This window comes from Sciurus carolinensis, chromosome 1 (genome assembly GCF_902686445.1).
Source record: "Sciurus carolinensis chromosome 1, mSciCar1.2, whole genome shotgun sequence".
NCBI lineage: Eukaryota > Metazoa > Chordata > Mammalia > Rodentia > Sciuridae > Sciurus > Sciurus carolinensis.
Genome location: NC_062213.1, coordinates 133,217,986 through 133,290,074, shown reverse-complemented (window position 1 = coordinate 133,290,074; position 72,089 = coordinate 133,217,986). Strand labels below are relative to the sequence as shown.

At 38.6% G+C, this 72,089-nt stretch overlaps 2 protein-coding genes across 5 annotated transcripts in view; one reads left to right on the top strand and one right to left on the bottom strand.

Moving 5' to 3' along the window:
- LOC124991483 (guanylate-binding protein 5-like) overlaps positions 1-13,239 on the top strand; it is a 13,661-nt gene extending 422 nt beyond the window's left edge. The window contains exons 2-11 of one of the 2 annotated variants that reach the window (XM_047562174.1): positions 2,799-3,007; positions 3,498-3,625; positions 4,839-4,948; positions 5,210-5,403; positions 5,763-6,002; positions 7,087-7,367; positions 8,102-8,314; positions 9,530-9,632; positions 9,913-10,094; positions 11,468-13,239. In XM_047562174.1, coding sequence (XP_047418130.1) covers positions 2,818-3,007; positions 3,498-3,625; positions 4,839-4,948; positions 5,210-5,403; positions 5,763-6,002; positions 7,087-7,367; positions 8,102-8,314; positions 9,530-9,632; positions 9,913-10,094; positions 11,468-11,647 — 1,821 coding nt within the window. In that variant the 5' untranslated portion in view covers positions 2,799-2,817 and the 3' untranslated portion in view covers positions 11,648-13,239. Of the gene's footprint in view, positions 1-2,798; positions 3,008-3,497; positions 3,626-4,838; positions 4,949-5,209; positions 5,404-5,762; positions 6,003-7,086; positions 7,368-8,101; positions 8,315-9,529; positions 9,633-9,912; positions 10,095-11,463 lie in introns of both variants that reach the window. The other variant, XM_047562177.1, reaches the window with a different exon arrangement.
- Positions 13,240-21,682: 8,443 nt separating this feature from the next.
- On the bottom strand, positions 21,683-36,369 carry LOC124994723 (guanylate-binding protein 5-like). 3 transcript variants are annotated; one of them, XM_047566974.1, is made up of 11 exons: positions 36,141-36,369; positions 32,770-32,978; positions 32,151-32,278; positions 30,785-30,894; positions 30,332-30,525; positions 29,734-29,973; positions 28,370-28,650; positions 27,423-27,635; positions 26,104-26,206; positions 25,642-25,823; positions 21,683-24,268 (listed from the first exon to the last, which is right to left on the bottom strand). In XM_047566974.1, the coding sequence occupies exons 2-11, from the start codon at positions 32,957-32,959 to the stop codon at positions 24,089-24,091; spliced, it is 1,821 nt and encodes a 606-aa protein (XP_047422930.1). In that variant the 5' UTR covers positions 32,960-32,978; positions 36,141-36,369; the 3' UTR covers positions 21,683-24,088. The 3 variants fall into 3 exon arrangements, with proteins under 3 accessions (XP_047422930.1, XP_047422922.1, XP_047422941.1); XM_047566966.1 differs by lacking the exon at positions 36,141-36,369 and adding an exon at positions 34,498-35,525; XM_047566985.1 differs by lacking the exon at positions 36,141-36,369 and adding an exon at positions 34,498-35,525 and having other exon boundaries at positions 21,684-24,272.
- Positions 36,370-72,089: the final 35,720 nt, after the last annotated feature.

Here is a 72,089-nt window from a genome sequence, read left to right as displayed (position 1 = left end):
CTGTGTTTGTTTCCTGCTGAATTAGACACAATACCGGTGGGGACTGAAAGTCTGAAATGTCTTAATATGTTTTTCTTCCTTTGTCCTCCTATGTCCTGTTGGAGTTTATAACTGCAACGTAAGTTACCTTTGTGTTTAATAACAGCTGGTTAAGCTGGTTTAAACTGCAGTCTGAAAGTTTTAAGAAATTTTTGTTGTTTTCATGAGAAAGAGCAATAAATGAAAATACAACCAACATAAATATTTGCTGGCATTGGGAAGGACAAAAAAAAAAAAAAAAAATCCAAGCAGGTTGGCATATGCCTATAATCCCAGCAGTTTGGAAGGTTGATGTAGGAGGATCATAGGTTCAAAACCAGCCTCAACAAATTAACCAGGCTATAAGTAACCTAGTAAGACCCTGTCTCAAAAAAAAAAAAAAAAAAATTAAAACCTGGGAATGTGGTTCAGGGGTTAAGCACCCTTGAATTCAATCAATCTTTGGTACCCCCCGCCAAAAAAAAAGACAGTGAGAAAAGAAGGTAAAAAAAACCCAGAGTGAACAATGAATGAAGGAGCTTCCTGAAAACAGCAATATTTTGTTATCCGTAGTCTTGTACTTCGAGTGTAGTTGTACTTTGAGTGTGGATTTCTTAATTCAGACATAATTTTGACTTGGTTTCATCATCCTGACTCCCTGCCCTTGGTAGCCTCCCTAGTCTTATTTTTTTCATAGAATGCATTTTGACACATCGTATACAAATGGAGTATAATTTCTCATTCTTCTGGTTGTTTTTATGTTGGTTTCTATTTCTTCTTTATTGTCTTTGCTGTTACAAATCACTTAATTCAGGAGTTCCCAAACTGGACTCAATATGGGTCTGATAACTTTGGTCATTCTTTGGAACTCCTCCCTCCTCTTATTTCCATGCCACACGCTCATGCATCTCATATTTGTTTGATTTCCATGTATCTCCTTGATCAATGCCTTTTCTCTAAAAAGTGAATCGAAAGCAAACAACACAAACAACAATTAGAAACACAAAACCTGAGATAGACTGTCTTGGTTCAAAGAGAATTGTTTCTTCTGAAAAAATACATTGCCAGCATTTCTGAGAAATCTCTAATATTTCTTGGCATTTTTCTTCTTTGTACTTTTTTCTTCTTCTCCTGCAAACCTTTCTTTTTTTAAGGTAGTAGCTGTACTGATGTAAATACAGAATCATTTACTTCCACTTTTTAGGAAATAAGCTTAAAAAGTTGAATGAAATGCCAATGTGATAGCTAATTACAGGGCTGAGAGATCAGAAATAAAATCTTCTGCAAAGCCAAACTTTGGGTTTATTTCCTGTGTTTTGATCCACTCTTACATTTGTTTTTTCATTTATAAAAGCTGTGGACCTCTACCAGAGTGGGAGAGAATGCATCCCAGAGGACACAACAGGCTGAGTTATAAGTGGCAGAGCAGCAGTTATGTGTGTGGTTCAAACACAGTAAATATTCCAAGATGTGCAAGAGATTTGGCTCTTGTAAAAGCTCTGAAGATGCTATCCAGATAGCACCTGGGAACAACATATAAAACACTATTATTAATATTGATTCACAGACTTAATGCTATTCATGGTGAAGTTCAAACCCTCAAAGCTGTTCCCTCCTGCTTTAGTAACTTCGCCTTAAAGCATGAATGTTTGTATAAATTTGGTTTATAAATATCTGTTTTGTAGCTAATTGTTGTAGATCATCATCGGAATTTTCCCACATCTTTCTAAACTAAATACAATTCTAGCCCCTGTTACATGTAAGTCAGGCAACCAGAGTTCTACTAATATAATCTGCCAATGTTTCATTAGAAGTGGATTGGAATGAAAAGACATCTGACATCTGAGCTTCTAAACTTATTGTGAAATTGCCTCTTTCTGGGTCAAGCTTGCACTGGGCGTTTCCTGCCTCTGAAACATGGTGCCGTGCAATTTGTGAATGAACTTCCTATTGTTTGTTCCCAAGCAGCAATTTCTGTTTTAATTTGTCTTTAATCAGGATGATTGACAGGTCATCAGCTATGAGAAAGAGAGAATGGGTCTTCATGATCATTAAATCTAGCAGTGACAACAAAGAAACTCACAGTTTCTAGAGTCTGCTAGTAAAAAGAATTCAAATGTTTTAATTTAAAGATTTACATGAAAAATGAATTCAAGCAGATAGTGGATTTTTAATAGAAAATAAATGGTTAACATTAATTAAAGGAAAAATTTTTTCACTCATGTAGACAGTCATAAAATGATCACACTTCAAAGTTTTGTTTCAGTAAAGGACATTACTAACTAAGTTAAAAAACACTTAAAAATATAGCTCATAGTGAACAGTTGAATTTATTAGAAAATGCATCATAATGGTATAGAATTATTTAATGCAATGCAACTTGGACATGGACCTAAATAAGAGAAAAACAAAAATTTATATTTAGCAAATAATGGAAATGAATAATCAAACTAGGAATTTAAGGAGACAAAAACTAAGAAACATGAGTAAATCAAAATCCAGTGGAATGAGTTAGATGCAAAGAATCAGTAGGTAAGATTCAGGAAATGAATTTTTCTATATGTCCACCAAATATTTGAGAATAAGCAGGGTAACTGATAGTAGGCCTAGGACCTACTTACTGTGGTGCTTTCTACTACTTCTTTTTATATTTTGTTTCTCAATGTCTTCAGAAACTTAGGCCATGATGGGGAACAGTTATGTTTTCAGGTTCAATAAGCAAATGGATTTCTCTGCTTCAAGAGTAGAAACTGCTGCCCATCCCACCTCTTCCCTTGCAGACATAGTAACATCCCAGACATGGCCTCAGACATGGTCATGCCAGGCCCTATATGCCTCATTGAGAGCAAGGAGGGGCAGCTAATGGTCAAGCAGGAAGCCCTGGAGATCCTGTCAGCCATCACACAGCCTGTGGTGGTTGTGGCCATCGTGGGCCTTTACCGCACAGGCAAATCCTACCTGATGAACAAGCTGGCTGGGAAGAAAAAGGGTGAGTGCCACCAGCAAAGCTCTGCTGAGTCCTCTGTCCTCCACACTGTGGGCAACCAGCCTGGGGATGGAGGGGAGAGAGTTAGAGTCAGGGAGGGACAGTGAAAACCAAAGTTTGGGCCACAACTGGACCTTTTAACTTGGGGAGCTATAGGATAGCTTTCTGTCCTTGACATGAACCCTTTTTAAAAATGTTTTCCTTAATGTCTTTCTGGGAGAAAACAATATTTTCCCCACATCAATGCAATAATGTCCATATGTGCAATTATAAACTTTAAAATATTTGTAGCATATAATTATGAGAAGTATAAAAATTTCCCACTTGTGGATTTTGACCTTATTTCCCCATTTCTGTATTGTAATGGAGATCCATACTTGTATTTTCTGCTGTTTCCTTATCTTGCTTTCCTTAACCCCTAACATAATTATCAAGAAAATACCCAATTTCTAGATCCCCTTCTCTAAGATGACCTCTGCACTCTCCTCTGCAGGCTTCTCTGTAGGCTCCACAGTGCAGTCTCACACCAAGGGAATCTGGATGTGGTGTGTGCCTCATCCTGAGAAGCCAGGACACACCCTAGTTCTGCTGGACACTGAAGGCCTGGGTGATGTAGAGAAGGTAAGGAGAGTATTCTTTTATGATTAAACTCTTTATCACTCAACCTTCTTTGTACAAGTAGTTTTTCATTTTGTTTTATATTTTCTTTTTGTTTTTATAAAATTGTACCTCTACTTGATAGGACTATATCACCCATCATTATTTTTTTATATTCTCAATAATGTTTGGACGCCTGAAGTGAGAAAAAAATATATATACGTATAAAATTCAGAATCAGTATTAGGAGAACTACACTGATGTTTGCTTAGTCATTCCTAGATGCATAAAAATGAAGCAAATAAATCACAGTACACTCCTGGTCCTGCACTGATTATGGTTAGTAGTCGGCTCTGGGTGAGATGAACTTCGGTTCAAACCAGGGCTCTGGCACTTGTAGCTCTCTGATGCTGACAAGAAGAGTGAGTCTCCCTAAATTTTTTATATTATCTTTGGTCCTATCCAACTAATCATTGGAAAAGTAGACACATGGATCTTTTCTACCACATGGGTCTTCTCTAGTTATATTCTAAAAAGTATTTAGCAACCAGTTCACAGAATAAAATGCATTGGATTTGTACAACTGGGCCATTCCCTAAATATTCCTATCATAAGTAATTAAAGCTACTCAAGTAAAGTCACTAAACTCAGACTTGGAAAGAGATGTACACAGTTGTCTCTTCTTAGCTGTTTTTTGTACCTAACCAAACACTCTCTTGAATGTCCACGGTTTTTTATGTTTTCATTTTGATTTTGATATTGACTTTTGATTTATCAAGATGCTATGATGGTAAACCCAAATACAACCTTAATTTCCTCCTCTACAAAAATGGAGATATTAATTATGAGCTCATCTCACAGCACTAGAATTAGACATCTAAGATCAGTAATGTGAACTCTGTTGTGGATAATAATTATTTAATAAAATAGATATATGAACTGTACATGTAGGCCAATTTTGTTTTGGTACCCAGAAAACCTTGATTTTAACTACTCTGGTTTCCCCATTAACTTTGACTACTTGTTTTGCAATTATCTAATGGTAGCTATAAGAAGGACTCAGGAGTTAGAAATGTAGCATCAGTATAAATTTATCAATGAGAAAACCAGGAAAGTTCATGTGTCTGACAATCAGTAGTTCTTTCCCTGCTTAGCATTTGTGTATCAGGATTTTATTTTAATGATTGTTCATGTGGGAATGCCATAAGACATGAGTTAAATTTGTTCTGTCTTCTAGGTTGATGCTAAGAATGATACCCAGATCTTTGTTCTGGCAATCCTTCTGAGCAGCACCCTTGTATACAATACCATGAACAAAATTGACCAGGGTGCTATCGACCTACTGCAGTATCCTTTTGTGGTCCAGGGTGGCACGAAAGACATGGAGAACACCACTCACCAACTGTAGGTCTGCAAGACATTATGTATCTGCAAAAAGAAAATGGGTAAACACTTAAAAGTACAGTAAAGAGACCTCATATTCACTGATGATGAAATGTTGATTTGGTTAAGTGCCAAAGGGAAAGAAAATAAAGGCGTGGGGAACATGGAATCAAATATGGGCTTAGATGGTATGTTACTTCTGCCAGTATTCCTTAATCATCTCAGCAATGTGACAGAACTGACAGATCTACTCAGATCAAGAAAGTCACCTGACCTTGATGTTGAAGATGCCAGTGACATTGTGAGCTTCTTTCCAGACTTGGTGTGGACTCTTAGAGACTTCTACCTAAGTCTGGAAACAGATGGACAACTCATGACAGCAGATGAATACCTGGAGAATTCTCTGAAGACAAAGCAAGGTAAATGGGCTTTGCTTTTGGAACAAGGAATAAAAGTAACCCAAGAAATGATCTCTTTAGGGTAGAAGGTTAAATATATGGTTTTCCCTATTTATCCATCTAGATGTTTTACAGAATAAGTAATGAATATTATTAATTTTTAATGAACTAATAGGTTCAATATCAAATTCTAGTATTCCCTTGTTCGTGGGAAAAATATTCTTTCCTTTTTTTGATTAAATACTTTTAATCTGGTTGCCTAGGGTTTATGAAGATATATTAAGTTGAGTAACACCAGGAGAAAGGATTTGTATTCAAGGAGAATAGATTCATGTGAATGTAAATTTTAAAGAAAATAAACCCTGTTTTTCCTTCTCCAGGTAGTGATCAAAGAACTCAAACTTTCAATTTGCCCCGTCTGTGTATTCAGAAGTTCTTTCCAACAAAGAAGTGCTTTGTATTTGACTCACCCACTCACAAGAAGCTTTCCCAGCTAGAGACACTGCAGGATGATGAGCTGAGTCTTGAATTTGTACAGCAAGTGGCAGAATTCTCTTCCCACATCTATACGAAGTCCAAAATCAAGACTCTTCCAGGAGGCATCAAGGTCACTGGACCTCGTGAGTACCTCTTCAAGAATTTTCCCTCTATTCAGCATAACGTGTATCATGTAAGAGAGTCCTTGTGCCAACATTGAGAGATGCATAAGCAATTATCACTGTGCAAATCATATGCATCATGTTTGTAAAGTTATAGTGAATATGAAAGACATTTCTAGTATTTGTTTTAGAAATGCCTCTAAAGTTACATGATATAGGAACATAATAAAGATAAGATAAAGTTAAAGATGTTGTATCATTCTTTCTTCCACTGTTGACATAGATTAGCTCGTATGTGTTGGCAGTATTTGTTCAACAAATATATTGGATTCTTAAGGTATGTCACAATAATCTTTGAAGGCACAAATGAACAATTTATACCTGTTCCCTATAGAAATTAAACTTGGTTGATACAAATGTCGATCTGAGGCCCAAATGAACCTCTAAACCTCTAGAATCTCTAAAAATATCTAAGCACACTTCTTGCTATAGCTTTCCCTAACAACTCTTATGTTTCAGAACTTCTTATAAATAATCACTATATTATGGAGTAAAGTTGAGTGCAAAGGACATCATGACTTCAAAGCTGGCCTCAGCAATTCAGTGATTCCCTAAGCATCTGGGTGAGACCTTGTCTCAAAATAAAATGTAAGGAGTGCTGGGATTGTGGTTCAGTGGTTAAGCACCCCCTTGGTTCAATCCCTGGTAGAAAAAAAAGAGAAGAAAAGAAAAAATGTATATATAAAATCTCTGAATATATGTATATATATATATATATATGTGTGTGTGTGTATGTGTATTTCATGCATGCGTATGCATGACTTTTATATGACCATGTGCTTATTTCTCCATGTAGGATTAAATAATAACATACATCTAGACATTTTTCCTATTTTTATTCTTTCACCCTTGTTTCTTTTTCCTAAGAAGAAAATACCTGCCTTCCTCATCTCACCAGTTCCCAAAGGAATTTGTCTGGGACACTTGGATACAGTTCAGAATGCTGAAAATTTGGGGGTGATACATTGTTAAATGAATGTTCTTAGAATTAATTGACAGATTTTCTCTGCAAATAGCACAAGTGTCTCTTATTCCCTCTGTGAAGGTCTAGAGAGCCTGGTGCTGACCTATGTCAGTGCTATCAACAGTGGGGCTCTGCCCTGCATGGAGAACGCAGTCCTGGCCCTGACCCAGAGGGAAAACTCAGCTGCAGTACAAAAGGCCCTCGCCCACTATGATGAGCTGATGGTCCAGAAGGTGCAGCTGCCCACAGAGACCCTCCAGGAGCTGCTGGAACTACACAGGGCCAGCAAGAGAGAGGCCATAGAAATCTTCACAAAGAATTCTTTCAAAGATGAAGACCAAAGTTTCCAGAAGGAACTACAGGTAATTATTCATTTTTCTGGTTCATGGACAATAAGGTTAATAGAGGGAAAAATATTGCTATGAATGATACAATAGGATTTGTTTAAGAAAAGCAATTTTTTCTAGATTGGAAAACAATGGTGATCATTAATGTGGCATGATATACTTTTATTCTGAAAATAAAAAAAGTGTAAATACTCTGGGCCCGTTAGAGTCTGAATTTTTCACATATGCACACAGATCATCACATTTACCATTGAACAGCTATGGGATTAATTCGATTGATTTCATTGCTTTAAAACATTTGCAAAGCATTATTTTATTTTTTCATTAATTAAATAGAGAGAACTGTCCCGTGGATCTACTAAATTATGATTAGAATTTATAAAGTAAATCGATATCATTCTAACTAATTATTCACGTCTACTTTCTGCTTGAAGGTAGAAAAACACTGAAACAAGAAATGTTGGAAAGCAGTAGACTGCATTTAAAATGAGAGCTTAGGTGTAGGGGTCTGTGGTCACAAGATCACATTTAAGCAGAAATTATAAGAGAGAGTGGTTTCAGGATATTTCATACCCAATAGTAAATATTTTTCATAGTCTCTTGTCCTTGCAACTTTCTCAGGTTTGCTGGAAAGGGTTTAGATTTGCTTATATTCCTTGATGTTGCTAGGAAAAATAGAATCTTTAAAATATAAACTCCAGAAGTACTAAGGTGTTGCTAACATCTGTGTGGCTACCTGTCCCTTGAAGACCCTACTAGATGTGAAGCAGAAGGACATTTGTAAGCAGAATGAAGAAGCCTCTTCAGATCGTTGCTCAGTTTTGCTTCAGGATATTTTTGGTCCTCTGGAAGAAGAAGTGAAGCAGGGGCTTTATTCTAAGCCAGGAGGCCATAATCTCTACCTTCAGAAGACAGAGGAGCTGAAGAAAAAGTACCACCAGCAACCCAGGAAAGGAACACAGGTATCCCTGATCCTATCTATTAATTATGGGAATTACTGGGGCCCCTCTAAAAAACCATTGAGGATAAAAGAAAGGACATACCTATAGGAACAGAGCTGAGAATGATGTCTCTGCCTCAAACTTACTCTGTCAATGAATGAGCTTGCATGAGAATTTTGTGCCTGGTGTTTAGTTTTAAGTGTGGATACATTCAGAGTCCAAACAGTGTCTGCAGTTCTGCTTCCTTTTGCTTTTCCAGCACCTACTTCCTTATTGTGCTCCATTTTCCTAACTATGCACTTCATTTTCAAATAGGCTTGTCTCACATGACAACAAAGAGCTACCTCTGGGTCTAAGATCAACTATCCTTAATGCCCTAAGCCTCTGAGGACAGAGCATGCATGCCTTTCCCAGTACCCATATCTGTCACCCACAGACTGTGTGGGGATGGAATAAGTAACCCTTGGAGGTGTGGGCCGGCTATAAAAAAAAAGGTCTGAAGAATATCAAGAAATAAAGCAAAAGATGTCGGAAAATATTTGAAGCAGGGATGTGATGGATGGAAGAGACCTGATGATTCTGGTCCTAACAAAGGGAAAAATCCACCAATACTTTATTTATAATAAAACACACCAGAGGGATTTGGTTCTTCAAAGGTAAACAAGAAGTGAGAGGTTGTAGGGAATTGGCCTGTTGGAGACTCACACTTGGGCAGTAATTCCTCCTCCTCCAGGCAGCTGGTGCTTCAAGGTTAGCTAGGTATACTGGTATCTCTTTCACCCCAGGGTAGCAGACCTCTGATCTCAAAGCTGTCAAACCCATAAATACCATAGCAGCCATGAGATCTGCCCATTAACAGCAGCTACCTGCAAATGGGCATGTCTTTCTACACCTTCACATGGAAAGATTCCTAGTTGCAGTAGTCAAGCTGTCCAAGGTATGAAGTTCAAAGCAATAGTTCAATTGCCACTCCTGATACATATCAGCCTTTAGAACACTCAAATGGCAGTATTTTTTCTCCTGTGAACAAGTTCTTTTCATCCAGTGGCCTTGGGTGCTCTGATGGACCCCATGGGTCTCTGGCTCCCACGTGTGGAGAGGCTTGGTGCACCTCTCCATCTGATGCAGGCAGAGAACTTTCTAAGAGGAAAAGATGCTTGATAGAACAAGTAATATGATTTTATCACTTTGGCTATCACCACTACAAGTTTTAACTGCCTGTTTTTGGGTTCCTAGGCTGAGGAAGCTCTGCAAAAATATTTAAAGTCCAAAGAGTCTGTGAGTAATGCTATTCTTCAGACAGACCAGGCTCTCACAGCCAAGGAAAAGGAGACAAAAGGTGAGAAGAAAACAGAAGCAATGCAAGAGAGACAAGAAATGTCCAAATTTGAAATTCATGTGTTCTTGCCTAGCTGGGATCATTCAACTAGAGCAAGTCAGGCATAAAGTTTCCTTATGGCTTCAGGCAGCATCTGAGTATGGCACGATCAGCTGCAATATGGTTATGTGGAATGAAAAATGATGCCAGGAAATTTTCTTTGTGTAACAAATGAGAATGGGAGGCCCAAGAAAGGGATAGAGTTGTCCTTGAGGGTTTTACCTTTCTTCTTCCTCTTCAGAGGCACGTGTAAAAGCAGAGGCTGCCAAGGCTGAAGCAGAAAGGCTGGAGGCGGCTCGTAGGCAGAACCAGCAAATGATGGAGCAAAGAGAGAAACGTCATCAGCAGCAAATAAGACAAATGGAGATAGAAAGAGCAAACTACCTGGCACAACAACAGAGGGAGCAGGAACGTCGGCTGCAGGTATTCATCTATTGCTGCATCTTTGGATTGTGTTTCTGTCCCTTCCCTATAAAGATGAGAGCATGAAACAGGGGCCATGGGACAGGTGCAGACTACTATGGTGGCTCAGGTCAGGGGCTGTGGAACCAGACGCTGGGCATGCATCCAAGTTCCACCTGTACCAAAGGCATGGTTTAAGCAAGTTGTCTATTTCCTCTGTGCCCCCTTTTCTTCATGTTTGGAATGGAAATGTTGGTTATACATATTTTATAAGGGTATTGTGATAATGAAATACATAGTATTTGAATTTATAATGGTGTTTGGCATAGAGGAATAATATGAATTTTTATGTATAAACTAGGCATTTCTGTCTCACAGTGATTAGCCTTTTCTATTATTTTGTTAATTGCTCTGTACAATCCTTTGCCCTGATCATACCTTGTTACATCGATTTCCTCTTGCAGTGTCTTTGCTCCTCTGTCATCTCTGGTTCTCCTGGCCTTGAACTCAACAGTGCTTGCTTAGTCAAGTCCTTTAATTTGTCATCATTCAATTAGCAGGAGTTCTTATTTCTTGAGCACTCTACAAAGCCCTCTGCATGCATTCTCTCATCTAATCTATTTACTGTGAAGCAGAACTGATGTGTCCCCCATTTTATATGAGGTAATCAAGGCCCCAAGAAGATAACTAAATGCCAGAATCTCACAGCCTTGTGAGTCATTGTAGGTGTCTTTCAGTGAGTGGGATCCACAGTGTCACTGCTCCTGAGAACCTGGTGGGGACTTCCTATGTGAGCACCTCATGAGACAGACAATGTCCCAACCTTTGCCCTGGCTTACCAGGGAACCTGTGGGTACCTGTTTTTCAGTAACTACTCTAGGGCACTTTGGGGATTGCAGCTCTTTCCTGAAGGACATTATGGGAAAACTCTGATGTTTGATCTGCTCAGTCTTTACTTGTACTTCTCCATCCAAAGTGTGGTGCTCTGGAACATGTCCCTCATCTAAGACTCAGACACCTCTCCTGAGTGTATGTCGCCTAGACATTGTGCTTTTGGGGCAATTTCTTCTCTTACAATAACAGTTAATATATTCCTAAAAATGGAAGTGAGATTGGGAAAGAGAATTGAGGTCAAGATATGATTAAGATTACTCAAGGCAACTGTGTAGTGTAAGTGGGAAGGGAGCATTGGAATGGAATTCTATAAAGACCACAACACTTCAGGGACTAAACCAATGTTTCTGGAGCTAGAGGAAGAGGAATGTGAATAATTGTGGAAGTAAGCATGAGTGGAAGAAGGAGATTCAGAGACTGTTAATTGTTTCTGAGGATTAAGGGAGGTAAGAACAAGTCAATGTTCCAAGTATTATAATATCTATTTTTCACTTAGGAAGAGGCCGAAAGGCTCAGGTTGGCCCATCAAGCTGAATTGTCAAGGTGTCAAGATCAGATCCAGCATTTACAGAGGACAATGTCTGAGCCACAAGATGCTCAATGTATCATACTCTAAAGTGCTGAACAACAGAGACTCCCGTTATTTTTTTCATGGAAGACACAAAGGAATAAGAAACTAGAGAATTTGGGACAATCAACATTTAAATAATCCAAAAACTTCTACCTAATCTTCCAGTTTGTCTCTAGTTATTGCAAGTTACCTCAGTGTCTAGGTATTGCAAGTTGCCACATGGGCTCAGTTCGATGGAACATTACCCAGGTCCTGAGCTCAGTTTAGCATCACTCCTACTGCTTGTCATGTGCTGGATGCTATCTGAGGGAGGCGCCAATTGTAAAGTGGGAACAATCTACATTTCTCAACTGGGTGGAGACTGCTATTCTAAGGACCATTATGCAAATCATCAACACTGTGTCAACCTTCTGCAAAAAGAAATCCCAAGCTGAAAGAAAACAGTGTTATGAAATGAAGATCTGTAGAGGATGAAAGGAAATACTACTGTGGAAACTGTGTCATAGGCTTAAGGACTGAAGAAGAGGCCTTTTCCTTTTTACTCACCCACACTAAGTCATAACTTAGAGCATGTTATAACAGGTTGCAATTTATATTTGACTTTAATTTTTTTGTTACATATTTATAGTACTTTAGAATTTTTAAATAAGAGGCATAAATAATAATGTGTAATGAGTCAAAATTCCAATGGTGCTCATTTAATTTTATACTTGCTACAATGCTAAAGTTAAATCATCATAGTATATGACAGCCTGCTGATATTTTTAAAAAGTATTGATTATATGAATACATGTTAGTGCAAAGTTTTAACTATAAAATATTTTTAAGCTTTGTTTCTATGTCTCTCAATAGTTAAAATTCTATGGGAAATGCTTCTGAATTTCCCTCAGAAGATTAGGAATTACTTTAAAACTAGAATTAAAACTCACTTTGGTATACATTTTCATTTGTTCTCTGTTTGTTGTGTTTAACTCTAGTAAAAATCTGTTTTAAAAAAATTATAGGAACACTCCACAAGGCTCTGTTTTTTTTTTTTTTTTTTTTTTTTTTGTTTTGTTTTATTTTGTTTTTTCCCTCACTTATAATTGTTTGCTTCTGTAAGGGATTTTCCATTGGGTGATATTATGGGATCTTCAGTTTTTTTTAAGTTCTTCAAAATATGATTTACTCATACAGAGAAGAAAAACACATTAATGCTAATATCTGTACTTTTTCTTATGCTTTGGAGTGTTTTATATCGCAGAACTTCTTATATTACAGCAGCAATATTAAACATGTACAACTTCTCTGTTCCTTAGCATTATAAGTAGTTAGTAACAGCAGCTAATATTTTTTCAGGATTCATCATGTGCCAACTATAGTCACTGTAGTAACTCATGCATTGCTCACAAAATCCTTTGAATATGCAGTATTGCTTTATTACACTTATAATTACTTAAAACTATTTTTATGTTCATTAGTGTTATTAATATTAAAGTTATTACTTTTAAGGCATTGAAGATAATCAAGTCATCTAAAAGCAGTGCCATGCTTTGGAACCTACATTAATAATCATCTTGATACTGTCTCTCTTGTCTTTTTAGTAAGACAGAAATATTAAGTAATATGTTAAAATTTAGAGGAAATTACTGAAAGAATGAAAACCAAAAGCACAGTGTCAAAATAATATGAAAGTAGTCAATATTAAAAAGCAGAGAAATTGTCAAAATAAAAGTTAAAAGTGTGGAAATGACTCTTGAATATACAGATGACTGATGGAGCATAATAGAAAGTCCTCCCCTCAAAAAAAATCTCTATAGAAAGAATGGAGGTAAAGATAGACTTTTAAATAGGAAGAGACAACTGCCTGGTCACTTAGAAAAGATAAGTCAGAACCAGTCCTTATAATTTACACTAACAACACCACCAACAACAAAATGTTTAAAGTGTAAAGATATAAAACACATTTAAAAATTCAAGGTTGTATTTCTTATGATCCTATAGGAGATGGCCTTTCTGTGACTCAAACCTATTTCCAAATGTCTCTTGATCTCATACTCGTTCAGTTAAAACACAATCTCTTGATCCTTTTCAAAGCAAAATTTTGATAAATTGTGTCCCCTTCTCTGTTTATAAAAATTATAAAATAAGACACATTCAGAGGATTGCATCAAATATGAAGCATACAAATAATATAAATAAAAAAACCATGCCCTAGAAACATAAATTCAGCATTGCTAAAACCAAAGGAGTGTATTACAACCTATGACAAACCTGTTAGAGACAACTAGTATCACAACATTTGAATTCCTCCTGGATTTTATCATATACAAGTTATGTCTGAAATAATGTAATTTAGTTTGACCTGCTTTCTGTATAAATCAGATTTTATTGCATGTCATCTTTTGTACTTTGTTTCATTTCTTAAAGATATTAATAAGATTCTTCTAGTTCATTGTGTAGCTGAAAAATGAATATATTGTATAAAGTAAAATCAAGTTGTTTTTCATACTGTTGATAAATATGTAAATTATCATGTTTATCTTTTATGAAATATTGTTAAGGATATTTTTAAATACATTTATATACGAACATATATATATATATGTATCCTATATATATATATATATATTCATGTACATGCAAAATTCCCTTGTGTAACACCCCTAGGAGTGGACTTCCCAGGTCATAGAGGAGATGAATCTTGTCCTTCTACATCAGGTTTGCCATGACTTCAAAGCTTCTGTAGCAATTTACATACTTCCCAACACAGTATGATGGTCTCCACACCAAAGTTTTCACATTTGGTTGTATGGGGGCTATGTGGTATATCTTAATGAGCTATTAATCTGCATTTTTCTCATACAAATGAGGTGGAACACCTCTTCCTGTGTTGGTTTACTAGTTCTTTTTCGTGTTTTGCAGTGTCTTTGATGTCTTTCTTATCATGTTCTGCCTTTTTTACTTTTAGAAGATTTTGAAACACAAAGGACATGACTTTCTGTGGGTTGAACGATTGTCAAAGGCATTTCTCCTTCTATGACAACACTTTTCATAGAATTTTTGTGAAAAAAAGTTTTAATTTTATTGTAGTCCACAATATTTTACTTTATGGTAGATGGTGTTTTTATGTATCTCTTTGTGTGTGTGTGTGTCTTCAGTAACATTTTATTTTGTGTACCTCTATGTTTGAGTAAAAATTAAAGGTCTATGTGATGTGAATTTGGGGTCAAAAGTATTTTTCTAAAGAAGGATGACCTATTTTTCCCAAACAATTTAAGCAGAAGATAGTCTTTGTCTCTAACCTTATGAAGAAACAACCCTATGTTAAATATCAATATGTGACTGTATCTGGGCCTCCCTTAGTTATTCTTTTGACTTATTTACCCATTCAGGTGCAAGTATAGCAATGCATTATTAACTGAATTTGAATAAGTTTTTAATTCTGCTATACTCAGTCTTTGTACAATGTTCTTCAAAAGTATTTCTATATCACCAAAATCTCAGCAGGAAATGCCAGAGCATCTCCATTGCCTGAAAAAAAAAAGGAGCAAAGACATGGTAAACCAAAATATTTATGAAGGTTCTTGATGTAGCTAGTAATTTTTTGAAGATTTTTTAAAGAGATAATTTAACCGAATCATATTTTCACAATTTCTATTTCCATTCCTATCATTTTCACATCTGTAACTTGTGCAGGTTATGAATTTCAGGCTAAAGTTTAGACATCATTCCCTCTAGGAAGATTCTCTGGTCCACATGACTGAATTAGATGCCTACCCCCATGCTTTCACAAAGTCCACACTGATCATACACCATATTTCTCATCTCCAAGGTGGACACTAGGCTTCTACCTTGTTAGATTCCTTAGCTTTAATATTTATAAGAATTCTGAAATCCAACAGGTCAATAACAAGCATTATATCATTAATCCTAATGTAAAATAAGAAAGAAGATCTTGCTCTGAAATACAAATGGTTGAGGTTATCAAGGAAATAAGTTCAAGGGAAAAATTTAACTTTATTACACATAGTTAGAATTCTAATTGTAAGAACAAAAACAGAAGTCAAATCAAGGAAGCAATTTTAAAAGTATATAGAGGATCAAGATCAGAAAAAGAACTTTCTTTAACTGTTTGCTGGAAGGAAAGGAGCAATGGGCAGAGGCTGACAGAGAGGACCTGATGGATATTAAATCAGGCAAGAGGAACCCAGAACCATTCTATGATGCCCCAACACAGACTGGAGACAGGGTACCAAGGGTCAAACTCTATTGTCCATGAGAACTTAAAGCATTTACCTTGCTAAAATCTAACCTTCTTATCAATAGTAAGGTTAAAGCAATTATTCCTTTTCCACTCATTACTAGACAGACTAATAGTAAATATGATCTTAATAAATTATAATTTTCCAAATTTAAAATATGATTTCTCCAGTGAACAAGTGAGATAAGGGGTTAATGTGTGTTCACACATCTTAAAAAGCTACAAATTACAAAGAAAACCAAGCTAAGTGAAAATAATTTTTTATCAGAAAAAAAGTAAAATGGAAATAAAACAAATTTGAAATAAAAGTAGTGATTTTCTAACAGACTTTCTTGTCCATAAAAGTCATTAGAGCCAGGTGCTGTGGTACATGCATGAAATACCAGTTACTCTGTGGGAAGAAGCAGGAGGATCACCAGAGGGGGCCAGCCTGGACTAGATGGTGAGACCTGATCTCGAAATTTAAAGGAAGCAATTTTAAAAAGACATTAGGAGTGGGGATTAAAGCTGACCCCAGAATCTGTACTTGAAACAAGTACCACAGGCTGTTCTGATGCAACTTGTGCATGTGCAGTGCACTTATAAAAAGGCAGGATAAGCAAACAAAAATAAAGATCATCATTTCTTTTACTGATGTGTACTATAAATAAGATGGAATTTTTCTTTTTTATTGAAGAATCTATACAATCTTAAGCATGACTACTAACAAAGAAAGCAAAAAAACAAATTCTGGAGTTTCAGTTGTCTGAAAAGTAAACCTCTTTTCTCTCTGAATTTTCAGTGCCTAACAGTGAGCTCTCAGAAATCACATGAGGACAGAAAATCGTAGGCAGGAAGAAGGGACCCCAGAGGAGATTCTCTGTGAGGAGACTGGGATTTGCTCCCTCAGTGCAAGAAAGCATATGAGCCCACATTCCAGATATGAGGATGCTGGATATGATAGGAGATGTCCCCTAAAAGCTCATGAGTAAGAAAATACCAGAAAGTTTGGAGGTGAAGTGATTGGGTTATAAGAGTTTTAACCTAATCAGTGCATTAATCCACTGAGGTGGATTACCTGGGTGATAACTATAGGCATGGGGGGGATGGCTGGAGGAGATAGGCCACCTGAGACATGACATCGTGGTTTTCATTTGTTCCTGGTGAGCAGAGCTGATTTCCTTTACTTCCTGGTACTATGTCCTGAGCTGCTTTGCTCAACCATGTATTTTCCACCATCATGTTCTACATCATCTTGGGTCCAGAGTAGTAGAGTAGGCTATCTATGGACTGAGACTCTGAAGCCATGACCCAATTATACCTTTCCTCTTCTATTTTTTCCTCAGGTCTTCTGGTAACTGTGATGAAAAGGCGACCTAACAAAGATACACTCCTATGTGTCCCAGGAGGGGTCTTTGTTGCAGGTTTAAGTGAAAGCATCAGGAGGAGCAGCACATTCTGGTAATGCCCAGAATATGCTTTCTCCACACAGCAGTCTCTGGACCAAATGGAGATTCTGAGCCACCTGCGTACAACTCTCCCAGGCCACTCACCATCAGACTATCCAGACTTCTTCCTGTTGCCTTTGTCCTCCCATTATTGTGAAATTTATATTTTTTGTTAATTTCTTATCTTTGCTTTCCACACCCACATTACTTTAAAAGGACTCATGTCAATAACATTAGTATTCTTTGCATAATGATAAAAATACATGCATGTGCATGTATGTGTATAAATTCCTTGTTATGGGTTGGATATGAGGTTTCCCAAAAGATCTTTTGCTAATGCAGGTGTATTCACAGGTTCAATGATTGGATGATGAGAGCTCTAACCTAGTAAGTTCATCCTAGTTTGAGTGAACTGACTGGGTGGCAACTGTAGTCAATGGGGCATGTTTAGTGGAGGTGGATCACTGGGGATGAATCCTAGAAGGGTACAACCTCCCTGTGACTCCTTAACCTTTCTCTCTCTCTGGTTCCTGACCATAAAGAATGGAGCAGGGCTCTTCTACCATGCTTGTCTCACCTTGGGCAAAGCAATGGAGTCAGCTTATCATGGAATAAACCTCTGAAAGTATGGGCAAAATAGACTTTCCCTCCTCTAAGTTGTTCTCGTTAAGTACTTTTGTCAGAGTGATGAAAAGCTGACAAACACAGAATTGGTACCAAGAGTTGGGGGGGTGGGGGGGTGTTGCTTGACTAACCTGACCATGTGGTTCAAGAGACTTTGTGGCTGTTTTGTAGGGAGAAGATTTAAACTGTAAGAGTTTCTTAATTGGTGATTCTGGCGGGAGCTCAGAAGATCAGAATAAGTTTGTAAGGATAGTGCTCAAGAGATACCAAAAGGGAATGACGACTCTATTAAAAATTAAACTAGAAGTCACTAGTGACATATTCTGGCAAAGAATGTGCCTACATTTTGCAAATTTGCTGAGACTTTACCATGCTGAGTTGCCCAGGAACACAGAGCCACTACCATCATGATCCAGCAGGGCCAAGCGTCACACAGGTCAGAAGCAGAAGTTGGCATCACCAACATGGTTCTGGTTTCCTGGAACGCAGAATCCTGGGGTCAGCAGGTCATGAAGGCTTCCACCAAGATTTCAAAGGCAGGTCTGAGAAGTGACAATGACTGTAGTAGCAGAGTCGGAATCCTTGTAGGCTGCCTCTGAGAGGGCAATGGGTATAGCTATAAATGTGAAGCCAAAGCTAGAAGAGAGACACCAGCAATTAAGAGATGCCAATAGTGTGGACTTTCTGCCACGAAAACCTGCTGACTGTGAAGAGAGCCTGGCTAAAAGAGGGACCATGTGCACTGCAAATGGCAAGGTCGAAAAGATGGGACTGCCTAAATCCTTTGTTGTGCCCATTTTGCCAGCATTTGTCCTAGATGCTCTACATGGAGATAAAGGATCTGTTTTCCTGGTTAGGTTAGGATCCTGTTTGGTTCTATTCCTTTTTCTGGGCCCCAATACCTCCCTTTTAGAATGAAAATGTCAACTGTGCCATTCTTTATTGAATATATATAGCTTGCTTTTGGTTTTTATAGAGTTTCACAGCCAGTAGTCTCCCAGAGTCTCAAATGAGACTTTTGACTTGGACTTTTGGGCAATGCTGGAAAATGAGATTGTTAGTAAGGGACCAAATGCATTTTCATTGAGATGGACAAGAGCTTTTGGGTAACAGGAGCAGAATATTATGGTTTGGATATGAGTTATACTCTAAAGTCTCCTGTGTAAATGCAGGAATTATCAGAGGTGAAATGGGATCTGTAACCAAATCAGTCTCTCCTTGTTTCAATGGGCTAAGTCTGTGGTAAAACACTTTTATTGGAAATTTCACCTTAAAACTGTTTCACCAATGTTTGCAATTCTTAGTAAAACTATATCTTGAAGAGGGCATGAATTGTAAAACAAAGTGAGAAGGGAATCTGTGTTAATGTTACAGTGTTTGAGTGTCTCTGTAAGCAATGATGAATTATATTTGGTAAGTTACAGAGGTCATCACAAGGACGTACCATAGAACTTCTTTCATAGTGTCCCAGAGATTTCATGAGTTGTGTTGCGATTCTCATTTACCTCTAAGTATTTTTTATTTAATTCCTAATTTATTCTACTATCTGTTGGTTTTTCAATACCATGTAATTTGGTCTCCTGGTGTTAGTGGAGCTTCTACTTTTTTATTCTATCATTGATTTCTAATTTCATTTCATTATGATCGGATAGAATGCAAGATATTATCTCTCTTTTTTGTATTTGCCAAGAGTTGCTTTGTGGCCAAAATATGATCTATTTTACAGAAGGATCTATGGGGTTGTGAGCAAAAAGTGTATCCAGCATTAATGGATGAAATATTCTGTATATGGCTTTTAAGTATTAATTATTAATTGTATTTTTTAGTTTTTTAGCTTCTTTATTTAGTTTTTGTTTGAAGGATCTATCCAGTGTTCAGAAAGGTGTGTTAAAGTCAACCAGTATTATTTTGTTGTTGTCTAATTGATTCTTGAAATCAAGAAGAGTTTTTCTGATGTACATAGGTGCTCCATTGTTTGTGGCAAAAATGTTTTTACATTTTACACTTTTACATTGCTAGTAGAGTTGCAAATTGGTGCAGCCACTTGGGAAAACAGTATGGAGAATCTTCAGAAAACTTGGAATGGACTCACCCTTTGACCCAGCTATCCCACTCCTCAGTCTATTCCCAAAGGACTTAAAATCAGTATACTACAGTGATGCAGCCACATCAATGTTTATAGCAGCTCAACTCACAATAGCTAAATTGTGGTACCAACCTAGATGCCCTTCAATAGATAACTGGATAAAGAAACTGTGGTATATATACACAATGGAATATTATTCAACTTTAAAGAAATAATGAAATTATGGCATTTGCAAGTAAATGAATGGAGTTGGAGAATATCATTCTAAGCAAAGTAAGCCAATCCCAGAAAAACAAAGGTTAAATGTTTTCTCTGATAGGTGAATGTTGATCCATAATGGGGTGGAGGGAGCAAGGGAAGAATGGAAGAACTCTGGATTGGGCAGAGGAGCATGAGGGGAGGGGAGGGGGTATGGGGGAAAATGGTGGAATGAGATGGACATGTATACCCTATATACATGTATGTATATAGAATAGTGTGACTCTGCATTGTATAAAACCAGAGAATTGAAAAGTTGTGCTCCATTTGGGTAAAATGAGTAGAAATGCATTCTACTGTCATGCATAACTAATTAGAATAAGCACAAAAAGTGAGAGAAAACTGACAAACATCTCTAAGATATAGAATAGAAAATGGCAACCCCAAATTCTTTACCCAGTATAAAGTTTCATAAATCAATGTAAACACAGAGTTTTTTAAAAAATAAAGATGATGAAAAAACTTTTTAATGGACTCAGTGGAATCCTGGTGAAAATTCAAACTTTTCTGGTAGGTATCGAATGATCCTAAAATTTATATCCTAAAACATTATGCTAATGTTCAAGTAGAGTCAAGAAACTTTTGAAGAACATTGTACAAAGACTGAGTATAGCACAATTAAAAACTTATTCAAATTCAGTTAATAATGCATTGCTATACTTGCACCTGAATGGGTAAATAAGTCAAAAGAATAACTAAGGGAGGCCCAGTCACATACTGATATTAACATAGAATTGTTTCTTCATAAGGTTAGAGACAAAGACTATCTTCTGCTTAAATTGTTTGGGGAAAATAGGTCATCCTTCTTTAGAAAAATACTTTTGACCCCAAATTCACACCACATAGACCTTTAATTTTTACTCAAATATAGAGGTACACAAAATAAAATGTTACTGAAGACACACACACACAAAGAAATACACAGACACACCATCTACCATAAAGTAAACTATTGTGGACTCAATAAAATTAAAACTTTTTTTCACAAAAATTCTATGAAAAGTGTTGTCATAGAAGGAGAAATGCCTTTGACAATTGTTCAACCCACAGAAAGTCATGTCCTTTATGTTTTAAAATCTTCTAAAAATAAAAAAGGCAGAACATGATAAGAAAGACATCAAAGACACTGCAAAACACGAAAAAGAACTAGTAAACCAACACAGGAAGAGATGTTCCACCTCATTTGTATAAGAAAAATGCAGATTAATAGCTCATTAAGATATACCACATAGCCCCCATACAACCAAATGTGAAAACTTTGGTGTGAGACCATCATACTGTGTTGGGAAGTATGTAAATTGCTACAGAAACTTTGAAGTCATGGCAAACCTGATGTAGAAGGATAAGATTCATCTCCTCTATGACCTGGGAAGTCCACTCCTAGGGGTGTTACACAAGGGAATTTTGCATGTACATGAATATATATATATATATATATATATATATATATATATATGATACATATATGTATATATATATATATGGTCGTATATAAATGTATTTAAAAATATCCTTAACAATATTTCATAAAAGATAAACATGATAATTTACATATTTATCAACAGTATGAAAAACAACTTGATTTTACTTTATACAATATATACATTTTTCAACTACACAATGACTAGAAGAATCTTCATAATATCTTTAAGAAATGAAACAAAGTACAAAAGATGACACACAATAAAATCTGATTTATACAGAAAGCAGGTCAAACTAAATTACATTATTTCAGACATAACTTGTATATGATAAAATCCAGGAGGAATTCAAATGTTGTGATACTAGTTGTCTCTAACAGGTTTGTCATAGGTTGTAATACACTCCTTTGGTTTTAGCAATGCTGAATTTATGTTTCTAGGGCATGGTTTTTTATTTATATTATTTGTATGCTTCATATTTGATGCAATCCTCTGAATGTGTCTTATTTTATAATTTTATAAACAGAGAAGGGGACACAATTTATCAAAATTTTGCTTTGAAAAGGATCAAGAGATTGTGTTTTAACTGAACGAGTATGAGATCAAGAGACATTTGGAAATAGGTTTGAGTCACAGAAAGGCCATCTCCTATAGGATCATAAGAAATACAACCTTGAATTTTTAAATGTGTTTTATATCTTTACACTTTAAACATTTTGTTGTTGGTGGTGTTGTTAGTGTAAATTATAAGGACTGGTTCTGACTTATCTTTTTCTAAGTGACCAGGCAGTTGTCTCTTCCTATTTAAAAGTCTATCTTTAACCTCCATTCTTTCTATAGAGATTTTTTTTGAGGGGAGGACTTTCTATTATGCTCCATCAGTCATCTGTATATTCAAGAGTCATTTCCACACTTTTAACTTTTATTTTTGACAATTTCTCTGCTTTTTAATATTGACTACTTTCATATTATTTTGACACTGTGCTTTTGGTTTTCATTCTTTCAGTAATTTCCTCTAAATTTTAACATATTACTTAATATTTCTGTCTTACTAAAAAGACAAGAGAGACAGTATCAAGATGATTATTAATGTAGGTTCCAAAGCATGGCACTGCTTTTAGATGACTTGATTATCTTCAATGCCTTAAAAGTAATAACTTTAATATTAATAACACTAATGAACATAAAAATAGTTTTAAGTAATTATAAGTGTAATAAAGCAATACTGCATATTCAAAGGATTTTGTGAGCAATGCATGAGTTACTACAGTGACTGTAGTTGGCAAATGGTGAATCTTGAAAAAATATTAGCTGCTGTTACTAACTACTTATAATGCTAAGTAACAGAGAAATTGTACGTTTAATATTGCTACTGTAATATGAGAAGTTCTGCGATATAAAACACTCCAAAGCATAAGAAAAGTACAGACATTAGCATTAATGTGTTTTTCTTCTCTATATGAGTAAATCATATTTTGAAGAACTTAAAAAAAACTGAAGATCCTATAATATCACCCAACGGAAAATCCCTTACAGAAGCAAACAGTTATAAGTGAGGGACAAAAAAAAGAGCTTTGTGGAATGTTCCTATAATTTTTTTAAAACAGATTTTTACTAGAGTTAAACACAACAAACAGAGAACAAATGAAAATGTATAGCAAAGTGAGTTTTAATTCTAGTTTTAAAGTAATTCCTAATCTTCTGAGGGAAATTCAGAAGCATTTCCCATAGAATTTTAACTATTGAGAGACATAGAAACAAAGCTTAAAAATATTTTATAGTTAAAACTTTGCACTAACATGTATTCATATAATCAATACTTTTTAAAAATATCAGCAGGCTGTCATATACTATGATGATTTAACTTTAGCATTGTAGCAAGTATAAAATTAAATGAGCACCATTGGAATTTTGACTCATTACACATTATTATTTATGCCTCTTATTTAAAAACTCTAAAGTACTATAAATATGTAACACAAAAAAATTAAAGTCAAATATAAGTTGCAACCTGTTATAACATGCTCTAAGTTGTGACTTAGTGTGGGTGAGTAAAAAGGAAAAGGCCTCTTCTTCAGTCCTTAAGCCTATGACACAGTTTCCACAGTAGTATTTCCTTTCATCCACTACAGATCTTCATTTCATAACACTGTTTTCTTTCAGCTTGGGATTTCTTTTTGCAGAAGGTTGACACAGTGCTGATGATTTGCACAATGGTCCTTAGAATAGCAGTCTCCACCCAATTGAGAAATGTAGATTGTTCCCACTTTACAATTGGTGCCTCCCTCAGATAGCATCCAGCACATGACAAGCAGTAGGAGTGATGCTAAACTGAGCTCAGGACCTGGGTAATGTTCCATCGAACTGAGCCCATGTGGCAACTTGCAATACCTAGACACTGAGGTAACTTGCAATAACTAGAGACAAACTGGAAGATTAGGTAGAAGTTTTTGGATTATTTAAATGTTGATTGTTCCAAATTCTCTAGATTCTAGTTCCTTTGTGTCTTCATGAAAAAAAAAAATAAATAACAGGAGTCTCTGTTGTTCAGCACTTTAGAGTATGATACATTGAGAAACTTGTGGCTCAGACATTGTCCTCTGTAAATGCTGGATCTGATCGTGAAACCTTGACAATTCAGCTTGATGGGCCAACCTGAGCCTTTCGGCCTCTTCCTAAGTGAAAAATAGATATTATAATACTCGGAACATTGACTAGTTCTTACCTCCCTTAATCCTCAGAAACAATTAACAGTCTCTGAATCTCCTTCTTCCACTCATGCTTACTTCTACAATTATTCACATTCCTCTTCCTCTAGCTCCAGAAACATTGGTTTAGTCCCTGAAATGCTGAGGTCTTTATAGAATTCCATTCCAATGCTCCCTTCCCACTTACACTACACAGTTGCCTTGAGTAATCTTAATCATATCTTGACCTCAATTCTCTTTCCCAATCTCATTTCCATTTTTAGGAATATATTAACTGTGTTTGTAAAAGAAGAAATTGCTCCAAAAGCACAATGTCTAGGTGACATACACTCAGGAGAGGTTTCTGAGTCTTAGATGAGGGACATGTTCCAGAGCACCACACTTTGGATGGAGAAGTACAAGTAAAGACTGAGCAGATCAAACATCAGAGTTTTCCCATAATGTCCTTCAGGAAAGAGCTGCAATCCCCAAAGTGCCCTAGAGTAGTTACTGAAAAACGGGTACCCACAGGTTCCCTGGTAAGCCAGGGCAAAGGTTGGGACATTGTCTGTCTCATGAGGTGCTCACATAGGAAGTCCCCACCAGGTTCTCAGGAGCAGTGACACTGTGGATCCCACTCACTGAAAGACACCTACAATGACTCACAAGGCTGTGAGATTCTGGCATTTAGTTATCTTCTTGGGGCCTTGATTACCTCATATAAAATGGGGGACACATCAGTTCTGCTTCACAGTAAATAGATTAGATGAGAGAATGCATGCAGAGGGCTTTGTAGAGTGCTCAAGAAATAAGAACTCCTGCTAATTGAATGATGACAAACTAAAGGACTTGACTAAGCTAGCACTGTTGAGTTCAAGGCCAGGAGAACCAGAGATGACAGAGGAGCAAAGACACTGCAAGAGGAAATCGATGTAACAAGGTATGATCAGGGCAAAGGATTGTACAGAGCAATTAACAAAATAATAGAAAAGGCTAATCACTGTGAGACAGAAATGCCTAGTTTATACATAAAAATTCATATTATTCCTCTATGCCAAACACCATTATAAATTCAAATACTATGTATTTCATTATCACAATACCCTTATAAAATATGTATAACCAACATTTCCATTCCAAACATGAAGAAAAGGGGGCACAGAGGAAATAGACAACTTGCTTAAACCATGCCTTTGGTACAGGTGGAACTTGGATGCATGCCCAGCATCTGGTTCCACAGCCCCTGACCTGAGCCACCATAGTAGTCTGCACCTGTCCCATGGCCCCTGTTTCATGCTCTCATCTTTATAGGGAAAGGACAGAAACACAATCCAAAGATGCGGCAATTGATGAATACCTGCAGCCGACGTTCCTGCTCCCTCTGTTGTTGTGCCAGGTAGTTTGCTCTTTCTATCTCCATTTGTCTTATTTGCTGCTGATGACGTTTCTCTCTTTGCTCCATCATTTGCTGGTTCTGCCTACGAGCCGCCTCCAGCCTTTCTGCTTCAGCCTTGGCAGCCTCTGCTTTTACACGTGCCTCTGAAGAGGAAGAAAAAAGGTAAAACCCTCAAGGACAACTCTATCCCTTCCTTGGGCCTCCCATTCTCATTTGTTACACAAAGAAAATTCCCTGGCATCATTTTTCATTCCACATAACCATACTGCAGCTGATCGTGCCATACTCAGATGCTGCCTGAAGCCATAAGGAAACTTTATGCCTGACTTTCTCTAGTTGAATGATCCCAGCTAGGCAAGAACACATGAATTTCAAATTTGGACATTTCTTGTCTCTCTTGCATTGCTTCTGTTTTCTTCTCACCTTTTGTCTCCTTTTCCTTGGCTGTGAGAGCCTGGTCTGTCTGAAGAATAGCGTTACTCACAGACTCTTTGGACTTTAAATATTTTTGCAGAGCTTCCTCAGCCTAGGAACCCCAAAAACAGGCAGTTAGAATTTGCATTGGTGATAGCTAAAGTGATAAAATCGTATTACTTGTTCTATCAAGCATCTTCTCCTCTTAGAAAGTTCTCTGCCTGCATCTGATGGAAGGTCCACCAAGCCTCTCCACACGTGGGAGCCAGACACCCACTGGGCCAATCAGAGCACCCAAGGCCACTAGATGAAAAGACCTTGTTCACAGGGGAAAAATACTGCCATTTGAGTGTTTTAAAGGCTGATATGTATCAGGAGTGGCAAATGAACTATTGCTTTGAACTTCATACCTTGGACAGCTTGACTACTGCAACTAGGAATCTTTCCATGTGAAGGTGTAGAAAGACATGCCCATTTGCAGGTAGCTGCTGTTAATGGGCAGATCTCATGGCTGCTATGGTATTTATGGGTTTGACAGCTTTGAGATCAGAGGTCTACTACCCTGGGGTGAAAGAGATACCAGTATTCCTAGCTAACCTTGAAGCACCAGCTGCCTGGAGGAGGAGGAATTACTGCCCAAGTGTGAGTCTCCAACAGGCCAATTCCCTACAACCTCTCACTTCTTGTTTACCTTTGAAGAACCAAATCCCTCTGGTGTGTTTTATTATAAATAAAGTATTGGTGGATTTTTTCCCTTTGTTAGGACCAGAATCATCAGGTCTCTTCCATCTGTCACATCCCTGCTTCAAATATTTTCTGACATCTTTTGCTTTATTTCTTGATATTCTTCAGACCTTTTTTTTTATAGCCGGCCCACACCTCCAAGGGTTACTTATTCCATCCCCACACAGTCTGTGGGTGACAGATATGGGTACTGGGAAAGGCATGCATGCTCTGTCCTCAGAGGCTTAGGGCATTAAGGATAGTTGATCTTAGACCCAGAGGTAGCTCTTTGTTGTCATGTGAGACAAGCCTATTTGAAAATGAAGTGCATAGTTAGGAAAATGGAGCACAATAAGGAAGTAGGTGCTGGGAAAAGCAAAAGGAAGCAGAACTGCAGACACTGTTTGGACTCTGAATGTATCCACACTTAAAACTAAACACCAGGCACAAAATTCTCATGCAAGCTCATTCATTGACAGAGTAAGTCCGAGGCAGAGTTATCAATCTCAGCTCTGTTCCTATAGGTATGTCCTTTCTTTTATCCTCAATGGTTTTTTAGAGGGGCCCCAGTAATTCCCATAATTAATAGACAGGACCAGGGATACCTGTGTTCCCTTCCTGGGTTGCTGGTGGTACTTTTTCTTCAGCTCCTCTGTCTTCTGAAGGTAGAGATTATGGCCTCCTGGCTTAGAATAAAGCCCCTGCTTCACTTCTTCTTCCAGAGGACCAAAAATATCCTGAAGCAAAACTGAGCAACAATCTGAAGAGGCTTCTTCATTCTGCTTACAAATATCCTTCCGCTTTGCATCTAGTAGGGTCTTCAAGGAACAGGAAGCCACAAAGATGTTAGCAACACCCTTAGTACTTCTGGAATTTACGTTTTAAAGATACTATTTTTCCTAGCAACATCAAGGAATGTAAGCAAATCTAAACCCTTTCCAGCAAACCTGAGAAAGTTGCAAGGACAAGAGACTATGAAAAATATTTACTATTGGGTATGAAATATCCTGAAACCACTCTCTCTTATAATTTCTGCTTAAATGTGATCTTGTGACCACAGACCCCTACACCTAAGCTCTCATTTTAAATGCAGTCTACTGCTTTCCAACATTTCTTGTTTCAGTGTTTTTCTACCTTCAAGAAGAAAGTAGACATGAATAATTAGTTAGAATGATATCGATTTACTTTATTAATTCTAATCATAATTTAGTAGATCCACGGGACAGTTCTCTCTATTTAATTAATGAAAAAATAAAATAATGCTTTGCAAATGTTTTAAAGGAATGAAATCAATCAAATTAATCCCATAGCTGTTCAATGGTAAATGTGATGATCTGTGTGCATACGTGAAAAATTCAGACTCTAACGGGCCCAGAGTATTTACACTTTTTTTATTTTCAGAATAAAATATATCATGCCATATTAATGACCACCATTGTTTTCCAATCTATAAAGAATTGCTTTTCTTAAACAAATCCTATTGTATCATTCATAGCAATATTTTTCCCTCTATTAACCCTAATGTCCATGAACCAGAAAAATGAATAATTACCTGTAGTTCCTTCTGGAAACTTTGGTCTTCATCTTTGAAAGAGTTCTTTGTGAAGATTTCTATGGCCTCTCTCTCGCTGGCCTTGTGTAGTTCCAGCAGCTCCTGGAGGGTCTCTGTGGGCAACTGCACCTTCTGGACCATCAGCTCATCATAGTGGGCGAGGGCCTTTTGTACTGCAGCTGAGTTTTCCCTCTGGGTCAGGGCCAGGACTGCGTTCTCCATGCAGGGCAGAGCCCCACTGTTGATAGCACTGACATAGGTCAGCACCAGGCTCTCTAGACCTTCACAGAGGGAATAAGAGACACTTGTGCTATTTGCAGAGAAAATCTGTCAATTAATTCTAAGAACATTCATTTAACAATGTATCACCCCCAAATTTTCAGCATTCTGAACTGTATCCAAGTGTCCCAGACAAATTCCTTTGGGAACTGGTGAGATGAGGAAGGCAGGTATTTTCTTCTTAGGAAAAAGAAACAAGGGTGAAAGAATAAAAATAGGAAAAATGTCTAGATGTATGTTATTATTTAATCCTACATGGAGAAATAAGCACATGGTCATATAAAAGTCTTGCATATGCATGCATGAAATACACATACACCTATATATACATATGATCAGAGTTTATATATATATATATATATATATATATGTATAATCTTTTCTTTTCTTTTTTTTTCTACCAGGGATTGAACCAAGGGGGTGCTTAACCACTGAACCACAATCCCAGCACTCCTTACATTTTATTTTGAGACAAGGTCTCACCCAGATGCTTAGGGAATCACTGAATTGCTGAGGCCAGCTTTGAAGTCATGATGTCCTTTGCACTCAACTTTACTCCATAATATAGTGATTATTTATAAGAAGTTCTGAAACATAAGAGTTGTTAGGGAAAGCTATAGCAAGAAGTGTGCTTAGATATTTTTAGAGATTCTAGAGGTTTAGAGGTTCATTTGGGCCTCAGATCGACATTTGTATCAACCAAGTTTAATTTCTATAGGGAACAGGTATAAATTGTTCATTTGTGCCTTCAAAGATTATTGTGACATACCTTAAGAATCCAATATATTTGTTGAACAAATACTGCCAACACATACGAGCTAATCTATGTCAACAGTGGAAGAAAGAATGATACAACATCTTTAACTTTATCTTATCTTTATTATGTTCCTATATCATGTAACTTTAGAGGCATTTCTAAAACAAATACTAGAAATGTCTTTCATATTCACTATAACTTTACAAACATGATGCATATGATTTGCACAGTGATAATTGCTTATGCATCTCTCAATGTTGGCACAAGGACTCTCTTACATGATACACGTTATGCTGAATAGAGGGAAAATTCTTGAAGAGGTACTCACGAGGTCCAGTGACCTTGATGCCTCCTGGAAGAGTCTTGATTTTGGACTTCGTATAGATGTGGGAAGAGAATTCTGCCACTTGCTGTACAAATTCAAGACTCAGCTCATCATCCTGCAGTGTCTCTAGCTGGGAAAGCTTCTTGTGAGTGGGTGAGTCAAAGACAAAGCACTTCTTTGTTGGAAAGAACTTCTGAATACACAGACGGGGCAAATTGAAAGTTTGAGTTCTTTGATCACTACCTGGAGAAGGAAAAACAGGGTTTATTTTCTTTAAAATTTACATTCACATGAATCTATTCTCCTTGAATACAAATCCTTTCTCCTGGTGTTACTCAACTTAATATATCTTCATAAACCCTAGGCAACCAGATTAAAAGTATTTAATCAAAAAAACGAAAGAATATTTTCCCATGAACAAGGAAATACTAGAATTTGATATTGAACCTATTAGTTCATTAAAAATTAATAATATTCATTACTTATTCTGTAAAACATCTAGATGGATAAATAGGGAAAACCATATATTTAACCTTCTACCCTAAAGAGATCATTTCTTGGGTTACTTTTATTCTTTGTTCCAAAAGCAAAGCCCATTTACCTTGCTTTATCTTCAGGGAATTCTCCAGGTATTCATCTGCTGTCATGAGTTGTCCATCTGTTTCCAGACTTAGGTAGAAGTCTCTAAGAGTCCACACCAAGTCTGGAAAGAAGCTCACAATGTCACTGGCATCTTCAACATCAAGGTCAGGTGACTTTCTTGATCTGAGTAGATCTGTCAGTTCTGTCACATTGCTGAGATGATTAAGGAATACTGGCAGAAGTAACATACCATCTAAGCCCATATTTGATTCCATGTTCCCCACGCCTTTATTTTCTTTCCCTTTGGCACTTAACCAAATCAACATTTCATCATCAGTGAATATGAGGTCTCTTTACTGTACTTTAAGTGTTTACCCATTTTCTTTTTGCAGATACATAATGTCTTACAGACCTACAGTTGGTGAGGGTGTTCTCCATGGTTTGGGTGCCATCCTGGACCACAAAAGGATACTACAGTAGGTCAATAGCACCCTGGTCAATTTTGTTCATGGTATTGTATACAAGGGTGCTGCTCAGAAGGATTGCCAGAACAAAGATCTGGGTATCATTCTTGTCATCAACCTAGAAGACAGAACAAATTTAACTCATGTCTTATGGCATTCCCACATGAACAATCATTAAAATAAAATCCTGATACACAAATGCTAAGCAGGGAAAGAACAACTGATTGTCAGACACATGAACTTTCCTGGTTTTCTCATTGATAAATTTATACTGATGCTACATTTCTAACTCCTGAGTCCTTCTTATAGCTACCATTAGATAATTGCAAAACAAGTAGTCAAAGTTAATGGGGAAACCAGAGTAGTTAAAATCAAGGTTTTCTGGGTACCAAAACAAAATTGGCCTACATGTACAGTTCATATATCTATTTTATTAAATAATTATTATCCACAACAGAGTTCACATTACTGATCTTAGATGTCTAATTCTAGTGCTGTGAGATGAGCTCATAATTAATATCTCCATTTTTGTAGAGGAGGAAATTAAGGTTGTATTTGGGTTTACCATCATAGCATCTTGATAAATCAAAAGTCAATATCAAAATCAAAATGAAAACATAAAAAACCGTGGACATTCAAGAGAGTGTTTGGTTAGGTACAAAAAACAGCTAAGAAGAGACAACTGTGTACATCTTTTCCCAAGTCTGAATTTAGTGACTTCATTTGAGTAGTTTATAATTATTTATGATAGGAATATTTAGGGAATGGCCCAGTTGTACAAATCCAATGCATTTTATTCTGTGAACTGGTTGCTAAATACTTATTAGAATATAACTAGAGAAGATCCATGAGGTAGAAAAAATTATTAGAATATTACTAGAGAAGACCCATGTGGTAGAAAAGACCCATGTGTCTACTTCTCCAATGGTTAGTTGGATAAGACCAAAGAGAATATAAAAAATTTAGGGAGACTCACTCTTCTTGTCAGCATCAGAGAGCTACAAGTGCCAGAGCCCTGGTTTGAACCGGAGTTCATCTCACCCAGAGCCGACTACTAACCATAATCAGTGCAGGACCAGGAGTGTACTGTGATTTATTTGCTTCATTTTTATGCATCTAGGAATGACTAAGCAAACATCAGTGTAATTCTCCTAATACTGATTCTGAATTTTGTACGTATATATTTTTTTTCTCACTTCAGGCCTCCAAACACTATTGAAAATAGAAAGAAATAATGAGGGGTAACATAGTCGAGTCAAGTGGAAGTAGAAATTTATAAAAAGAAAAAGAAAATGTAAAACAAAATGAAAAACTCTTTAAAAAAGAAGGTTGAGTGAAAAAGAGCTTTATCATAAAAGAATACTCTGTCCTTACCTTCTCTACATCACCCAGGCCTTCAGTGTCCAGCAGAACTAGGGTGTGTCCTGGCTTCTCAGGATGAGGCACACACCACATCCAGATTCCCTTGGTGTGAGACTGCACTGTGGAGCCTACAGAGAAGCCTGCAGAGGAGAGTGCAGAGGTCATCTTAGAGAAGGGGATCTAGAAATTGGGTATTTTCTTGATAATTGTGTTAGGGGTTAAGGAAAGCAAGATAAGGAAACAGCAGAAAATACAAGTATGGATCTTCATTACAATACAGAAATGGGGAAATAAGGTCAAAATCCACAAGTGGGAAATTTTTATACTGCTCATAATAATATGCTACAAATATTTTTAAAGTTTATAATTGCACATATGGACATTATTGTATTGATGTGGGGAAAATATTGTTTTCTCCCAGAAAGACATTAAGGACAACATTTTTAAAAAGGGTTCATGTCAAGGACAGAAAGCTGTCCTATATCTCCCCAAGATAAAAGGTCCAGTTGTGGCCCAAACTTTGGTTTTCACTGTCCCTCCCTGACTCTAACTTTCTCCCCTCCATCCCCAGGCTGGTTGCCCACAGTGCAGTGAACAGAGGACTCAGCAGAGCTTTGCTGGTGGTACTCACCCTTTTGCTTCCCAGCCAGCTTGTTCATCAGGTAGGATTTGCCTGTGCGGTAAAGGCCCACGATGGCCACAACCACCACAGGCTGTGTGATGGCTGACAGGATCTCCAGGGCTTCCTGCTTGACCATTAGCTGCCCCTCCTTGCTCTTAATGAGGCATATAGGGCCTGGCATGACCATGTCTGAGGCCATGTCTGGGATGTTACTTTGTCTGCAAGGGAAGAGGTGGGATGGGCAGCAGTTTCTACTCTTGAAGCAGAGAAATCCATTTGCTTATTGAACCTGAAAACATAACTGTTCCCCATCATGGCCTAAGTTTCTGAAGACATTGAGAAACAAAATATAAAAAGAAGTAGTAGAAAGCGCCACAGTAAGTAGGTCCTAGGCCTACTATCAGTTACCCTGCTTATTCTCAAATATTTGGTGGACATATAGAAAAATTCATTTCCTGAATCTTACCTACTGATTCTTTGCATCTAACTCATTCCACTGGATTTTGATTTACTCATGTTTCTTAGTTTTTGTCTCCTTAAATTCCTAGTTTGATTATTCATTTCCATTATTTGCTAAATATAAATTTTTGTTTTTCTCTTATTTAGGTCCATGTCCAAACTGCATTGCATTAAATAATTCTATACCATTATGATGCATTTTCCAATAAATTCAAGTGTTTACTATAAGCTATATTTTTAAGTGTTTTTTAACTTAGTTAATAATGTCCTTTACTGAAACAAAACTTCGAAGTGTGATGACTTTATGACTGTCTACATGAGTGAAAAAAATTTTTCCTTTAATTAATGTTAACCATTTATTTTCTATTCTGGGCATCAACTGCTGCAATCTGAGGAGTCTTACAAAATATTTTAAAGCTACAGGAGACATAAGCAAATACTTGGTTTCGTGACCTGCCATATCATAAGGAGAGGTTTTTTTTTTTTTTCATTTTAGAAAGCATTATTTACATAGAAGCTAAAAATCCACTATCTGCTTGAATTCATTTTTCATGTAAATCTTTAAATTAAAACATTTGAATTCTTTTTACTAGCAGACTCTAGAAACTGTGAGTTTCTTTGTTGTCACTGCTAGATTTAATGATCATGAAGACCCATTCTCTCTTTCTCATAGCTGATGACCTGTCAATCATCCTGATTAAAGACAAATTAAAACAGAAATTGCTGCTTGGGAACAAATAATAGGAAGTCCATTCACAAATTGTACGGCATCATGTTTCAGAGGCAGGAAACGCCCAGTGCAAGCTTGACCCAGAAAGAGGCAATTTCACAATAAGTTTAGAAGCTCAGATGTCAGATGTCTTTTCATTCCAATCCACTTCTAAGGAAATATTGGCAGATTATATTAGTAGAACTCTGGTTGCCTGACTTACATGTAACAGGGGCTAGAATTGTATTTAGTTTAGAAAGATGTGGGAAAATTCCGATGATGATCTACAACAATTAGGTACAACACAGATATTTATAAACCAAATTTATACAAACTTTCATGCTTTAAGGTGAAGTTACTAAAGCAAGAGGGAACAGCTTTGAGGGTTTGAACTTCCCCAAGAATAGCATTAGGTCTGTGAATCAATATTAATAATAGTGTTTTATATGTTGTTTCCAGGTGCTATCTGGATAGCATCTTTAGTACTTTTAGAAGAGCCAAATCTCTTGCACATCTTGGAATATTTACTGTGTTTGAACCACACACATAACTGCTGCTCTGCCACTTACAACTCAGCCTGTGTGTTTCCTCTGGGATGCATTCTCTCCCACTCTGGTAGAGGTCCACAGCTTTTATAAATGAAAAAAACAAATGTAAGAGTGGATCAAAACACAGAAAATAAACCCAAAGTTTGACTTTGCAGAAGATTTTATTTCTGATCTCTCAGCCCTGTAATTAGCTATCACATTGGCATTTCATTCAACTTTTTAAGCCTATTTCCTAAAAAATGGAAGTAAATGATTCTGTATTTACATCAGTACAGCTACTACCTTAAAAAAGAAAGGTTTGCAGGAGAAGAAAAAAAAAGTACAAAGAAGAAATATTAGAGATTTCTCAGAAATGCTGGCGATGTATTTTTTTCAGAAGAAACAATTCTCTTTGAACCAAGACAGTCTATCTCAGGTTTTGTGTTTCTAATTGTTGTTTGTATTGTTTGCTTTCGATTCACTTTTTAGAGAAAAGGCATTGATCAAGGAGATACATGGAAATCAAACAAATATGAGATGCATGAGCGTGTGGCATGGAAATAAGAGGAGGGAGGAGTTCCAAAGAATGACCAAAGTTATCAGACCCATATTGAGTCCACTTTGGGAGCTCCTGAATTAAGTGATTTGTAACAGCAAAGACAATAAAGAAGAAATAGAAACCAACATAAAAACAACCAGAAGAATGAGAAATTATACTCCATTTGTATACGATGTGTCAAAATGCATTCTACCGTCATGTATAACTAATTAGGACAAATTTAAAAAATAAGACTAGGAGGCTGCCAAGGGCAGGTAGTCAGGATGATGAAACCAAGTCAAAATTATATCTGAATTAAGAAATCTACACTCAAAGTACAACTACACTTGAAGTACAAGACTACGGATAACAAAATATTGCTGTTTTCAAGAAGCTTCTTCATTCATTGTTCACTCTGGGTTTCGCCTTTTTTTTTTACCTTCTTTTCTCACTGTCTTTTTTTTGGGGGGGTAACAGAGATAGATTGAATTCAAGGGTGCTTAACCTCTGAGCCACATTCCCAGGTTTTAATTTTTTTTTTTTTTTTTTTTTTTGGTTGGAGACAGGGTCTTACTAGGTTACTTATAGCCTGGTTAATTTGTTGAGGCTGGTTTTGAACCTATGATCCTCCTACATCAACCTTCCAAACTGCTGGGATTATAGGCATATGCCAACCTGCTTGGATTTTTTTTTTTTTTGTCCTTCCCAATGCCAGCAAATATTTATGTTGGTTGTATTTTCATTTATTGCTCTTTCTCATGAAAACAACAAAAATTTCTTAAAACTTTCAGACTGCAGTTTAAACCAGCTTAACCAGCTGTTATTAAACACAAAGGTAACTTACGTTGCAGTTATAAACTCCAACAGGACATAGGAGGACAAAGGAAGAAAAACATATTAAGACATTTCAGACTTTCAGTCCCCACCGGTATTGTGTCTAATTCAGCAGGAAACAAACACAGCAGACATTCACCGAATTTTGCTATCTATCTGGCTACACCACAACTTAGTCTTTAGTAGGTTCTTTATGTAGCATATTGGGCAAATTTGCACCCTATCTTGGATGGAATACTTTTAAAAATAACTGAACATTGCAAATCTTTTCTGCCCTCTTCCCCCCCACCACCCACCCGTGATCTTAACTTACCTATAAAATATGGAGCAGATATCTTTTAGAGCTGGTAGAAAAGCTGCTTTGAGGAGGACTTGGTAAGGGCTAGTTCCAACAGTTGTTTTTTAGTTTAGCTGTGAGGACTTCTGATGAGCATCTTCCCCTAATCCTGGGAATTTCCTTTCTTCCCCAGTTCCTGCCTCCTAGCAGACAATTTGAATATAAAATATAAGTAAGCATGCCAAAAGTCAGAAGGGGTTTTCAAAACTTCTCTACAGAAAACGAAACCAAAGGGCAAGTTCAGTGACTAGGTAGTTGCAAAGAGGGTATTCTGAGCGTCCTCTGGTGGAAGGTTTGAACTATTTAGCCTGATTTCACAGAAATTGCATAGTGTTACTAAAGGGGAACTTTGAGAGCTTTTGAAAGTTTTCCAAGTATGTGTTATTTGACTAGCTTGACGATATTTATCACCCGTTGGGAAGAACATACTTTTATAGGTCTAGAATACGGAAATATTAGCTGCACTCACAGAGGAGTAAGTTTGTTGTTTTTATGGTAGGTTCAGTAGCTGAGAACTTCGTTACAGGAAGACAAAGGTCTTGGCACAGTACACAAAGAATGCTGGCAAAGAAGTCATTTAGTTAACATTTGCTATAACTCCCTGTACAGTGTTCACTTCTTTTGTGTAGTACCCTATTTTAACTGTCCCAATTTAAAAGAGCTAGGGCCCTGAGGGGTTTAGTAACTCGTTCAAAACCACAGAGCTACTGATGAACCCATGTTAAGGTTCAAACTCCAGGTACCTCCTGGAGTCTTTCTGGTTTGTGGTGTGTATCCTTATAATTATTGCTAGCATCATTACTGCTTTTTAAAAATCAGGTATTTTCTTATTCTGACAATAATCCTACAGGACCATGTGTTTTATCTGTAATTTAGAACGAACGCAGGGGCTTTTAGGCTGTGTTTCCTGAGGTTGTGTTGCTGAGTCCAGGATTTGAGATTGAAGGACTTACTAGAAAGGTGATTCTACAGGGCAGAGTGGGAGATAGGGAATGAAAACTGGAAGGAAATGAAGCCAAGGAATGAGGAAAGAGCCAGTAGTTCCTTTTGTGTGAACCAGGAGCTCAGCCCCCTGAGCTAACTCCAGGAGACAATGTAAAATCTGCCTGGGACTCTGGCCTTTAGGATGGGGACTTTTTCCTCCAACTTCCTTCCATGTCTGGGTGGGGACTGCTTCTGGGAGCAGGGATTCCCTAGCATTGCTGGCCTGGCCACGTGTGCTTTGAGAGTGAATACTCAGGTAGGGGGACCTGAGATACTTGCTGTAAGATGCCATTGGAATGTGCAGAAAGGCTAAGTATCAAGGGGAGATGGGTGGGGCGCCCAAGTATCTGGGAAGGCCCTTTTCTATTTTCCCAGATCACCTCATCTCTCACAGAAAATCATTCCTTTCTTCAAGACATCTTCAAATAGTTGGTGAGTCATAACTTACTTTTTAAAAAAGTACCCAAAATAGGAAAGTCTAAGCTATAACCCTCATTACTGCCATTGATTTCATGGTCATAATCAATATTTAAGTTCTTACCCCTCTTCTACTCATTCTAGATTGCTTACACTTAGCCAGCAATTCTTCTCATGTACTTATAAGGAATCATAAAAAATAAAATCATGAGATCTCTCAATTTTCTGCTAAGTGTTCTATGTTTCAGTTTGCATTGTTCTAGTTTACTAGGATCTGCTGATACAGAGAAATATGAAGTGGTAATATGTTTCCCTTTCAATTCAACTTTGAGGGGCATACTACAGATGTAGAACACAGTTTACCAACCCCCTATATGTTTTATATCCCCAGTCAGTTCTCCAGACAATGAATGCCTGAAATAAAGTTGCCTGGAAAGTTCCATCCTTAGGGGACTCAGGTGAGATGCAGAAGTGTCAAATCACCCAGACAGTACAGAAAATTACTCTTGCATGATCTGGGGTAGATGAACAAAGCTGGGAGAAATTCTTTATCTCTGTCTTTAAAAATCAGCAATAAGAAAAAGGAGACAAGAAACTTATTTTATTTAAATTTAAATTAGGTTGACCAAATTATGATTGCTATGATAGGATATACACAGGAAAAATAGGCAAGCATATCTGGATATGTTTTACTTAAATTTTTCGCTACATCTTCACACTATTGCTCTGTCTTACAATAAGTCTTAAGTCTTTAGCAAGAGCCATAATGTTTTCTTTGATATGGAGATGCTAATTTACAATAAGGGGTTGAGGGGCTCGGGAAGAATGGAGGTACTCTGGATTAGACAAAGGGAAGTGAAGTGAAGGGAGGGGGTCTGAGGGTAGAAAGGATAGTGGAATGAATCCAACATTATTACCCTATGTGCATATATGATTATGCAACCAGATAACTCTACATCATGTACAACTAAAAGAATGAGACGTTGTACTCCATTTACGTATGATGTGTCAAAATGCATTCTACTGTCATGTACAACTAATTAGAACAAATTAAAAATAGGAAAAAAATTCAAAAATTATTAATAACAAGGGTTTGGGATGTGGCTCAGTGGTTAAGTGCCGTTGGGTTCAATCCCTATGCCAAAAAAAAAAAAAAAAAAGCAAACAAAAATTCTGTATCAAAGATATATGGCATAGAAGATGGCGGACTAGAGGGCGGCTGCATTTCATGTTGCGCCAGGACTCAAGATTCAAAAGAGGAGATAGTGAGAGACTTGGGACCAACTCAAAGCTGCCGGGTGAGTCTCTCCCGGTGGGGAGGCGTCCCGGATGGGGCGGTAGGCCCAGAACGCAGGGAACTTTGTGAAGTAGAGTTGCTCGGCGAGACGCCCCTCCCCCCGCTGGATCGGTAAACACGGACAACTGGGATCATCATAGAGGAGGCAGCTCAGCACAGCACTTGGACTCGGAGCCACCACTGGGGCTCCGGGCAGCTGCCTGAGGAGGAGCTGCGTGGCGAGCTGTTTGGACTCAGAACGACCGCTTCTGAACACCGGGGGGTTGCCCGGAGAAAGAGGAGGAGCACAGCCGGTCGCTTGGTCTAGGAGCGACTGCATCAGAGCCACAGGCGGTTGCCAGAGGAGGAGCTGTGTGGCGAGCTCTTTGAACTCAGAACGACCACTCCTGAACACCGGTGGCCTGCCTGGAGGAGGAGCGCAGCAGGTCGCTTGGCCTAGGAGTGACTGCATTAGAGCCACAGGCCGTTGCCAGAGGAGGAGCTGGGTGGCGAGCTGTTTGAACTCAGAACGACCGCTCCTAAACACCGGTGGCCTGCCTGGAGGAGGAGCACGGTGGGTCACTGGTCTCAGAGCCACCGCTCCTGAACACCTGGGGGGCTACGCCGAGGAGGAGGAGGAGGAGGAACAGGGCGGGTACTTGGACTTGGAGTGACTGCCCAGGGCTACGGGCAGTTGGTGGGAGGAGGAGACACGAAGTGTGTTGCTTGGACTCCTAGTGACTGCGTCGGAAACCGGGCAGCTGTCTGGAGGAGGAGGTGTGTGGCAGGTCTCTGGGTCTCGGAGCTATTCTACGGGGCTCCAGGTGGCGGCTCAGAGGAGGGGCCGCATAGCCAGGTGATTAGGTGCAGAGCAGGGTCCCAGGAGCTAGGTGGCTTCTGGCTGGAAGAGCCGCACAGAGACATGCCTAGGGGCGGAGCGAAATTTCCAGGACTGCGGGCAGATTCTCTGGGAGAGGCAGCCTAAGGAGACTCGCCTGCGAAGGGTGAGGCTCCAAGGCCCAGGAGGTAGGTCCGGGCCCCTGGGAACATTGCAGAAGAAGACAGCCCAGCCCAGGCGGTAGTTGTAGATTGAGGAGAACATCTAGGAGGGGAACTGACCTGCTAGACGTCCCCACCGGGTGAGTCTTCCCTGCCGGGTGAGGTTTTCCCACAGGGACGGTAAAACCAGAGACACAGGCACAAACAGGCCTTGCCTCAGACCGCAGCCTAGTTCCCCGTTGGATGACCATTGGTCAACAAGTGGAGGCACCTCTGCCCACTATCAGGGAATATACCCCACCTGAGGGTCACCAACCCTAGAGAGGCAGCTTCTTCGTGGAACTCTGCATTATCAACTTCCTCCAAGACTTCAGGCTACTGAAGGATAAGAGGGGATATACTAGCAATCTTCAGGGACATTATAAGTCAATAGAGGAAATCTGCAATATCTTAATGACCCACTGATTCCTGAACAATATGAGAAAACAAGGGAAGAAAATGCCCCAAACAAATCTAGATGTTACATCAATAAAATCCAATGACAGCATGGCAGAAGAAATGACAGAAAGGGAGTTCAAATGTACATAATTAAAATGATTAGGGAAGCAAACGATGAGATGAAAGAGCAAATGCAGGCATTGAATGATCACACCAATCGACAGTTAACAGAGCAAATTAGGAAGCAGAAGATCATTTCAATAAAGAGTTAGAGATATTGAAAAAAAAAAAACAAACAGAAATCCTTGAAATGAAGGAAACAATAAACCAAATTAAGAACTCCATAGAAAGCATAACAAATAGGATAGAACACCTGGAAGACAGAACTTCAGATATTGAAGACAACATATTTAACCTTGAAAACAAAGTTGAACAAACAGAGAAGATGGTAAGAAATCATGAACAGAATCTCCAAGAACTATGGGATATCATGAAAAGGCCAAATTTAAGAATTATTGGGATCGAGGAAGGCTTAGAGAAACAAACCAAAGGAATGAACAAACTATTCAATGAAATAATATCAGAAAATTTCCCAAATCTGAAGAATGAAATGGAAAATCAAGTCCAAGAGGCTTATAGGACTCCAAATACACAAAATTACAACAGACCCACACCAAGGCACATTATAATGAAAATACCTAACATACAAAATAAAGACAGAATTTTAAAGGCTGTGAGAGAAAAGAACCAAATTACATTCAGGGGGAAGCCAATACGGATATCAGCAGATTTTTCAATCCAGACCCTAAAAGCTAGAAGGGCCTGGAACAACATTTTTCAAGCTCTGAAAGAAAATGGATGCCAACCAAGAATCTTATACCCAGCAAAACTTACCTTCAAATTTGATGATGAAATAAAATCCTTCCATGATAAACAAAAGCTAAAAGAATTTACAAAAAGAAAGCTAGCATTACAGAACATTCTCAGCAAAATATTTCATGAGGAAGAGATAAAAAGCAAAGAAGCAAATCAGCAAATGGAGGAATTATCCTAAAGGAGTTGTCAAATAAAGGAGGAACCAAGATGTGTCAAAAAAATAAATAAATAAATAAATAAAATTTTAAATATGAACCAAATGACCGGGAATACAAATCATATCTCAATAATAACCCTGAATGTTAACGGCCTGAACTCATCAATCAAAAGACATAGACTGCCAGATTGGATTAAAAAGAAAGATCCAACAATATGTTCCCTGCAAGAGACTCATCTCTTAGAAAGAGATACCCATAGACTAAAGGTGAAAGGATGGGGAAAATCATACCATGCACATGGACTCAGCAAAAAAGCTGGAGTATCCATCCTCATTTCAGATAATGTGGACTTCAAGCCAATGTTAGTCAGAAGGGATAAAGAAGGACATTTCATACTGCTTAAGGGAAGCATAAATCAGCAAGATATAACAATCATAAACATCTATGCCCCAAACAGTGGCTCATCCATGTATGTTAAACAAATCCTTCTCAATTTTAGAAATCAAATAGACCATAACACAGTGATACTAGGTGATTTTAACACGCCTCTCTCACCACTGGACAGATCTTCCAAACAAAAATTGAACAAAGAAACCATAGATCTCAATAACACAATCAATAATTTAGACTTAACAGACATTTATAGAATATACCATCCAACCAAGAGCGAATACACTTTCTTCTCAGCAGCACATGGATCCTTCTCTAAAATAGACCATATATTATGCCACAAAGCTAATGTCAGCAAATACAAGAAGATAGAGACACTACCTTGTATTCTATCAGATCATAATGGCTTGAAGTTAGAAATAAATGAAAGAGTAAAAAACAGAAACTACTCCAACAACTGAAGATTAAACAATATACTGTTATATGATGAATGTATAACAGAAGATATAAGGAAGGAAATTTAAAAATTCTTAAAGGTAAATGAGAACAAAGAAGAAAGAAACATCATATCAAAATCACTGGGAGACTATGAAAGCAGTACTTAGAGGAAAATTTATTTCATGGAGCGCATTTAATAAAAGAAGTAAAACTCAACAAATAAACAACCTAACACTACAGCTCAAAGCCCTAGAAAAAGAAGAACAGATCAACACCAAAAGTAGTAGAAGACAGGAAATAGTTAAACTCAGAGCTGAAATCAACGAAATTGAAACAAAAGAAACAATACAAAAAATTGACAAAATAAATAGTTGGTTCTTCGAAAAAATAAACAAAATTGATAAACCTTTAGCCACACTAACAAAGAGAAGATGAGAGAAAACCCAAATCACTAAAATTCGGAATGAACAAGGAAATATCACAACAGACACAACTGAAATACAAAACATAATTAGAAGCTACTTTGAAAATCTACACTCCAACAAAATAGAAAATTTCGAAGACATCAACAGGTTTCTAGAGACATATGAATTGCCTAAACTGAACAAAGAGGACATACACAATTTAAATAGACCAATTTCAAGTAATGAAATAGAAGAAGTCATCAAAAGCCTACCAACAAAGAAAAGTCCAGGACCAGATAGGTTCTCAGCTGAGTTCTACAAAACCTTTAAAGAAGAGCTCATTCCAATTCTTCTCAAAGTATTCCAGAAAACAGAAGAGGAGGGAATGCTCCCAAACTCATTCTATGAAGCCAATATTACCCTGATACCTAAACCAGACAGAGACACATTGAGGAAAGAAAATTTCAGACCAATATCCTTAATGAACATCGACGCAAAAATTCTCAACAAAATTTTAGCAAATCGCATACAAAAACATATTAAAAAGATAGTGCACCATGCTCAAGTGGGTTTCATGCCAGGGATGCAAGGTTGGTTCAACATCAGGAAATCAATAAATGTCATTCACCATATCAACAGACTTAGTCAAGAATCACATGATTATTTCAATAGATGCAGAGAAAGCATTTGATAAAATACAGCACCCCATCATGCTCAAAACACTAGAAAAAATAGGGATAGTGGGAACATTCCTTAACATTGTAAAGGCCATCTATGGTAAGCCCATGGCTAATATCATTCTAAATGGTGAAAACTGAAATCATTCTCCCTAAAAACTGGAACAAGGCAGGGATGCCCTCTTTCACCACTTCTATTCAATATCGTCCTTGAAACTCTAGCCAGAGCAATTAGACAGACCAAAGAAATTAAAGGGATACGAATAGGAAAAGAAGAACTCAAACTATCCCTATTTGCTGATGATATGATTGTATACTTAGAGGAACCAGGAAATTCCACCAGAAAATTTTTAGATCTCATTAGTGAATTCAGTAAAGTAGCGGGATATAAGATCAATGCACATAAATCTAAGGCATTTTTATACATAAGCGATGAATCTTCAGAAAGAGAAATTAGGAAAACTACCCCATTTACAATAGCTTCGAAAAAAATAAAATACTTGGGAATCAATCTCACAAAAGAGGTGAAAGACCTCTACAATGAGAACTACAGAACACTAAAGAAAGAAATTCAAGAAAACCTTAGAAGATGGAAAGATCTCCCATGTTCTTGGATAGGAAGAATTAATATTGTCAAAATGGCCATGCTACCAAAAGTGCTATACAGATTCAATGCAATTCCAATTAAAATCCCAATGATGTACCTTGCAGAAATAGAGCAAGCAATTATGACATTCATCTAGAAGAATAAAAAACCCAGAATAGCTAAAACAATCCTTGACAGAAGGAGTGAAGCAGGGAGTATCACAATACCAGATCTTCAACTCTACTACAAAGCAATAGTAACAAAAACGGCATGGTATTGGTACCAAAATACAAAGGTGGATCAATGGTACAGAATAGAGGACACGGACACAAACCCAAATAAATACAATTTTCTCATACTAGACAAAGGGGCCAAAAATATGCAATGGAGAAAAGATAGCCTCTTCAACAAATGGTGCTGGGAGAATTGGAAATCCACATGCAACAGAATGAAACTAAACCCATATCTCTCACCATGCACAAAACTAAACTCAAAATGGATTAAGGATCTCGGAATCAGACCAGAGACCTTGCATCTTATAGAAGAAAAAGTAGGTCCAGAGCTTCAACATGTCGGCTTAGGACCAGACTTCCTCAACAGGACTCTCATAGCACAAGAAATAAAAGCAAGAATCAATAACTGGGATAGATTCAAACTAAAAAGTTTTCTCTCAGCAAAGGAAACTATCAGCAATGCGAAGAAAGAGCCTACCGAGTGTGAGAAAATCATTGCCAATCATACTTCAGATAGAGCACTAATCTCCAGAATCTATAAAGAACTCAAAAAACTCTACACCAAGAATGCAAATAATCCAATCGACAAATAGGCTAAGGAAATGAATAGACACTTCACAGAAGAAGATCTACAAGCAATCAACAAACATATGGAAAAATGTTCAACATCTCTAGTAATAAGAGAAATGCAAATCAAAACCACCCTAAGATTCCATCTCACCTCATTCAGAATGGCGATTATCAAGAATACAAGCAACAACAGGTGTTGGCGAGGATGTGGGGAGAAAGGTACACTCATACATTGCTGGTGGGGCTGCAAATTAGTGCAGCCACTCTGGAAAGCAGTGTGGAGACTCCTTAGAAAACTTGGAATGGAACCACCATTTGACCCAGCTATCCCACTCCTTGGCCTATACCCAAAGGACTTAAAATCAGCATACTACAGAGATACAGCCACATCAATGTTCATAGCTGCTCAATTCACAATAGCCAGATTGTCGAACCAACCTAGATGTCCTTCAATTGATGAATGGATAAAGAAACTGTGGTATATATATATATATAATGGAATATTACTCAGCCATGAAGAATGATAAAATTATGGCATTTGCAGGGAAATGGATGAAACTGGAGAATATCATGCTAAGTGAGATAAGCCAAACTCAAAAAACCAAAGGACAAATGATATCGCTAATAAGTGGATGATGACACATAATGGGAGGTGGGAGGGGTTAGTGGTAGGATTAGAGTTAGGGTTAGGGAGGGGGGCAAGGATGGAGGAAGGAAGGACTATATAGAGGTAAAAGAGGGGTGGGAGGGGTGGAGGGGAAGGGAAAAAACTAACAGAATGAATCAAACAACATTACCCTATGTAAATTTATGATTACACAAATGGTATGCCTTTACACCATGTACAAATAGAGAAACAACATGTATCCCATTTGTTTACAATAAAAAAAAAAGATATATGGCATAAATATTGGCTGGTTGGTTTCTTCTATTAAGTATAGCTCTGTATTCTCCACCTTTGCACCAAAAGCATGTCAAGGGTTTCATAGAGATGAGAATTCACTTCTATAAAGAATTTTGGGGTCTAGTATAAAATAATAATTCTGTTTTACCCTTTATAATATGTTGTGCCAGTAGCCAATCTGCTACTAGAGGGCAGGAGGCTGTATGCACAAACCAAGAGATAGAGAGAGAGCAGACTCCCTTACTTAAGAAGCTGTGTAACAAAATGTACCCCAGGGAACAGTGCTGTGCTAATGAAATTAAAATAAACGTGTGAGTGTTCTGGGACTTTGGTGAAGTTTCCAGGAAGCAGTACTGCACACGCCATGTAATTTTTTGGCCTGTGACATACGGATTGCCCCAGTGGGAAGAATGTGATGTCTGAAGACGGTCTGCAGAGGCACCATAAGAAGAGTGGTTCTGTAGTCCTTCAACACGCCTGACGGGGTGTGCTACAAGTTCAGATTTTTTTTTTTGAGTCCCATTCTTCTTTTGCTAGAAGAGAAGAGCAAGCTCATTTCCCAGAACTGTCCATTTACACAAATAATTCTTTGCTGCTTTCGGTTTCAGTCTGATTTGCACTCCAGGAAATGCCATTTCAAATAGGCCTGCACTCACTCGAGAAGTCATTTTCCTGGCTGGAAAACAATTCTACTAGGTCATTTGAAAACAGAATATCTGGAAGTGCATGCAATGTGGAGGGATGAAGGGAGAAACACCACGTCAGACTTCCAGCACAGCCCTATTTTGCTATTGTTTTACAAGCATATGGCACTGAGCTTCTAAAAACAGCTTGCATATGGGCCCATTGCCAGGGCTACCACAATAACTCACAATCTCATCTGAGTGTCTTTAACTCATCTCCATGCAATAAACATGATGTCTTCAAAAAAAATTGAGTCATGTCACTTTTTTTGCTCAATAGTCTTAAAGTTTCCTGTTTTATTCCATTCTGTGACCTGAACTATCCTGCTTGTCCCTTTCCATATCCAGTCTATCCTTCACCACATAGATCTTAATCTGGACAACCATGCCAAATCCTTCCCTAACAGGAATTTTTACATCTTCCTTCCTGGAACTTTTTCCCTCATTTCTTTCCCGAACAAATTATATTCATTAACAATTCACTGTAACTCTCTTTTCCTCGGGGAAATATTTCTGGACCAATTATCTTAGTCGGGTCTCCTTTCTATATTACTCAAACAACCTAATTGTTCCCTTACAATGCTTAACAGAAATTGAAATTTTGTATTTGTTGGCGTGACTATTTTTTTTTTTTTTTTGGGTGCTGGGGATCGAACCCAGGGCCTTGTGCTTACAAGGCAAGCACTCTACCAACTGAGCTATCTCCCCAGCCCCCTGGCGTGACTATTTGTTAAGGTCTTACTTTGAACTACAAAAATCCAAGAACCGTGGCTGTTCTGCTAATCACTGTATCCTCAGTGCTTCCCCAGTATTCAGCACACGGTCCATGGTCGATGCATATTTACCAATAAGTACATGCTCTCATGTTTAAAAATGCCCACTCTCTTTTCAGTAACACATATGACCTTAGCTCTTTGCATCCTCATCTTTCAACCTTAGAGCCAAAATAAAGAAATTCTGTCTCACAAATTCAAAACATGACTTCATGGATGGGGGCTGATGTTACTATCATACACCTTATCATTGTCATCATTGTGAGCATCACCTTATCATTAGGTTTTGCTTTGAAGGTTCTATAACCCCAAAACATCTGTGTATCTAAGTTAGATAAATTGTACAAAGAGTACCTGAGATTAGGGGTTTCATTTAGACTGCCTTACGATATTAGTGATGGTGCTGGATTCTAGACTACATCAGTCCTTTTCTTAATATTGTTGTTAAATAATAAAAACAATAACAGGAGACTTTTAATGTTAAAAATAATAACAGGAGACTTCTGATTCTGGTAACATTTTGCACTCCATCACATGAAAACTCTCTCAGCATAATATAATGAGAAAAAAATTCAATGAATTACAGCAAACTAGCTTCCCTGTTGCATTAGCTTGCTAGAGCTGCCCAAGCAGAGTGCCACTCATCCCTTTGGGTCCCCAGGGGCATGTCCTCACATGCAAAATACATTCACCCAATCCCAACATCTCCCAAAGTATTAACTCAACCCAGCATCAGCTCTAAATCCAAAATGTCATCTAAATACCACCTAAACCAGGAATGAATAAGTTTGCAGGTGTGATTCATCCAGGGGAGAAATTCCTCCCAGCTGCGAATCCGGGAAACCGAACACAGTGCTTGGTCAGGCATCAGCCCTACTCCTGTTGCTCTATTATGTCTCTTGCTGGAGACTTAAGATCTAATTTTGAAGGACCACTTCTGCCTTAGCGAAGAAATCTTCTGTAGAAATCTCACCAATTTCTTTTTTGTCTTTTACTTGTTCCAACAACCACTGCTACATAGATCTGCAGAACCACCCTGATGCTCCTCTAACCCTCCCTTTGTTATCCCCAATTTCACATTCCGTCGCTTTAGGCACAATTTTCTGGTATAGGGCTTAGGACAGACCAGAAAGACTGTCAGTGGAGAGTTGAAATATCACTTTCCCCACTTCCACTCCATAGAGGATTCTGTAGTAGAATTTTACCACTTCTCCAAGATCATTCCCAGGACACTAATAGGAAAACTCGACTGGTCCACTGAGGGAGACCCTGTGACACAAATGCCTACTCTTTGATCCAAGACAAGAGTGTGTTCCACCTCCCCTGGGTCAGGGTCATGCCTTCTACCTGAAGAGCAGTCATGGCCTCGTGAATGATTTTGCAGAGGGGTCTTACTCTCACCCATGGTAGGAAACCCTGCCCTCACATTCACTGTCACCCAATCAGAAGTAGCTCGGGTTATTTCTGTGCTGATCTGTGTGGGCAGAAGGGCCTGCAGTAAGGGTTCAGAGGTCAGCTTCTTCAGACAATGCCACTCAGCAGAGACTGGGCCTGCACCTACTCTCATCTCACACCTAGCCACCCACGTGGAGTTCCCTGACCTCTGCCCATGTCTGTCCTTCAGTTTCCTGATTCACCTCTGGAGAAGAACTTCATCTCAACAGTTCCATCCTCAGCAACACCATCAGTGGTTTGTTTTGAGTGAAAGCAGATCTTGAGTTTTACAATCCACCAGAACCCCATTGATTTCCTAACCTGAGGCCCTTGATTCTCTTCAGGCATCACCTGTGACCCCTGGGGCTCCATGGGATGGGCAGGAGGTAGGCAGGAGCCTCAGTGTAAGTTTCCCTTCCATTCTTCAGCTCACCTCTTCCACTTCTTTCCTCTTCCATTACTCCACCTCTTCCCTGTTGACAGGGACATTGTCTACATCCTGCTTATCCCTGTGTGACCAGCTGGGGAGCAGGCACTACCCTGGATGACTTTTGCTTCCATCTTGGCATGGCATACTTTATTGGTGCCTCTGCTCACTGCACCAAGCTGTCAAGCAAGTAACAGTAACCTGCAGAAGAGGGTTCTTAATCCACCAGGAGCAGCAGCCTTAGGATGTCAACCTATGCCATTGTTCAGGTTGCCAAGAAAGACAGGACTCACTCGGGCATTGGATGGAGCAACGCTTATTCACAGAATCTAGAATATAGCAAAACCAGCTTCAATAGTGAGTGTCGGCTCCCCAGCAGGCTTGACCCTACAGCACCTGCAGGATGATGGTCTGTATCCTCTTGTGCTGCAAATGAAGGAGGAGCTTCACTTTTGTTCTCACAAGGAAATTTAGAAAGTGGGGGCATTTCTACAGGTCACATGACTGCACACCCTTTATCAAAATGAAAAACATAATGAGCCTGGAACAGGAAAAGATACTCTCAAAAAAAGAGTATGATCAACTTAGGCTGGAAGGGCTCCTGTCACATGGAAGGAAACATTCCATGGCTAAGTCTACTCTCAGGTGACTGTACCTGGGTGAAAAGATGGTGCATCCAAGACTGCATTTCCTAGTAATTAACATCTCATAAGGAATCATTTATAATCTGACCTTGTGGAGCTTGAAAGCTAATTCAGTTCTTGTATGATTTTTGTAAAAATGAACCCAATCACTATGTATAACTATGATGCTCAAAAAAAAAAAATTGTGTAGCATTTCAGATCAAAGACTCCCATTCCAAAATTTACCAATCAATTTGCCAGTAGAGTTTTAACATATTCTACCTTAAAGTTAAATAAACAAATAAAAACTAGAACTCTCCATTTGAACAATTAAAGTACTGCATGTATCTCCCTGAACACTAATGACTTTCCCTAATCAATTGAATGCAATGCAAAAGTTGGAAATGTATTTTCTAGAAAAACTAATGAATTTTTAAAACAAAATAAACTATGATCTTATTTTAACTAAGTTTAATGCTAAGGAACTATTTTTTTCTACAAACAGAATAAGATCCACTATGCTTAAGAAATGAACCAAAAACTAACTGTGGCGCAGTGGCACACACCTGTAATCCCAGTGGCTTAGGAGGCTGAGGCAGGAGGATCACAAGTTTGAAGCCAGCCTCAGCAAAAAGCACAGTGCTAAGTAACTCAGTAAGACCCTGCCTTTAAATAAAATACAAAATAGGGCAGAGCTGCAGATGTGACTCAGTGGTCAAGTGCCCCAGGACCAAAATAATAATAATAATAATAGTAACTTCTGGGATTATTAAATCCTATTTGAACTTTGTATATGAGGAAGTCAATTATTTCCTTTTCCTGAGCGCACAAATGCTGATTTTAGACAATTTCGGCAAGGATAGTCTATAATAAGTTTAGTTACTTATTAAAGTAATTAGTGATCTAGATGTGTATTATGATTTCACTTATATACAAAGGCACACATATGTAAAATTTATGAATGTTCACATATATAAAGACCTAGAATTAATAATAGAAACATTTTAACTCATTATAACATTCAAGGAATAATAGATGATTTGTATTTTTATTTATATTTCTCTATATTTTCCATATTTGTTAAAAACTATGTTTTACATTACAAAAGTATTCATTCTAGATCTGCATTTACCTTCCAAGCATGAATTCTTTCTGCCAAAACAAAGATCTGTGGGTTTACAAAATGCCTTGCCACCATCATGGTATCTCAACAGTATGGTATCCACACAGTATGATATCCACATAGTATTGTTTCTGATAGAAGAACTTGCTTCACAGTGAATAAAGTGCTCAATGGGCACATACTCATGAAATTCACTGGTCTTGCCAAGTTTACACCTTCCTGAAAGAACTGTCTTCATAGAATGGTCAAATGGCCTTTCAAAGACTCAGTGACAGTGCTAGCCAGGTGGCAATACTGTCCTTGTAGTGCTGGGACAAGTTTTTCCCAGAATTTTGTATGTGGTCTGAATTAATGTCCATTATATGATTCAGTTCCTCCAGTACCCAGCATTCAGGGTTCAGAATCAGAGGGTGGAAATGAGAGTGGCACTGTCAACTACTACCCTTAGTGATTCATTAGCAAAATTTTTGCTTCCCTTTCCTACATCCATATGTGCTGCTAGCCTAGAAATCTGAACTACAATGGGAGGAACATTTCCATCAGGATACATCTTCATTCAAAATGCCATAACAAAGTATTATATTAGGAAACATTTTTTTAAATCCACAAATTAATTTTTTTAAGATTTTCAGGCTGGTAAGTTCAAGATGAAAGTGCAAGAAGATTTGGTGTCTGGCAAATCCCCCCTATCTGATTCACGATGGTGCCTTCTAGTTTTGTCCTTACATAGTGGAAGGTCCAATGAGTCTCTCTGGGCCCTGTCTTCCACAAGAATATTTAGTGTATGCGTGGGGACCTCACCTTAATGCCATCAATCTGAGGGAGAGGATTTCAACATATGAATTGTGTAGAGGACAAACATTCAGAACATAGCAATGCACAATAATTCCATTGAACTAGGAAAAAGGCTGTCACCTTGCTGCTTTTGACTTCTCAGATCTCTGAATGAACCAGAAAGAAGAGAGTTACTGTATTGGCTGAGATGATTGATCCTGACCACCAAAGGGCTATTATAAACTACGAATTTATAATGGGGGTAAGAATAGTTCTGGAATAGGAGTGATCCCTTAGAGAATGTCTTCATTATCATGCCCTAGATAATATCAACAGAAAATTACAACCACCCAATCCAGATAGGACTAGTAATGGCCCAGAACCTTGTTTTTGTTTTATTTTGTTTTGTTTTTTCCCCCTGTGGTGCTGGGGATTGAACCCAGGGCCTTGTGCTTGCGAGGCAGGCACTCTACCAACTGAGCTATATCCCCAACCCCTGCCCAGAACCTTGAGAACTGAAGGTTTCAGTCAGTCAAAGAACCATGAGCAGGTAAGGTGCTTGTCATGAAGCAAAGGGGATATGGAGTGGGTAGCAGAAGAAGGTAGCTATAAATGTCAGCTACAAGCACTTGATCTTTTACACAAAGAAGAACAGTCATTGACAATGAATATTTCTTCTTTATTTTGCCATGACTACATTGTCTAGATATCTTTGCTTTCTTTGCTCTTAGTCCTTTATCATGTAACATAAGGCATATTCAATTTCTGTGATAGTATTTAATATAATATTATTATTTATTAGTATTTAATATTATATTATGTAAAGAAGAAAAATACATAAAAAGGGAGAAGTCTAAATATTGCTCAAGAAATTTACATCTGCTTCTAGAGAAGAGGTGAGTGCATTTTGGGGGGATATAGAATAGTTGCACCATATTTGTCAGAATTATAAGCTTGTTATTCTCTTTAAGATTTAGTGTTATGGTTTGGTTATAAGGTGTCTCCTGAAAAGCTCCTATGTTATGCAATGCAGAATTGTACAGAGGCAAATTGATTAGACAAGAGTGATAAGCTAACCAGTGGATTAATCCATTTGGTGGATTAATAATTTGAATGGTTTACTGTTTATAAACTGTAGTCAGGTGAGTAATGGCTGTTATGGTTGTCTAGCTGTGGGGTGGATGTTTTTCACAAACTCCTCACTGCCATTTCAGAACCTGAATTAAATAATTTTAAAAGTAGTTTAATGTGTATAATAAGAGTTAAGAGAGATCTTTTTCTATTTTCCAGGAAATGACTTTGCAAGTTACCAGCTGAAAACAGGTGAATTGATATTTTTCATTTGTAGTTGCAGGAATGTCTAGTTATTGCCACTGGCCTTCTCCTACAAGTCCTCTGATAATTTCTATCAGCACAACAGGCACTATGTTCCCCCCTGTCATTTCTGGGGACCACAGCAGTATCCTTAGAGGATTGCTACTACATCACCTCATGAAACAGTCACCTGAAGGAGGTAGCAAAATAAACTTTTTTAGGAGTTGGTATGAGACCCTTTCCTGATAATCCATTGAGTCTCAACTGAGTGCTAAGGAGCCCAGAGAATAATAAACAGAATAATAAATAAATGTCCCTTAATGTGTTCTCTCTTGTCTGCCTCCCAATCTCTACAAAACAAGAGAAATACACTGAAGATAGGAAATATTTGTATCCAAAAATATACTATGTGTTTCATGTGTGTATATTACTTTCAAATTTATTTTACTCTTATAATAAGGATGAATAAAGATGGGGTATAAAAAAGAACCATTGTTTTGTATTTTATCTGAAACCACATCTGAGTTCTTCAAGATCAAATAAATCTATATTAGATCTAAATTGATCATTGTATCAAGAACACTAGGAAGAATAGGAATATATGACTAGGGTCCTATTCAATTGGGGTATGTTATGGTTTGGATGTGAAGCTCATCTGTGAAGCAATGCAAGAGGGTTTAGATGTGAAATGATTGGATTATGAGAGCCTTAATATAATCTATGCATTAATCCCTGATACGGATTAACTTGGAGATAACTAGCTGTAGGCAAGTAGGGTGTGGTTGAAAAAACTGGGTCACTGAGGGGCCTGCTCTGGGGTATATCTTTTGTCCCTGAAGAGTGGAGCTCTCTCTATACTTCTTGTTGGTCAGTCCAGACCTGTTTTCCTCTGCCACACTCTTCAGCCATGATATTCTGCCTGAACTCGGGCCCTAGGAATGGAGTTGTCCATCTATAGACTAAGACCTCTGAAACTGCTAGCCCCTAAATAAACTTTTCCTCCTTAAAAATGTTTTTGTCAGGTCTTTTGGACATAGGTCCAAAATAGTTGACTAAAACAGGGCACAATGAGGCCTTCCTAAAATCACCACTGGTATGGTCCCAGCATACAGGGACATCATGGTACATTCCTAAGCCTAAAGCTTTGGGAAGTGATGGAGTCTTGAGGATTTAAGGGCTTCAGCAGGCTCTAGATGGATTTGCAGCATTAATGAGTCATATGCTTTGTTGATTTTTTCTCTGGGATCAGTCTGTGGCTGATTTTACCAGGGTTTCTGAGAAACCAGGGGATTGTTTGACAGGCACTGATCAAGCATGTCAGGACGTGTTCCCCTTGTGCTTCCACATTGTTGCTGACTCTCCCAGGTGGTTTGATTTTTCCCTCTGCATATTCTAACTTCATTTGGGCAACATTGACCTTGAAGCTTCTCTCTGAGCCTCCCTGCTTTGTGGCTGCTCTTTCTCTTTCTGTCTTTGCAGCTCCTATTTCTTCTCAGTCACCTCCTTCTTGGCCCTCTTGCAGGTCCACAGAGGTTTTAGAGAGGGAAGAAACAAGCCAGGTCTTGCTATACTCTCCTGAGTCACTAAGGACAGATTTCACAATGTGGTAGGAAAGACCCTGCCTGACTGATGTTCTACCACACCTTATTTTTACATTTGGCAGAATGTGTGTTCCACAGAAACAGGAAGCTCTTTATTTTGTAAAGGTCTTCTCATTCTACCTGTTGGATGGCATTCCACTACACACGCCTAGTTGCATCCAACCAAATCAATAGAGTTCTGTCAGGACTTGACTCCAGTTTTTTTTTTTTATATATTTGCACATTTTTTAACTTCTGCCTGAATGCTAGTCTATTGCTTATTAACCCATGATAACATCCATGGGTATTGCATCTTGAAGATCCCTTCTTCTCTGAGAAGCATTCCTAGTTTTTCTTCTGAGTTTTGAACTGATATTATGTACACTGAGCTACACTTCTAGCTCTCCACTACTTGGTTTGTGACCTTGGGTAATGTATAGAAATTCTTTGTACCATGTGGATTGTCAAACGTTGCACCGAATTATTAAGATTTTCCCAAGATTGCACTGATAATACTGCATGCATATTATAGTAAATGAGTACTCAATGTGTCTCATAGTTATCATTATTAGTCATAATATTATTCTCATTATGATCATTGCTTTTCTTATCTGTTCATATCAGTGGATAATTCTTATCATGCTGCTTCCAACTGACTATTTATTCATCTCTATCTCAGGTAATGTATGTATTTGGCATCTTAAGGATAAATATTGTGTTTTTCATCTTTGAGTCTCCTATGCTTAACTAAAAACTATCATATTATTTGATGAATGAGAAATGCCTTCTATAATCTGCAATTTTTGATCATATGCCCTTTCTAAAGGATGGAATAGTTCCCGTCTCTTCAAGAGGGTTTGATTGTGGATATGAAAGTTGAAAATGCTGAGATATCGACTTGCCTCATGTTCTCTACTGCATAATTGTTTCTATGGTCTTAGATTGAAAAAGGGGAAAACAAAGAACCTCTGATTCACTCTTCTGACCAAACCCCAGCCCCCACTCTTCATTGCTCATTTACTCCTTTCCCAGGCACTGTACTGTATTATAGCTCCATGTGATACAGTGCAGTCTTTTTCTTTGCTTCTAAGTAGAGACTGTTCCCTAGCCTACTTTCTCAGGAATAGAGAAAGTTCCTCTTAAACAGTTTCTGTTGGGAACTCCCAAAATTGCTTCAGCTCAGCCTAACGGTATTTGATAGACGCCTCTTCATAATGCAAAAAGAAATCTTCCTTCCTTTCTTTATGGTGTCCTGCCAGGCAAGTGAACAGATAAAACATAAAGGAGCTGTTAGAAGGGAGATCCAACTTAAAAGAATCATCCCAACAGCCTCAGAGCAGAGGGGGATGTGAAGAGTAGCCCAAAGTCAGGACACATGCTTTGTTCCACTTCTCTCCTTAATTTCCTTGAGGCTGGGCTTCTCTGTAAAATGATGGAACTTCATTTCTACTGGAATCAACAGTGATGCAGCAACCAACCGCGAGCAATAGAGAGCAACATGTGGATCAAAATAGGATTTTTTAAGAGGACTTGTGCTGCAGGGGGTGAAAATGTATACGTGAAAAAGAAACCTATCTGATAATGACCTAAGTTTTCTCTGTGTAGAGTTAGGACCCTTCACTAATTCTTCCAATCAGATCTGATTATGGGAAGATCTAGAGATAGAATTATTTCGATTGCTCTTGTTAAATTGTCATTCAAGGGACTGGAATCCACCAACAAACTGAATGGGCTTGGAGGTTCCCCACAGCCTGCCCATGAGAACTCAATGGGGCTGAAGCCTTGTGTTCAGTCTCATAATACCCTGAGCAGCTCATCCAGCCTCCTGATGCCAGAGTTCTCGACTTCAGGAATCTTAAGTTATCCACGTTTGCTGTTTTAAATGGAGAAATTTATGGCAATTTGGAATGTAGCAATACAAATAAATCAACATCTTTTAGAAAAAGTGTGAACAGTAGCCCTATAGATTCTTGTCATTTGCACAAATACTGACTGCTTAGAGACTCAGGAGGAAAAGAGTCTATATAGGGTCAAAAAGGTGGAATCTGAGCATTATGCCTGAAGTGCAGGAATCGGGGAAGATAAACACCAATATAATTACAACAAGCTTTTCTGAAACTCCTGCTTGTCGTCCTTGAAGAAGGACCATCCAGGGAAGCTGGCTCCTGGCATCCAGTGGTTCTGTTCCCATAAAGTCATTATATTCATCTTCAAAACTCAGACAGAAAGAAGGGAAAGAGGGATTCATGAATCACAGGCTTAAAGTTCTCTGGTCCATTTGCACAAATGACATATACGTACCCTGTGCATTATCCACATGATATTCATCACATGCCACACTAAGATGCAAACATAGTTAGAAAACTATAACTTCTGTATCACAGTACATACATACAATATTTAGACATTTAGTATAACTCAGAAAGCATATATAACAATATCAAATAGAGGGTTTTTAAATTCCTGAAATTAAACTGGACAATTTAAGAAGTTGAAACCAAGCTGGGTTGTGCACAGTGACCCTGCACTTACTGAGGCAGAGGTGGATGTAGTTGGTAGGTGGGCACATTATCCAAGCCCAAATAACAACAGTCCTTTTTCTATCAATGGGATCCAAAAAGTCAGTCCTCCCTGCTCTCTGTTAGTTTTTATTTTTGTTTTTCCTTCTGTTCATGCAATTATGAAGATGTGATTCTAAAGATGAAGTCTTTAGGGCTAATTTGTTCCTTCTGACTATAAACAGGATATTATTATTTAATAATGGAAGAAAAAGTAAATTTAGAATCTTTCTGTAGCTTCATGGAACCCGGCGGGACCTGGGTGGGGCGAGAGTGCGAGTCTGCCCGCAGGCTGGAGGCGGACCGGTAGGCACCAGGCGGGTGGCGGTCTTTTTCACCATAACTGGTAGCTTCCTTGTGAGCTGCCGACTCCTGGGACCCCCTGGATATTTTAAAAATTATCTGAATCTTGCAAATTTCTTCCCACCCTTGCCTGCCATCTCATCTTATCCGTAAAACCCAGAGCAGAGATCTTTTAGAGCTGGCAAAAAAACCTGCTTCGAGGAGGGCTTGGTAAGGGTTAATTCTAACAGTTTAGCTGTGATGACTTCTGATGAGCATCTTCCCCCAACCCTGGAGATTTCCTTTCTTCCCCAGCTCCCACCTCCCAGCGGACAACTTGAATGTGAAATATAAACACGCCAAGTCAGAAGAGATTTTCAAACTTCTCTACAGGAAACTGATACCACAGAGCAAATTCAGTGACTAGGTAGTTGTTAAGGCATAGTCTAAGCGTCCGCTGGTGGCAGGTTTGGATATATTTGGCCTGATTCCCCAGAAATTGCAGTGTTACTAAAGGAGAGCTGTTACTGAAAGAGAGATTTTGCAAGTTTTCCAAGCGTGTTTTATTTTACCTAGCTTTGAGATATGATGATATTTACCTCCATTTGGGAAGTACATAACTTTTTGAGGTCTGATTTTCGGAAAAGTTAGATGAATTCACACAGGAGTTAGTTTGTTGCTTTTATAGTAGGTTCAGTAGCTGAGAACTTTATTTACAGGAAAATACAAAAGGTCTTGGTAGTTAGTACACAATGAATGAAGGCAAGGAAGTTATTTTCTAAACATTTGCTACACTCCATGCACAGTGTTCACTGGTTTTGTGGAATAGCCTATATTAACTTTCTCCACAAATATTTTCTCCCAGTTTTCAAAAGCTTAGGGACCTAAGAGGTTTAGTAACTTGTTCAAAACCATCTTAAGGTTGGAACCCAAACACTTCTTGGAGTCCTTCTGATTTGTGGTGTGTATCCTCATAATTGTCACCCATATCATTACTTAATAATCTTAATAATTAGATCTGAATTTATCCTGACAACAATGCTACAGGACTGTTGCCTTTATCTATAATTTAGAATAAACATAGGGGTTCTTAGGCTGTGTTTCCTGAGGTTCCATTCCTGAGACAAGGATTTGAGATTGACAGACTTACTAAGAAGGTGATCCTACAAAGCAGAGTATTACAGAGGGAAAGAGAAGATTGAAAGAGAATGAAACCAAGGAATAGAGCCAGCAGGTACTGAACTAACTCTAAGGAAACAGTATAAAATCTGCCTGGGAATCTGACCTTCCCATTTCCTTCTATGTCTGAATGGGGAGTGCTCCTAGGAACAATGACCCCCTAGCATTACTGACCTGACCCATTTGTCAGTTGAGAGCAAATGCTCAGATAGGGTATCTCTGATATTTATTGTAAGATGCCATTGGAATGTGCAGAAAGGGTAAGTGACAAGGGGAGATGGGTGGGGCACCCACACTATCTGTGAAGACCCTTTTCTATCTGTCCAGATCTCATATCTCAAAAAATTAGCTTCTTTACTTCAAGACTTTTTCAAGTGTTTGGTATCATTGGAATTGAGGAAGTGTTGGGACTAATGACACGTTAACTAACTCAGGCTGACTCCTTACTCCCTGGCGAGTGAGTAAGATCAATATCTCAAAGGCAGTTTCAATGGTTAATGACAATAAATCGGACCACCGTCAGGGATTGGTTAACAACAGTTCCGCAAACATGATCAGCTCGTGCTTGCCATGTAGTCCTATGGGACTCTCGCCTGCGTGAACCGCCCAAGCCTTGCTGACCTTTAAGCTGATTGGTTCCTGCCTAGCCCCCACCTTACATAAAAGCTGTGTGATTTCCTCAGTAAACGAGTTCCTGCTGTGCCGGGTCTCCCAGACGTGTCTGATTGTCCTCTGCCTGGAGGGCTGGGAGCAGGTGGTCAGTCGACCCTACCCATCCCGGTCTGGCCTTGTTGGGTAGTGTCCCCTTCCCTTGCCACTGGTTGAGAAGGGCAAGGGGGCTTAAGACCCCAACATCTGGCACCCAACGTGGAGCCCCTCAAGGCTGATCCGCAGCCGAAGCGAAGAGGCAGCTTCGAAACCAAAAGTACCAGCAGATGGGGCCAAGCGAGTTCCGAGGTAAGGGCATCCCTGAAAAGATGGGGCAAACACACACCACACATGGTGACCCTGTGCTCTCAGCTCTTAGACTCATGCTGAAGAGTAGGGGCCTTGAGTGGTCTGATACACAGGTGGAAAAAGCCTGGGACACCTTTACTCGGGTGGCCCCTTGGCTTCCTGCGCTAATCTTTTTGACTGGTCCACATGGGATCGTGTAGAACAACTTGTTATGAAGAGGGAAATCAACTTAGGGGAGGGTCCCCCATTGGGAGTCTACCCTACATTATCTGCCCTTAAGGCCTGCTTCTCTCCAGGACCTCCCAAAGGGGGCTCCAAGATTCCCCCCAAAGAGCCGCTGCCTAAAGAACTGCCAGCTCCTCCCGTTGCATCTCCTTCCAGAAACTTGCAACATAGTAAACAACATTGGGAGACCTTTAATGAGGAGCCCAATCCATCTCCGTCCGTTCCTCCTGAGGTTGAGGAACCATGAGGGCAGTCAGCCTCTACACATAGCAAGGGCCCACTTCTGCCCCAGGGAGGCTCATTGCCGCCATCTTGTCCGGATGGCGGGAAATCTTCCCGGTGGTCATTTTATGATACTGGGGGAGAACGCACTGACTCTACCCTCCCCCCTCCCTGTATGGCCTTCTCGGTAAATGCTAACCCAGGGGGTAACTGGCCTGCTCTATGGTACCCATGGGAGGCACAAGATTTAAAGGAACTAAAGAAAGCTGTTTCAGAGGATGGGCCCAATTCCCCTTGGGCTGAAACCATCCTCCAGGGCCTCACCCACCAGCAGTGCACCACTCAGGATTGGAAGAACCTAACTAAAGCTGTCCTTCCTGGTCCTTTATATCTAAAGTGGTGTGCCTTTTTTAATGAAGAATGTCACGTTCAAGCTGAACAGAACCAGGCCGCTAACCCTCCCGTCCTGGTTACTTATGGGATGCTCTTGGGGTCCAGTGACCAATTCTCTACTGGCCTCTTACAGGCTACCATCCCAGCCCCATATCAAGAACAAGTAAGAGCCCTAGGGTTGGCAGCATGGAAAAAGCTAGAGGAAGGCCCCTCAGATCCCCCCATCACAGGAATTACCCAGAAGGCAACTGAGGACCTAGCAACCTTCATTGAAAGGGTAGAAAGAAGCCTTCAGAGAAAATTTCCTCCAGGGCCTCTAAGAGATCAATTTGTTAAAATGTTAGTTGGGGAAGGAATGACTACTGATTACAAATTGGCCTGTGCAGGGATGAAAGATCGCTCCATGAGAAGGTGGATTGTGTCTACCAAAGATATTGGCATGCAAGTGCATCAGTCTCAAACCTTGGTCACAGCCCTATAGGCCCAAACTGCCTCACTTGCTGAGGATCTCATGGCAGCCTTGTCACCAGTCGTGGCTAAGGGCAAAGGAGTATGTTATGGCTGCGGGCAATAGGCCACTTCAAAAGGGACTGCCCCACTGGTCAGGTGTGTTCTGAGGCTCCGCCCGGATGCTCTAGAGGTTCAGCTCAAAGTCCGGCCAGTTCAGCTCAAAGGCTGGCCACCCCCAAAATGCCTTGCCCAAGATGCAGAAAGGGATTCCATTGGCAGAAGGATTGCAAATCTAAATTCAACATTGAGGGGAAAACTTTAATCAAGGGGCACCCTCCAGCCCTGTCACACAAAGGAGGTTTCTCCCCCAATAGCCCCCCTAAGGCACATTGGACTGTTCCCATTGTCCCCAGGGTCAGGCCAAAAATGGACATTTTTATAGCAGGAAAGAAATTCCACTGTCTCATCGACACTGGAGCAGATAGGACTGTGTTAAGAAAGGAGGAAGTTCCACCTCAATGGAGGTTGATTCCTGGCCCCCAGTTGCTTGGGCTAGGAGGTAATACTAAATCAGAAGAGACCAAAGATTGGCTCAAATGGCGGGATGTGGACGGTGACCAGGGAAACATGCACCCCCTCGTGGCCTCAGGTCTTACTGCAAATTTACTAGGACAGGATATCTTAGGGAAAGCAGAGGTCTATATAACAACTGATCACAAGGCAGTGTATGATGACCTCTTTGAACAAGAGGAATATGAACAACAATTTAATCTATCTGGCCCTTTTATCAATTACAGAGGAGACCCTCTTTTTGAGGCATCAGGCAGAAGGTCCCAGCTCCCCGGGTAAAGCCTCACCCCCAATCCTAAGGGCCACTGTTCCAATAACGCCAGCCATCCAATGGCTCCCAGGTCCCCCAAAATGGGTGGAACAGTGGCCATTACCCCAAAATAAGCTTCAACATTTAAGAAATATTGTACAAGAACAACTAACCTTAGGTCATATCAGACCATCTCTAAGCCCCTGGAATAGTCCAGTTTTTGTCATCCAAAAAACATTAGGAAAATGGAGAATGCTTCAGGATCTCAGGAAAATTAATAGTCGTATGGTTCCAGTGGGAACCCCTTTAAGGGGTCTTCCCTGGATCCCCTCTATCCCAAGAGATTTCTTGCTTCTTGTTATTGATATCAAAGATTGTTTCTTCTCAATACCACTCCACCCAGACGATTGTGAGAAGTTTGCTTTCTCAGTGCCCTCTACCAATTACCAAGGACCAGATGAACATTATGAATGGGTGGTTCTACCCCAAGGCATGGCAAATAGCCCTGCATTTTGTCAACATTTTGTTTCTGAGCTCCTTCAACCCCTACGAAAAAGGCCACAAATTACTTTGTATATTTACATGGATGACATTATTATAGGAGCCACTAATGCCCTACAACTAAGCTCAGCATACAAAGAACACCAAGGCCTTCTGGAGAGAGGAGGACTACATATATCTAATGATAAGGTCCAAACTGTCCCTCCCTTCAAGATACTGGGAACTGAGCTTAAATTGGATTCTGTTTGTCCCCTTAAACCTCAATTACTCCTCTAATCCTCCTATTCCTTGGTTGATTTATAAAAATTATTAGGGGAACTTAATTGGTTGAGGCCATGGTTTCCTATCTCTATAGAGGACATCCTCCCTCTCTTTGACCTGCTACGGGACAAAGATCCTACAAACATTATTACCCTAACTCAAGACCATCAACATATACTCCAAAAAATACAAGTAACCCTTAAATCTACCTAGTTAGCTCGATACCGGCCTGAAGACCCCCTTAGCCTCTGGATTATCCCCAGTTGTCAGCTGTCCACTGCAGCCATAACTCAGCAGGGAGAGCCCCTTCAATGGATACACACAGTCATAGGGGCGGCTCCTAGGGTCTATGCTCACCTTGACCAATTGGCTGATCTTATAATTAAAGGCAGAGATACTGCTCTTAGGCACTATGGAAAAGAGCCTAATGTTTTGACAGTGCCCTATCACCTGTCAGATTTTGAATGGGTTCGAAGGAATGCCAATAGAGTATCCTGTGCATTGGAGGATTTCTTAGGGAAGATTGATTGCCATTATGGGTCAACCAAATGGGTGTCTTCATTTTCAAAACTAAAATGGGCACTCCCTATACTTTTTTCCACTAAACCCCTCCCTAAAGCTGTAAATGTATTCACAGATGGAGGAAAAGAGGGATCTGCTGTTGTAATTTACCCCCCCTCCAAGATTAGTGAAACGGGAAGTAATTACCCATTTTGAACCAGTTATCGGGTCAGCACGATTTAAGGAGTTATATACAATTGCTATGGCCCTAACTCAAGTACTAAAACCCATGAATCTTTTCTCAGACAGCCTATATGTGGTAAATCTGCTACCCACATTGGTCTCTTCATATATCAAGTTAGATAAAAATCCTATTACCCCCTTGATGATCCAGGTATGGTCCTTGCTAAAGGAGCGTGCTGAACCCATATTCTTACAGCATCTAAGAGGACATTAAAATCTACCCGACTCCCTTACACAAGGCAATGCTGTGGCCGACCAGTTAGCTGCATCAGGGACCTCAATAGCTATGGCCCAACCTCAACAGGACTTACAACTAGCCCAAGGCCTTCATGACCTGACCCATTTACATTGGAGAGGATTATATCATAAGTTTCCTTTGGTCCCCATAAAGGATTTTAAAAAGATAGTAAGAACCTGCAAATCTTGCCTACCTTTCTTACAGGTTCCACCTCTCCAATCCCCCGGGGTAAACCCCAGAGGTTTAAAACCTAACATTATCTGGCAAACTGATGTAACTCATTATGCACCATTTGGAAAATTAAAATATATATTCATGTCTATTGATACTTACTCCCATGCCTGCTGGGCCACTGCTCACTCTGGTGAAAAGGCCAAGCACACTGAAAGCCATTTCTTACAATGTTTTGCCATTTTAGCTTGCCTCAACAAATCAAAATGGATAATGGACCCTGTTTTACAAGTAAATCATTACAAGAATTTTTCAACAATTGGCATATTAAACACACTACAGGAAGCCCATATAATCCAAAAGGACAAGCCATAATTGAAAGACATAATAAAACTTAAAAAAATCAACTAATAAAACAAAAAGGGGAAAATGACCCCCATGATCAATTAAGAACAGCAATGCTTACATTAAATATTTTAAATTTCTCAAAAAATCAGCCTTTAACTGCCTTCCAATGACACTGGGTCAATCAGGTGCCTTACCTGAAAGTTGAACTTGAATGGAAAGATCCATTAACTGGAGGCTGGCATGGTCCTGATCCACTAATAAGTGCTGGCAGAGGTTTTGGATGTGTATTCCCAATTGGAGAACCAAACCCTACCTGGGTGCCCACCTGGAACCTCAAATACCATCAACCAGAACAATATAATTCACCCAAGAGCACACCCTCTTGAGGTATGTTTACCGCAAGGTATTCTAAAATCCCTCCTCCTCTTCCAACTTCGACTCAGCTGTTTCTGCTTCCATTCCCCAGCCCAGCCCACCTAGTCCTCCTGCCTTGAGGTCCCACATATACTGGTGTGGAGGGAGTAACCAGCTCAACCATCAGTGGCTTGTCCTAGTAAGGAGTATGATATAGTAGCCTCAGGCCCCACAAGTATTGGGAGATAATTGTTTCACAATTTTCTGCATCCAAACCTGAATTGAACCAGGAAAAATGGTTAAAATGCCCTAGGAATCAAGTTTCTGCGGGAGCATTTTAGCCCCTTTCAGATCCAAATCTCAGTCAAGGCTTACATTGAAATGTAAATAGAGAAAGCCTGAAGCCTCAGTAGGAGACCGTCTCAAACTCAAGAAAAAAAAAAAAAAAAGCAAAAAGTCTTACCTAAACTCCAGCAAAAAGTAAATTTTGTGGTGCTTTACTAAAGTAATTAACAGCCATATCATTTTTCCAGGACTCTTGTTTTTCTTGACTTCTACATTTATTTTTGAGCTCATGATTTTTTTTGATCAGTTCTATTTTTTTTGTTCAACTAGAGTTTTTGAACATCTGTTACATTGCAATGGAGATTCACCTATAAAGTTACAAGGCCTTTGATTTTGTGTTATTTGTATGTCATGCTGTCTGATGTTTTGTCTATATCAAAATTGAGTGCTCCTAAAATTGAAATTTAAAAATGAATCCAAATATTTTTAATTCACATGATTTAAAAAGGTTCCATTTAAATTGGGTAAACTAATAGAAGTAAAATGTCTTTAAAATTAACTCACAAGTCTCTAAGTGGTCAAACTAATAAAATGTTGACATTTATAAAATGTCTAACATCAATTTTTCTAGGACTTTTCTTCAATAGGAAAGAGACAGCAAATACTGTTGGTACACTTGTCTGATATCTTGGTTTTTTTTTTACAATAAGATAAGTGAATTAGAGTTCATATGTATGGGATTACTCAAATGTGTTCGTAGAGAAAATTGCTTTGTAAACTAGAAACAAGGTTACTAAGAGTATGTCCTAACAGGTACAATTCTATATACAAAGGGTTCCAAAGGTTTCAACTGTATTTCAATTACAGTGCTATGAATAACAAAATATTTAGTCTTATTAAAATGGAGTAATTTACATAAATCAAGAAATTTCTCAAGAGTTGTTTCAGAATGTGAACAAAAAGGTCAACACATAGGAAAGAAAAAATAAAAAGTTCTACATATGGAAATATATTTGGTGAAGAACAAAATGTTTCTGGGTGAGAAAGTGCTTGTGTGATGAAATACATGAGGGTCTAAGTAAGTGCTAAGAAAGTCTGTGAAGGGCAAATTTCAACAAGTTTGCATGTAACTAAGTTGGTTCTATGTATGTGACACAGTTGCAGCTATTTAAGGTTTTTCCTAAGGTGAAATACTAATGTTCTGATATAAACCAAAGTTTAATCTTTATGGTAAGATGAGAAGGATTTCTTAGCAAAGCTGATTTGCTCTTGGCTTTGTGTCTATTAAGTTTTATTCTTCAGAACAATTAGTCTTAAAAATTGGGGTTTGTGTAATTATGGTTAAACAACTGTTAGAGTATTGGACTACGTTACAGAGTCTAGATTTTTCTTTAAAAACTAAATTTGGTAAGATAAAAGTGTCACAGTAATTGTGAAATGGTCACTCTTTGTATATTAAATGTGTTCCTATTTTCCAGGTATACAAGTTTTTAAAACAGGAAATTTATCAAGCTGCTATTCTCCAAACTAAACTTGTCTGTAATGGTAATTATAAAGATTAAATTTTATTGGGGATTTATTTCTATCATTTAATGTTCTGTTATAGGACCTGTTATCAATAGGGTATACGTAAAATTTGTTACTTTTTACACCGAGATAAAAATTTAAATGTAAATGTATTTCTAAAAGTTAGAGCCTGATTTGTTTAAAGGTTAATATTGTGAAACATGAAAACATTTTGCCACTTTTGCCACACAAAAGGAAAGTTAAAAGCTCTCTCAGCCTTTCTTAATTCATGTTTTAGATATAATGTTAAATTGTGTTAACTAATGTTCATATAGACTCAGGAGTCAATATATGTAAACTTCTTAAAATGACATTTAATAAAGAGTGTAAAGCGCAGTAGCAAAAATGGGACAACAGTGATTAAGATTGGGGTCTCTCACCTCATAACTTTGGACAATGGACTTCCTTGAGAGCTACACAGAGCTCCTAACATTGCACTTTGCAGCTCTATCATCTTAAATCTACAGGCCGTTTGATTCCTTGGCCGCTGTCGTCCTGCAAAATCGTCATGGTTTGGATCTGCTAATGGCGAAGGAAGGAGGGCTTTGCCTGTTCCTTGGTGAAGAGTGCTGTTTCTACACCAACCACTCTGGCATTGTACAAGATAAAATCAAAAACCTACAAGAAGATCTGGAACGTCATAGGAGTGAGCTCCACTCAAATTTCCTCTGGACTGGGTTATACAGGTGGCTCCCCTACCTCCTCCCACTTAGGGGACTGCTAATCACCATTATCCTTGTGTTCAACTTTGGGCCTTGCATAATCAATAAGCTGAAAAGCTAGGCTAAATCTATGCAGCTCATGGTGGTCTGACAGCATTATACTGCCCTTCAAAATGATGATTGGGAGCCCTATAGGATCATGGATCACTTGTATCAGGACACTGGGGTCTAAGTGTCTCTCCCTTAAGCCCTGCTCCTCCTGAAGGACCCACCTGAAGCACTAAGGTGGTAGTCAATGACGGGTAAGATCCTCAGAGGAGGACAACCTAAGGCAGGCACACCTTCAAGTAAGGTGGACCCCCAAACTGCTAGGGTGATGTTCCATGATGGGTAAGACCCTCCCAGGGGCAACCTAAGACAGACACACCCTTAATATAAAACAAAAAAGGGGGATATGTTGGGACTAATGACACGTTAACTAACTCAGGCTGACTCCTTACTCCCTGGCGAGTGAGCAAGATCAAGGCTTCAAAGGCGGTTTCAATGGTTAATGACAATAAATTGGACCACCGTCAGGGATTGGTTAACAACAGTTTTGCAAACGTGATCAGCTCGTGCTTGCCATATAGTCCTATGGGACTCTCGCCTGCGTGAACCGCCCATGCCTTGCTGACCTTTAAGCTGATTGGTTCCTGCCTAGCCCCTACCTTACATAAAAGCTGTGTGATTTTCTCAATAAACGAGTTCCTGCTGTGACGGGTCTCCCTGATCTGTCTGATTGTCCTCCACCCGGAGGGCTGGGAGCGGGCAGTCAGTTGGCCCTACCTATCCCAGTCTAACCTTGTTGGGTAGTGTCCCCTTCCCTTGCCGCTGGTCGAGAAGGGCAAGGGGGCTTAAGACCCCGACATGGATGGTTGAGAGAAACAGGCTATTGGAGTAGATAACCTCTTCAGGGATATAATAACAGAAAATTTTCTAGTCTTTGACAATGAGAGGAACATCCATATCAGGAAGCATGTAGAATCCCAAATAGACAAGATGAATAAATAAGTTCTACACGACACATTATAATAAAAATGCCTAACATACAAAACAAGGGTAGAATTTTAAAAGTCTTGAGAGGAAAACATCAGGTCACTTTTAGAGGCAAGCTAATAAGAATGGCTTCTTATTTCTTAGAACAAACTCTAAAAGTCAGGAGAACTTCTAATGATGTGTTCCAAGTCCTAAAAGCAAGTAACTGTCAAGAAAGATTGCTATATCTAGAAAAACTGTCCTACAAAATCAAATGGGGTAATTAAAAAAACTTCCTCGATAAGCAGAAACCAGCAATTTTCTCACTACTAAACTGGCACTACAGAATCTAAATGTTTTAGTCAGTGTTCTCTAGAGGAACAGAACCAAAAGGATATACGATTGTAAAAAGGGGATTTATGAGATTGGCTTACACGACCAGAAGCTGGATAATCCACAAGGGCCATCTGTAGGCTGGAGAGCTGCAAGAACCAGTAGCTGCACAGTCCAAGAGGCAGAAGCCCCAGAACAAGACAGATCAACAGTGCTATAGCCTAGTCCCAGACAGAAGACTTCTGGAAACTCCCTAGAGAATGACTGGCAGAGTCCACTTTGGAAGAGTGAAGAAACTAGTCTTATATCCTCAGACTATCACAGCAGCAATCAAGAACCCATTCAAGAAGAGTCATGCTTGCACCTGCTGCTGCTTCCTTGTCCTTCCAAATATTATTCCATCCAAGTCACCATCCTAGTGGATGGTGCTGCCCACACTTAGGTAGCATCTCCACTTCAGTTGACTATCCCACATTCCAATCATTCCTAGACACACCCTCATGGACACACCCAGAAGCCTCTTAATTTTTGAATCCATTAATCCAATCAAAGGACCATTCAAATTGACCATTACACTAAAGAAATACTCCACACAGAAGTAAGGAAAAATAAATCCCAGAACTCACAAATGAACAAATCTCATTTGAAAAGTAGCTAATCAAGTGAGAGATGGGACCAAATTAAACTTTAGAAATAAATTGAAATGGCAAGAGTTAATAAGCATCTCTCCATAATAACATTGAATGTAAATTATCTCAACTCTCCAATTGAAAGACATTGACTAGAAGAATTTTTTTTTAAAAAAAGGACACAACTATATGTTGTTTGTATAAGACCCATTTTACAGGAAAAGACATCTGCAGGCTAAAAGTAAATGATAGAAATTTATATAGTGTATGAATGAAACCCCCAAACAAACAGAAGTAGTTACTCTCATATCCAACAAGGTAAAATTCAAGCCAAAATTAATCAAGAGATGAAGAAGGTCACTTCATATTGGAAAAGGGAACAATCCAAAATGAAAATGTAACAATAGTAAATATTTTTGTACCAAATGTTGGTCCACCTAATTACATAACAGAAACACTACTTGAATTAAAGCCTCAGATAGACCTCTGTACAATAATACTGGGTGGTTTCAACACATGTCTCTCACCAATAGACAGGTCATCTAGACATAAACTTAGTAAAGACTCATTGAACCTGGAAAATATTATAAATCAAATCAACTTAACAAACACGGATACAGTATTTTCTTCAAAAACAGCTGAATACTGTGATGGGCTGACAGATCTGGCTCCATGAGAATGTCATAGGCCAGATGATAAGGGAAATGACTGGACAGACTCCATTTTTCTCTGAGACTCCATGTTATGTAGGAGATAAGCTTCTCCCATGGGAACACCCGGCCTCTGTACCCATCAGCAATTGCTTAGTTTATCTCATGGGAACACACTGCCTCTGTGCCCATGATCAATTGCTTAGCATGACATGTTTAGCAATACAAAATGACAATTCTTATGTAATGAAAAATTGCTCTCTTTTGATTCCTATTGCTCCTAAACAATATACCATGTGAACGGTGATTGTGTGGATGTTAGTAACCATTTTTTAGTTTGTACTTAGGTAAGGGTTGTTTTGACCCCCTTCCCCCTCTGTTGATGATCTTATGATGTTAGTTTGTAATTTCGAATCATAGCAACAGACACTTATGATTGATGTGACTTTTGGTATTAAGAACACCTACAACCCTATGTTCAGGGCTGTTCTCCCAATAACCATTTTTGTGAGACAGTCAGCTGACCGGCTTAATAAAGACTCTCAAATTTGGACTTCTCAGTGGTGATTGGTCTGTTCTTAAGTTGTGCCCCATAACAAATACAATTACTTCTCAATAGCTCATGGAAACTTCTTCAAAATATACCATATTTGAGATCACAAAGCAACTCTTAGAAAATATGCAAAAAATTATATGATTCCTTGTATCTTATCAGATCACAATGGAATGAAATTAGAAACCTACAAAAAAAAAACCTACAGAAACCATATAAATGCATTAAATAATACACTTTGAATGATTCATGGATGATAGAAAAAAATCAAGGGTGAAATTTAGAAATTCTTAGAATCAAATGAGAATAGTGATCCAACATACCAGAACCTCTGGGACACTATAAAAACAGTTCTAAGAGGAAAATTTATAGTGTTGAGTGCCTACATAAGAAATTCAGAAAGATCCCAAATAAGCAACCTAATGATGCATGTCAATAATTTCAGACTCTTATCTCCTATTGAGTGAGAACATGACATTTATACCTTGTTTATTCCTTATTCAGGACTGGCAGTCCTGATGGAGATCTATGTGGATGCCATCAACAATGCGATGATGCCTTGTTTGGAGGTTTGGAGAATATGACGATCATTCTGGCTTGGTGTGTCTGAAAAAGGTAAAAGTCCTGCTCCCTTGAGTTGAAGAAGACCTTAGAAGATTGACAAACCTCCCACATTCTTGGATAGGCAGAAGTAATATCAAAACAGCTATACTGCCAAAAACAATATATAGATTTAATGCAATCCCCATCAAAATACCAATTGTATTCCTCACAGAACTTGAAAAACACAGTCCTAAAATTCATTTAGAAGAATAAGAGATCCAGAATAGCTAAATCAATACTGAGCAAGAAGAGTGATGCAGGAGACATCATAATACCTGATTTCAAATTATACCACAGAGCTACAGTCATGGTATTGGCATCAATAGACATGAAGACATGGAATTAAAGACACGGAAAGAAATCCACACACTTATAGCCTCTGATCCTTGACAAAGGTCCTAAAAATTTATGTTGGAGGAAAGCCTTTTAAACAAATGGTGCTGGGAAAACTGGATATTCATATGTACAGGAATAAAATGTGGTCCCTATTCACACCCTTCACAAAAGTCAAATCAAAATGGATTAAATACTTAGTAATTAGACAAGAAAATTTCCAACTACTAGAAGAAAACAGGGTCAACACTCCATCATATTTAGTGCTGGCACTGGCTTCCTTAACAAGACTCCTAAATTTCAGAAAATAGAAACAAGAATCAATAAGTTGGATGCCATCAGATGAAAAAACTTTTGCACAACAAAGAAAATGATTAAGAACATGATTCAACAGCATGAGAGAAAATCTTTGCCAGCTGCTTCTCTGACAGGTGGTTAATATCCAGAATATATCAAGAACTCAAAAAACTTAACACCAAAAAATTTAATAAGTGGGCAAAAGAACTAAACAGACATTTCTCAAAAGAAGAAACACAAGTGGCCAACAAATATATGAAAAAAATATTCAACAGCTCTAACAATCAGGAAAATGCAAATCAATAATACATTAAGATTTTACTTCGCTTCAGTCAGAATGGCAATTATCAAGAATACAAGAAATAATAAATGCTGGTGAGAATATGAGGGAAAAGGCACACTCATAGATTGTTGGTGGGACTGAAAATTAGTGCAACTACTCTGGAAAGCAGTATAAAGATTCCTCAAAAAACTAGGACTAGAACTATCACATGAACTAGTTAACCCACTCCTTGGCATTTATCCAAAAGGGTTAAAATCAGCATACTATAGTGATAAAGTCATGTCAAGGTTTATAGCAGCACAATTCACGATATCCAATATATAAATCTAGCCCAGGTACCTGTTAATAGAAGAATGGATTAAGAAAATATGGTATATATACACCGTAGAGTTTTTCTCATCCACAAATAAGAAAGAAATGTGGCATTTGTCAGTAAATGGATGGAACTGGAGAACATTATGCTAAGTGTAATATGCCAAACTCAGAAAATCAAGGGTCAAATGTTTTTTCTCATAAGTGGAAGCTAGAGAAAAGTAAGGGGGAAAAGTTGGGGATTGCTATCATAAAGATATAGGAAGACCAGTGGAGTAGAAGGAGATTGAGAGGGAGGAAGGAGGGATGGAAAAGGGGAGGAAAAAGCAGAATGAATTTGACAAAATTTGTATATATGCACACACACACACATATACACATTTACATATGTGTGTGTGAATTCCACTGTTATGTATATCATAATGCACCAATTAAAAATGGTTCAAGACCTCGCCTTACAATTGCAGTGAGCCCCCAGGTTTTTAACCTCATGACCTTGTTGCTCTTTTGGGTACTTCCTCATTTCACTTGGGTATGGAGGGGAACAGAGGGAGGGAAGAGGGGATAGAAAGGAAGGGCACTAAGGATTGAAATGGAGTTAATTAAATTTCATGCAAGTAT

Coding starts and splice junctions, on each gene's coding strand:
- LOC124994723 (XM_047566966.1), bottom strand. CDS start 34,529: ATGCATCCCAGAGGAAACACACAGGCTGAGTT. Junction 32,979..34,497: donor GGAAACACACAGGCTGAGTT/GTAAGTGGCAGA, acceptor CTTCCCTTGCAG/ACAAAGTAACATCCCAGACA. Junction 27,636..28,369: donor GTTTCCAGAAGGAACTACAG/GTAATTATTCAT, acceptor TGTTCCTTGAAG/ACCCTACTAGATGCAAAGCG.